Genomic DNA, 64,817 nt, shown 5'->3' with positions numbered 1-64,817 from the left:
GGTTCGTTAGTCCGAAAACGAAGTGAGGTTCGTAATTCCGAAGGTTCGTTAATCCGAAAAGAAATGAGGTTCGTAATTCCGAAGGTTCGTTAGTTCGAAAACTAATGATTGACTAACCTTATTTCGTTTTCGGAATAATGCACCTTCGGAATAACGCCACAAATGTTCGGATTAACGAACCCTTTGACGTTTTCGGATTAACGAACATCGATGTATCGGCAATTTGCGTGTTTCGGAATTACGAAGTGTAACCAATATTCATAAATATGGAACAATCATTTTTTCACAATATGTCAGAAATTTATTTGTTGATAATTATTTTGAGCTCTACTCGAATCAAACGATTCTCGTTTCGGAATGCTGCATTGTTTGTGATGTAACTTGGAGGTTAACATTGAAATATACATGTATAATTATTTGAAATTGGGTGGGGTCAATTTTGTTGCATGCTGTCTTTACACACACACACACTTAATCATTTATTCTTTATTTTACTCTTAATTGTATATTTGGGGTTGTAGATATATTTGAAAATAACAATAATTGTTGTTCCTCATGATATCACCTAACGTCATAATGCATTATCATTACCCCCAACTTTGCCATGTTTAGCAGAGCAGCTATTACCTCAGGAAGACTGTGCTCTTCTGTCTCAAATTATTTATGTTATTCGACGTAATTTACTATAAAAAAAGTTACTAGAAAATATTATTAGAAATTGATTAATTTTGTTGCCTACTTGATGTGTGCTATATTGTTGAATATATTTTGCCTATTTCTGTAAAATGTCTAGTGTGCCACCATATTGGATTGAATCCGTCTTGTGTAGTATTGTCAGTCCTCTGTATTTCTATCATGAATTTCCAATTATGTTGTATTATCTATTAGGTTGTAATTTTATGCGGGTTTATTTTGAAAATGAAATATGTTACAAATCAGTTGAATGTCATTCGATTTTTTTTCACAGATATATCGTGTGCCGTATGTCAGAGCCATGAATTCCCGTAAAGTGTTTGTACTGGTCGTACTTCCAACAAGCTATTTATCTTCATTTAAACAAAATGATGAAATACCGGTTGAAGGTGAAATAAACGGTATTGTCTCAACGCTTAAACGGCTTGGAGTAATCCTCACCCTCCCCCGCAACATTTTCCGCGACGATTCCGCCACGCAAAGAAATTTGACCGTGCCGCTCGCTATACCTTTTATTGTTATGCCGCGGTCGTTCGAAACGGATTTTGTGAATGCCGACTATCCAAAGGGAGCCCTCTCATTGTTTTCATAACGATATGAATATTTTCACTTTCTTTGGCTAAGAAGTTATTGCGTTTAGCATAATCATGCTTCAAAAGCTTCTGCATGATTTTGATGGAAAAGTATAATAGTCTATAAAGAAAGAAATACATAGGAAATGCATCAGAAAGAAGCAATGAAATCTCGGAATAAAATATAGAAGACATTGATTTTCAAACCAAGTTTTTCCCTGACACAATTCGAGGAGCTTATACCTCACGTTTTTATTTTCATAAAAAATGTGAAAACGGCTGTATTCAACTCACCGTACGGCTGCCATATAGCAAATATGACTGAGGTATTGGTGAATTAGATTGCAATTATAAATTGCAATAACGAAAATAGAATTAAATCACGTCATCCCGGAAATTTAACAATACAGTCCCCTTCGGTCATGAAGGTTATACCTCACACTACCAATACCATTGTACATTTTTTTAGGGTGGGGGGGGTCCTCGTGATATCGGCGGCAGAGACAGAGGGTTGATTCAACTACCCCTCCCCTCCCACCAGCCAAAAAGGCACGGCATATGGATTACAATATACATACTATGCATGCTTTCATACCTCTCGACTCTTTCTTTATGATGACTTGACAAATTGATTTTGTAGATCTTCTGTATAAGTTATCTCTTCTTTGTTAAATGGTTTACAAGACCAGTCATGTACGCAGCTGAATCTCATTTTGTATTTTTCTCGTCATTTTTATGATTCTGTTGTATGGATTCATTCTTTTAATCCTTGTGGCATTTTAAACTTGTATCTTGAATGGGGGAAATTGAATGAAATGTTCACAATGTGTGGAGTAAGTTAGCATATTATTGTGATTTTATGTTATATATTTTTTAATATTAAGCATGATGTATATATTATGCAATCGTGAAGAAACACGAAACTTGATTAAGTGCATCCTCTCAATGTTTTGTTCCGTGGAGAAGAATCATTTCTTTAAAAAAATGAAAAGAATGGAAATAAGTGTGTATAGAGGAAGGGCGAGAGAATGAGAATTTGGTCTATGAAAGGAATTGAAAGAGATGGAGACAGCGATGAGTACTGGTATAAGCGAAGGAAATCCCCGAAGCTTATCTTATTCTGTATTTTTCGTCTCTTTCTCTTCCAAGGATAGTATTGCAAAAGGAAACAAATTGCAAAATAAAAATATTGACAGTGCTGAAGTGGATGAGAATTTTTAAATCAACGATGGTGGTGATTTTCATAATGATCACAACAAAGAGTGACGAATGACGTAATAATTTGTGGCAATGATGACTCGGAGCTAGGGGAAATGAGTAGGAATACGATGGTAATCATAATAATGAATTAATTTAATTAATCATCATCATCTCGCACCCCATTGACTGAGCTCCGTTGCTGATTGTAATGGTAGCGATGGTTTCGCTTGTTCTAAAGATGGTAAGGATGAAGGTGCTAATGACTGTCGCTGTCGATAAATAAACTTAGACTGATAATTAGAATCAATTCTAAGTGCGATAAAAAAAATATGTACAACGAGTACAACAATGAAAGTAATGCGCAGCATAGATCACAATGAACTACATGTAAGTATGTAAGGATCAATGAGTCTTACTGAATAGGGAAGAAATGATGGTGACAAGAGAAGTCAGAAAGTGACTAATATTGAAAGCTAAACCAGAGAACATACCAAACTGAAGTGAAAAGAATATCTATACCTTGGTCACATTTGTTCTACGGCGGCCGTACGGCGAGTCGAAAACAGTCGTTTTATTCATTTTTATTCAAACAACCTATATGAAGCTGGTACAAGAAAAGGTTAAAACGGCTGTTCTTGACTCGCCGTACGGCCGCCGTAGAACATGACAAAGGTATAAATAGAAATTGAAGGAGATTCCCCAAGCCTGTTACAACCGATAATGTCGCACCAACGTATAATGTCGCAGCAACGCATAATGTCGCAATCTGCGACATTATGCCAAGAGCGTCCGACGCATAATGTCGCAGTCAACGCATAATGTCGTAGTTTTTCTAACGCATAATGTCACATGTCGCAACGCATAATGTCGCAGCAAATCGTTAACGCATAATGTCACATGTCGCAACGCATAATGTCACAGCGGTATTTTCTTCAGGACTTGAGCTACAGATAAGATATAAAACATGCTTTTACTTAGTATTTTGAGACACGAAAAAGAGAATGAAATTATTTTGAAATCAGGATTACTCTTTGTATGGATATTTGTCGCTTTATTGCCATTTCGTCTACTGCCTTTTCCCCACTATCGCATGGTCTGATATCATTTCGTCTACCATTAGTTAGTCAACTATCAACATAGTCCAATAACCATTTCGTCTAATTACCATCTCGTCTAATAGCCAGTTGGTCTAATAGCCGTTGTGTTTATTATCATTTAGTCTAATTGTATTTTTTCAGTTGGTCCAATATCCATTTTGTCCAATATCATTACGTCTATTACCTTTTGGTCTAATAGCCAATTGGTCTAATAACCACTTGGTGTACTCTCATTTTCGTCCATGTTCCATTTGGTCTAACTTCAGTTGGTTCGCTATCACTTTGTCTAAATCCATTTCGGCTAATACTCATTTGGTATCGTTGCCACGGGTCCAATCACCAATAGGTCCAATCATTGGTTCTAGGACAATTACCCCACGGACAATCACCCTTCCGGACAACTAATCCCTGACAATTTTAGCCACCCGAGGACAATTACCCCCTGGACAATTACCCCCTGAGGACAATTACCCCCCGAGGACAATTACCCCCTGAGGACAATTACACCCCGGACAATTACCCCCCTAGACAATTACTCCCGGACAACTGCCCCCTGTAAAACTACCCCGAGGACGATTACCCCCTGAGGACAATTACCCCCCCCCCCGGATAACTACCCCCTAGGGCAATTTCCCCCCGGACAATTACCCCCTGGACAATTACCCCCGGACAATTACCCCTTGAACAACTACCCCCGATGAAAATTACCCCCGGACAACTACCCCCGGACAATTACCCCTTTGGACAATTCCCCCCCGAGGACAATTACCCCCGGATAATTACCCCAGATGACAATTACCAACGGAAACAATTACCCTGCCCCGGGGACAAAGAGAGTGCACAGAGTTAGGGCCTAAATAGTAAAATTACAAGGCGTTCTTGTGTATGTTATCTTTGCATATTTTTTTTTTTGCTTACTGTATTAAAACTAAAGCCACATCTTAATCTGGAATGTGCACAAATTGTTTCATAATTCTTAGCTTCTTGTTAGATGAATTGTTTTAAAATAACAGATTTATAGGTTCTTCTTGTCAATAGTAGTGTTGATGGTTTGCGTTACCGACTTCAATTTTCTACCTGTGAAGGTGTCTTTTTAATGTTTTATCTATTTTCCTGATTTTTTCCTGAAATTAAACCCCAAATGAATCAAGAAAAAATCAGATCAGTTGGAATCAGAGAAATTAGGCATTTGTGATTATTATGTCTAATGGTGTCTTTTCATGAATGTTCAATTGTTGTATGAAAACTTAGTATGTGGGCCAGTTTACACATTTTCTGATGTACATGTGCGTAGCTATATAGCGCAAGCCCCCCACCCCCATTTTTCATGATGCAGAAGGCATTGCTAAACAAAAAAAAAGAAAAAAGGCGGAAAAGGAAGAAAAAATGAAAAAGAAGAAAATGAGAGAGGGGGAGCGAGAAAAAGGGAGAAAGAGCGATATAAGAGAGAAAGTTATTAACATAAGATAAAGTAGAAAATATATTGAAAACCTGTGCCACCGACCCAGACCATTATAATGGTTCACGCCCGGGGGGGGGGGGGCACTCAGTATATAATAATGTGCAGCGGAGGGGACCCCCATTTTTACACTCATATTTCCGTTCCAAGGCATAGCATCTTTGTCTTATTGAGAAAAAGAACAAATAAAGCCGCTCCAAGGCAAAACATTTTCTTCTTATCGAGAAAAAAGAAATCCGCTCCAAAGCTTGTCATATTTTTCGTTACGCCGTTCCGGTTACATTGATCTGCTACAATGAGCTGCAGTTTTGGTGAAATGCGGCCGCAGAGCGCTGTCCGACCATCACCTCTGCGCGAGCGCACCCGGCGGACGTGCCGCCGGGCGAGCTACATCATGCACGCATGTCCGTTCCACAGGGATGCATCAGCACTGACACGCTAGCGATCCGTTCCAAGGACCCCGTTTTTTGTCTCGCCCGCGGCACACCCCTATACCACTTTTTTGGTCGAGTGTCCCCTCCCCCCCTGGTGTCACGCTTGATTCGATGCCAGAGAGAAGGTGGGGGGATTTTCCGGGGTAATTGTTTGGCGGTAACTGTCTGGGGAATCATTGTCCTCGGGGGCATTTGCTAGGGGGGGGGGGTAATTGTCTGTGAAATAATTGTCCAGGGGATGATTGTCCGGGGGTAATTGTCCTCGGGGGTAATTGTCCGGGGGGGTAATTGTCCTCGGAGGCTAAATGTTAAGAGGTGGTTGTCCGGAAGGTGATTTTCTGGGGGGTAATTGTCCTAGAACCGGTGATAGGACCTAATGGTGATTGGACCCATGGCAACGATACCAAATGATTGTTAGCCGAAATGGGTTTAGACAAAGTGATAGCGAACCAACTGAAGTTAGACCAAATGGAACATGGACGAAAATGAGAGTACACCAAGTGGTTATTAGACCAATTGGCCATTAGACCAAAAGGTAATAGACGTAATGATATTGGACAAAATGGATATTGGACCAACTGAAAAAAATACAATTAGACTAAATGATAATAAACACAACGGCTATTAGACCAACTGGCTATTAGACGAGATGGTAATTAGACGAAATGGTTATTGGACTATGTTGATAGTTGACTAACTAATGGTAGACGAAATGATATCAGACCATGCGATAGTGGGGAAAGGCAGTAGACAAAATGGCAATAAAGCGACAAATATCCATACAAAGAGTAATCCTGATTTCAAAATAATTTCATTCTCTTTTTCGTGTCTCAAAATACTAAGTAAAAGCATGTTTTATATCTTATCTGTAGCTCAAGTCCTGAAGAAAATACCGCTGTGACATTATGCGTTGCGACATGTGACATTATGCGTTAACGATTTGCTGCGACATTATGCGTTGCGACATGTGACATTATGCGTTAGAAAAACTACGACATTATGCGTTGACTGCGACATTATGCGTCGGACGCTCTTGGCATAATGTCGCAGATTGCGACATTATGCGTTGCTGCGACATTATGCGTTGGTGCGACATTATCGGTTGTAACAAGGCCTGCCTGCAATAGGATATTACGCATTCCATTGGTATTGTAATGGGTTGTATGATTAGGAAATGTTGGTTATGGCACAATACTCCAACAATAAACATGGAATTGGTGTATCAATCAAGAAAAAAAGTATCAAACTTTGAGAATGCAATCATAATTCATTTCATACATGTTTTATTTCATTAGGCCAATATTCATTAAAATCAAAGCATCATTCTCCCAGCAGAATATAATATTTTTGAAACCTTAGCTTCATTCTATCTCTACCAATTTCACATCTTTTCCTTTGTTCCTCTTTTAATAAAGTTACTGACTCGAGTCTTTTACAATTAGCACTAGAACTCCTTATTAACAGTACTCTGTCAGCCATATGAAAATATATACATTATCTTTTATTTACAGTTCAATTATACAGAATATAAGCTCATCTTGCATGACAGCAACATTTATATGCTTGCATTAACAAAAAAAGTAAATTGACTCATAAAAAAAATGGATGGTTAAAAAATAAGAAATAAGATTATAAACACTTTCAGAGACAAAACCTATTCTTTCTTCAATGTGGAATCAAATGCAACACAATGAGGCTTGTATTCTTGATAATCTTCTTGAAATTAATTGTACACAGTCACTCCTATAACTATTGAGGAATTGTTAAATCAAAAGGTATCATCATACGCCAGCAAAATTGACGTGAATGACTGTATAACCACTACTTTGAACATAACTTACGGGTGGAGGAACAGTACAAAATAATATTTAACATTTGAAAGCCGAGGGTAATAATTATCCTCCCCCCCAAAAAAAAATCATTTTTTTCATTATCCTTTGAACACAAAAATGCAGCAACTGGTTCATGAGCTCAAGAATTAATGACTTTCATCTATACCTTGCATGTCTTTTGACACCAAAAAATCAAAACTGTTCTAAAGCTACATATTTACACTTCAGACAAAATTTTTTAAAAAGGTGTATACCGTATCAATTACAAACAGTGTTTCTAAACAGAGTTGAATAAAACGTGTGAATATGTTGCTTTCGTTGAATAAAATAATGATGCGAAAGATCAGAACAATGTTACCAACAAATAACAGAGAAAAAACACAATAAAAATGCCTAAATAAACAAAGTGAAGAAAGCAAGAAAATAAACATTTTGAAATTATAACATTTTGTCATATTTCATATAACATCTCCTCAATTAAGACTTCAAATTTTCAAGGAGTTTTTTATTAATAATTAAGAATACAGTATAATCCATGTAATCATAAATTTCCTAAATTAGCATAATCATTCAATTTTTTAAAAATATGCAAAAAGTAGGTTGTGGACACTACATTCCTTAAGACTGTCTAAGCCTAAAAATTTCAGTTTTGGATTTTTTTACTTCATGGATTTACAGCCAAACAGATATGGAAAATTCAAGGACATTTAACTGTCCAACTTTTTATAGATTCTGGATGATTTGCTAGCTAAGATTTGTCATGATCTGGCTCATCTACGATCAAACCCTTACGATCAAGACCTGAATAAGCATGAAAAATGGGTACTTGATGGAAAAAAAAATAAAAATTGTACCATTTAAATCACAATTGTAAAATAAGTCAAATACATTTCCAAACATGCAAACACTACTAGCGAATCCTGCAAAAGCATGACACACATTTACTTCCTGTGGAATAAATAGTTGTTCAAATCGTCATCTATCCGATTCCTTAATTTCAACGTTATGCATTAATGCAAAATCTGTAAATTGCTTGGAATTCTTTTGTGGCATTAAAAGCATCACTTATGCAATGAACATTTAGGAAAATGGTTTTACTTCACAACACCATTAGTTGGTCAAACATGGTACATATGGTTGATATAAAAAAGTGGGAAAGCCATGATTATGCAATAGTATATCAACTAATTTTTTCAAGAGATCAACTTTTAGATAAAGCATATACTACCTCCTTCAAAATAGAAATGAACATAACTTATATTCTCCAACAGTTTAAAATAATACTGTCCTTTTTTCACAAATTATAGATATATCCTCCCTAATTTACTCAAGCTTTCTTCAATTTCCATACTTTTTGGATTTTTCTGTTTTTTCTTGCCCAATGTCGTCTCTAATTTACATCGATATAATCTACTCCTCTTCCAATCTTTGAAGAAGGAATATGACTTTTAACAAGATAACAATAAAAGATAGCAAAATTCAAAAAAAAAAACAGAAACCATACTTGATAACAAACAGAAAAAAATAACCAAGGTGACATATGGGTCTTTTAAAAAAATGTCCAAAGGAATTTACATTTTAGAACATCCTGGATGCTGGCAGACATTCATGTGACTTTCAAATTCAATAGCAAAAACTTCTATCAAAATGTAAAGAGCACCTAAGAAATCAATTTAACTTTGAAATCCCTAACAAGCACTTATATCTTCTAAAATGTATTGAAGTAATAGCAAATCTTAGAAGAATATCAACATTCCATTTATCCAATGAAATTATTGAAAAGCTCTTGTGTATAGCTTTTTTACAATAATTTGACAAAACCAGATTTGAGTTCTCCACTAAAATAATTTCCATTTGTATCTTTTGATTTAAAAATACACTTTTCATTGGGGGAACAATTTTTTACAATTCCAAGTTCATGAACCACAAACATTCATGAATTTATGTCATCAAATCACTTTTTAATAAGTAATTTTTGTGCAGCGTTGTGGCATAGTGGATCAGTCTTCTGACTTTAAAACAGAGGGTTGTGGGTTCAAATCCTAGCCATTGCGTAATCTCCTTCAGCAAGAAATTTATCCACATTGTCCTGCACTCAACCCACGTGTCGGTGAATGGGTACCTGGCAGGATCAATTCCTTGAATGCATGAGCGCTGAAAGGCAGCTTGATCTAAAGCCAGGGTAATCATAATGATAATAACATTGCACCTCGGAATAGAATGTTTCTAGATAGATGGCGCTACATAGATGCCTATTATTATTATCATTATCCTTGGCTTGCAAAGATAAAAACAGATTCAAAACATATTCAAAGTACACCAATTATTCATCTAATAAATTGTGACAGATATAACAAACATGTCATCAGCAAGAGATTTTGATTAGAGTACAGAACTTACAATTTATCCAGACAAAAATAATTGCATCAGAAATACAGTATACCATTGCATTCAAGAGATATCAAGAGGATACAATGAGGTACAATGAAAGAATTTCACAACAAAGTAAATTCATCTACAGCCTTTTTTTAATTCACTTACCACTTTTGATTTCTTATAATCATTCATTTAATTTAAAACTAACGACTTTTTCCAATACAAGCCTCATTGTTCTAGGAGTCTTGCTTAAAAAAATAAAATAAAATGGGCAGCACATGACAAAAAATATGCACGACTTGTGAAAAGGGTTTTATTTAAAATGTATTGTAACAATTAAATTAAGGCATTTTTAAATAAATCCATATATTTTTATCTTGATTTGGTATTCATCAAAGGTACAAAAATTAAGGTGGTCGGTGGATTTCAATACATTTTCTGACCTTTTGACCTCTGAATTACACAAAGTTGATCTCTGCATTTGTGATTCTACCATGGAGCCACAGCTAATTTTTGTTTTTATTTTAATTATGCACGATGCATAGTCCATTTTCAATATAGCACTTGGTCAGATCCAACTCATTTTCTAACTCTAACCAATGGCTTCAAAGATGTTTGGGTATGAATTTGATAATCCTACCCGAGAGCCATAGAAAATCAAAATGATTTCAATAAGTATTTCTTGAACAAAGTTCACTTAGCTTCTGACCATTGAACTTGATCAGATCCAGCTAATCTTGAAACTTGACCTTTGACTTCAAGAGATAAAGATTAGCCTGAACTGGATGAATCTCATTTGAACCAGTATGAATTATCCAGTTCACAGAATTCAATTCAGACCAAACTGATTTTCATAGTCCTACAACAAACTCATACAGCTGTACAGCTATAACTGATAAATGCCGCAAATGCTGTCGACACAAATAACACAATGGCTCTGCCTAGCTTTGCTCCAATATGCAAGTGAGACACAGATTTTTCAAATAATAGTGATTTTATTTTTCAAAACTGGAACACCTCTGGCAGTCTCATCTGTATCATGCAATTAAATTTAGAAGCAATGCTGAGTTTGAAAACTAAGATGAATTTAAAAAAAAAAAACACGATTCATTCGATAATAAAATACTAAGTTTGCTGACCCCAAATATACCTTTTGAATTGATCATGTGACCTGACACTCGTGCAAAATGAATAGTCATATTTGATTACCATCATGCCAAAGTTTCAAGAAAAAGAACCAGATATATATATATATATATATATTAAAGTTATGATGACATTTCAAAAACTTCACATTGGTTAAGATTTCAATGTTGACAATGATAGCTCTGCCATAGCTGGATAGCTACGCCTATAGTCTTGATTTGCCAAGACGAGGCAAAAATTGCAAATAATGTACTTAAGTATAAAGACTAAAAATAACTAAATCTCAACTTTAATAAAATGTCAGTTTTCTAAATAATATTAAGGTAATTACATTACAATTTCATCTCTTACCAGAAAGAAATAAGCTTCTTACTGAAAATAATTTTCATTTCAATCATATCTAGCTATTTACTTCTGATATGATTACATTCAACTTCATATAGTCAAGAGCAGCAAATTCATGCATATCATTTTTAGTACATACATATATCCCATATCTAGTTACAAGAAGCTTTGGCCATTTTATTCTTAAGAATATCGAGTATAGCAATAGCACCAATTATAAAACCATATAAAGCATAACCTGAAACATAACTATTTCTAATTTCTCACCCATCACAATCATAAAATGAATATCACACATCACATACAATACTTATAATCCATTTATACTTGTGGCACAATATAAACTGGGTTCCAAAAGAAACTTTACAAAGGCACTGCACAAATTCCACTTAATCAAAATGAACAATATTTTTACAAAGCACTCATCAATATGTAATAGATTGGTTAAATCACAGAGAGGCTATAGCCTTCACATCAATTGGTTCCAGAATCCAAAGTCACTAATGGCATAAGAAAGACCAATGAAAAGAAGATGGGATTCCACAAACTTCCCAATTTTTCACAATGTCCCTCATAGTGATCGGCTTGATCGCAAAGAAGCTACAGGAAGTTAAAATCAAAGTTTTAAATGACTGGAACAATTACACAGACACAAACAGATCCCTGGGAATGTCCTGATAAGAGGGGATAATCTGAACATGACATCATTTGTATGTGGCTGAGTGAGATACACACTTGTTCAGATTATCCCTCACTTATAGAGACATCTGCGGGGTGGCTGTGTGATTGGTCTAGTCATTTAAAACTTTCTAGTTAATTTCATATAGCTTCTTTGTGATTGAGCCAATCATTAAACATAGCATGCCCATGAAGAACATGTGTAATAAACTTGGAAGCTTGTTTAATCCCATTTCATTTTCATTGATTTTCTTTTGCTATTTTGTGACTTTGGATTCTAAAACCATTGATGTGATTAAGTATTAATTATTAACAGGTGCTTAGTAAGATTATTAAAGCTAGCCTGTGTAAAAATATTGTTCATTTTGAATGATTGTAATTTGTGCAGTGCCCTTGTAAAAGAATACTCTCAAGAATTCTTGTGGTTTCTACTGCAGCTAATGTTTCTCACACATTTTGATGCAGAAAGACGGTGGCAAAGGTGAGTTTAAATTTTCAAACCAATTCTAGACAAGAGTACTTGCATATTTTGGCTTAAGACTATCTTTCATTTCATCATCATTCAGAAATACAATGCAAGTTACTTTTCATCAGAAAAGTAATATGTATGCATAAAGTAAAGCTCTATATATCTCAATTTGGAAAAGGAGTATTAAGGAAATTGAATCACTGCGATCTTTGATTTTTTACAAGCCCCTCTGAGAACTGATGGAATAGACAATCATTTTGAAAGATAGACAATCATAATAGACAATCATAATGAAAAGAAATAATATCATGCTTTCACTGATACATTTTTACTAAGTCTCTGAGTGCTTTACAAATCAAATGTAAAGCACAAACAAAAATAATTGATAAATGACTGAAGTTGGTTGAACACTTAACTAGACATTTCCCTTTAATGTACAAGTTTTGTAAATAAGCAGATTGAATTGATGAGAGCCTGCAAAAGGTGTCAACATTGAGCACTACAAATGCCACCCTTCTCCTATACAAATAGTAGATTATATTCTTCAATTGCAAGAGTGATTCCTGTGGCCTCTACAATAAGTTACACAATGGGATATTGGCATTTGTATCATGATAACATGTTCAATACTTCTTCAAACAGCAAGTAAACTATACACATCTGCTTTACATATAGAGTAATTTGAATCTTTGAAGTCATTAAGTACCATCATTCAAGAATTACAACCCCCTGCAAATTTTGAAAGTTGCATGAAGGTAAAAATCAGCACATTTCAGCCTGCATTACCCTCATCGATTGTAGCTTGTTGAAATCCTGGGCTTGTGATACATTTTGAAGAGTTCTATACTTCAAAATTGCTACAGTCACCTCTTACAGTTTCTGTTTGTTCCACTGACCACCCAAAGCCAGTAAAGACCTAACAGTCTTTCTAGAAACTGGCAATACAATGATGGTGCATAGTTACTCATAGAATATCATCTAGAATATCATTTTTTTCAATATGATAGATGTTATGACATATACTGCTCATAGAATGCCATCTAACCTACTTTGGGCACGATTCATTGGTGAATACTTTCACAGATTACCTGAATGAACCAACTCTTTTCCTAATACAGTTCATGGGGGTTTGCTGATTTCCTTTTCAATTTGATATATTTGGGATGTCATGATGCATACTGCTCGTAGAATGCTATCTTAACCCGTTCAATGTGATGGCACAACTTGATGGCAGGTCCTAATTTCAGTTCCATACATTCTTGTACTGTAGGCAGTGTGAGGAGGAGAAGGGCCTGACCATCAATCTCCTGTGAAAAGAGAAAGGAAAAATGAGTAATCAATCAGATATTTTCATTACTAATCTGTAAAAAAAAAATAATGTAAATCACCAACTTCCACTACTTAAAAATGTCATGTCAAAGAAATCTAACAAACCAAAATCATTCAGTCCTGGTGTCTGTTTCATAAAACTAGTTATAATAACAAATTTGCAATAACAATAAAAAAGCAACTGGAATCCTTCATTCTGATTGGCTGAAAGTAAATTTGTTTTAAAAAAAGGTGCATTTGTTATGATAAAAAGTCTTTATGAAACAAGGCCCTGATCATAAGTATACATTGAATTGCTATGAATGCCCTTTCTATGCAAAATACCAACAAAATATAAAAAATAATCATATAAGTAATTTATAGTGCGCCAAATCCACTCGGCAGAATGCCCAAGGCGCAGTGAGAGAAGAAAGAAAGAACGAAAGAGAATAGGTACAAATATAATAATAATCGATCCAGGAACAATTAAGAGTAAGAGGCATTGAATAGACGAGTCTTAAGGTAACGTTTAAAAGTATCAATGGACGTGCATTCACGAATTGTCAGGGGAAGACCATTCCATAGAACAGGGCCAGCATGCGCAAAAGCCCGAGCCCCCCATGTTTTAACGGATCTGGGAATAACTAGGGAACCGGAGTTTGATGAACGGAGGGACCTCACTGGAGTGTATTTGCTGATTAGATTAATATTGTACTGTGGAGCAGAGCCGTTAATTGCATGGAATACAAGGAGAAGGATTTTGAAGATGATGCGATCGTTGACCTTTAACCAATGAAGGGATTTCAGAATGGGTGTGATATGAACATGTTTTTTAGATAGGGTGACCAAACGTGCTGCAGCGTTCTGGAGCTTTTGGAGTTTAGACAACTGGGTGTTGGGTAAATTGTAAAGTAAGGCATTCCCGAAGTCAAGTCGTGAAGAAATCAGAGCGTGAACCAATTTTTCAGTAGCAGATTTTGACAAATATTTCCTGATGAACCCAATATTTCGGAGCTGATACCTTACAGACCTACAAATGTTGGTTATTTGATTTGACATAGACATTCCATAATCTAACATGACACCTAGGTTACGACACGTCTGGGACACATTAATGATACATCCCGAAAAAGAGACGGATGACAACTTGACCTTACTAAGTTGAGCCCTTGAACCAAATAGAAGGAACTCAGTTTTGGAGGGATTCAGTTTCAATGAATGACTATCCAGCCAGGAGTGAATGTCAGCTAAACAATTCTCAAGAAGGGCAATTGCATTTGTTGCATCAGCCTGGTTGGGTTTGAAGGAGAGATAGAGTTGGATGTCATCGGCATAGATATGATAATGGATATTATGACGTTGTAAGATATGTCCCAAACTAATCAAGTAAATTGAAAACAAAGTGGGTCCGCCCACAGAACCCTGCGGTACACCGTGAGAGAGAGGCATACTACTAGATGTGCAGTCATTAATACAGACAATCTGCGAGTGACAGGAAAGATATGACTGAAACCATTTGTATGCCTGACCCCTAACACCAAATGAACTGAGTGTATTAAGAAGAACAGTATGATTGACAGTATCGAAAGCGGAAGACAAGTCGAGTAAGAACATGGCTGAGATATTTCCTTTGTCCATACCCTGAAGAATAGAGTTGGACACATTGACCAAGAGAGTTTCCACACTATGGTTGGGACGATATGCAGATTGAAAGGGATCAAATAAATTGTTGTCAGAAAAATAATCAGAAAGTCTAGAAAAAACAACCCTTTCAAGAATTTTGAATAAGAATGGCAGATTAGATACAGGATGGTAATTTTGCAGTACCTCTGGATCAAGAGAACTTTTCTTCAGTAGTGGAGTGATATAGGCAACCTTCAAACAAGTAGGAACTTCAGCCTGATCAATACTTAAATTAACTATCTGAGAAATAATGGGAGCAAATGTAGTGCAACATTCTTTTAACAAAATGGTAGGAATCGGGTCTAACTGGCATGATTTAGGTGGTATTTTCCTAAGAATTGATTGAATCTCATCTGGATTGGTAGGATGCAGAGTCTCAAGTAAGGTCGCAGTGAACGGTTGAGGACAGGACTCATCTGGGTGAAGAGTGTCGCAGATAGTCCGAACTTTCGCTTGGAAGAACTGGATGAACGTCTCAGCCATAACATGACTATCAGTGTGACGCGGTAGAGGGGTAGACTTCTTTCGATTCAAAAGACGGTTAGCAAGAGAGAAGAGCTTGCGTGAGTCGCTACCACAGTCGTCAACGAGACCAACATAATGTGAGCGTTTCGCCTTCATCAGCATGGAGTTTACCAAGTTCTTCTGAGCACACCATAGTTCTCTGTCGATGTGTAGCTTACCGTTGGAACGCCATTTACGTTCAAGTCTCCTGCGTTTCCTCTTAGCTGCGGAGATATCAGGATTGAACCAAGGACAGTCATTACGGTTCTTGATGGTTCTCGTCTTGGCCGGTGCATGAGAATCCAGGAGTGTGCTGAGCTGAAGATTGTACAATTGCACAGCATTGCATACACTGTCCGTATCAGAGGCTGTAATGGTGCAGCTGGCAACATCATTGGCAAACGCTTCTCTATTTATTGCCTTGATGTTGCGACAGGTAAACGTGGAGTCAGTTCGAAGAGGCCTTTTATGACGAAGCCGGCAGGTGATGGCAGAGTGGTCTGAAATACCAGGAATAACCTTCAGACCAGAGCAAAGCAGATTATCAGAGTTCCTCACGATGACTGCATCAAGTGTATGACCTTTGTCGTGGGTAGGAGAGGTGACAATTTGAGATACACCATGACTACTAAGGAGATCTTTGAACTTCTGTGTGTTCGGTGAGGACAGACTGTCCAGGTGGATGTTCAGATCGCCTGTGATGACAATAGGAGATGGCTTGAGGAGAGTCATATCAAGAAGCTCAGAAAATTCGTCGAGAAAGGCAGAAAAAGATTGATTGCCAGGTGGTCGATATAAAACCATGATGTCCAAGCATGATGAACTGTTAGAAATGGTCCCGTGCATTGATTCAAAAGTGTCATGTTCTTGTGGTGGATTCAAAACCACATTGAGATCGTTCTTGTACAGGAAACCGACACCACCTCCGCGCTTGGAGACTCTAGGACGATGGAGAAAGGTGTAACCACTAGGTCGAAGATCTTCAATGACAGCATCGTCAGAGGTTGTTAGCCAAGTTTCACAGATACATGTAAAATCAAAATGGTGATCTAAGACAAAGTCATGGAAAATAGAGGATTTGTTGCGAATCGAACGAACATTAAGAATACCTAATCTAATATAGCTACCTACATGGGCATGGTTACTACGCCTACCACGATGTGTCTTCCGCTTTCTTTTAATTCCAAGAGATACAATCCGATTCCAGGCAGTTTGGTTGGCATCAAACCAACTCTTAAAAAGAGAATTATTCCTTGTGTTAAATGAATGAAGTGTTTGAGAATCATATTTGTAGTGTGAAGTAATGGAACTAGTAATGTGTTTTTGAGACAGGTTAGATTGATCACTATTAGGACCTGGATCCAGATTGATATCACCAGATATCAGCAACAAAGTCTGAAATGTAGATTCGGAGTTTGCATAATATTGTACAGGGGCTCCAACATACTTCCCCTTTAAAACACAAGGTTGAGAGGAGTGCATAAAGCTGAAATCCAGTGCACATTCATGATGCTGGAGCTGACAACAGCACAATAGGATTAAACAAAGTCCAAGAGGCATCATTGTGTACAAGATTATTATTACAGTACTGTTAACAAGCTAACAATAGACCTACTGCACAAATTCTCAAAGTAACAAAGGTGCATTCAACAAAGGTGACTAAACAGCAACTTATCTGGCAATGTACACGGAGAGTAGAGTAAAATGGCTGTACAGTGAACAGAGTGGTCAAGATCCAAAAATCAAATGAGTAATTACAACGAAATACAAGCTTACCAGCCACTCAAATTAGTCTACCTGCTTCCTAACATAGTAACAAAACACTTGATATAATCAATACAACATGGAAATACACAAAAATAGCAACAATGAGCAGAAAAGTAAGAGTAATATGGAAGGGCCACCAGCAGGCGCACACAACCAACAAAAAAAAAAAAAAAAATAAAAAAAAAAATACCATTTCAAAGGAAAAATTTAAAAAAAAAATCTTTATCTATCATAGAGCCACCAGTTTGTGTTTTCTGAAAAGCAAAATCTCTTTTATTTGGTGCACAGAATACATTACTAATGTCAAACTAGCAAAATGAAATATAAGGCTCAATTTACTAGTTACTCCATTACCAAGGTAAATACCACAATAAGAAATTAGATATTGTTGAACTGAAAGAGTTCATGTGGTAGACCAGAAATATATCCTTACATTAACTAGTGAACAAGGCCAAATACAAATGTGGTATTACCCATATTAACTTTAAAGGACGAGTCCACCCCAACAAAATTTTGATTTGAATAAAAAGAGAAAAATCCAACAAGCATAACACTGAAAATTCATCAAAATCGTATGTAAAATAAGAAAGTTATGACATTTTAATATTTCGCTTAACTTCACTAAACAGTTACATGCACATCCCAGTTGGTATGCAAATGAGGGAACTGATGACATCACTATTTCATTGTATTTTATTATATGAAATATTCTAATTTTCTCCTCATTTTCATATGAAACAAAGTTTTATTTCTCCCTGAACATGTTGAATTGGCATTGCTTAACATTTTATGGGTCAGTCAAGTTGGTCCTTATTGTTGAATCTTCAAAAATTGAAATAATGTATAATTCGAACAATAAAAAACAAAAGAAATAGTGAGTGAGGGACATCATCCATTCTCTTGTTTGCATGTGACTAAATTGTGCATATGACTATTTGGTGAAAAATAAGCGAAACTTTAAATTGTCATAACTTTCTTATTTTACATCCGATTTTGATGGAATTTTCAGCATATTGTTTATCTGATTTTTCTCTTTTGATTCAAATCAACACTTTTATGAGGTGGACTTGGCCTTTAACAAAAGAAATATTACAAAGAAATAGTATGATTTATAAATTGCAATGTAGGAGAATACACGTACCTGATGACTTAGAAAAATTAATTTACTTGTATAGAATTACATGGACATATATCCACAAGATTTAAAGATATAGACATTTTGCCAAATGAATTAGATCATGTGGGATTATTGCTGTAGTGTGAAATTCTTCATGAGGGAATTCAGGTAATGTTTGGAATTATCTGCTTGGATATTGCCCCTTAAGTACGTATGTGGTGTAAAGGTCTTTCTCACCTGCTCTTTGAACATTTTGGCAAGATTGGCACAATCTGTCTTCTTGATAAATTTCACGACTTTATCAACACTCCAATGAAGAGGATTACTCTCCAGCTTCAAAGTATTTTCACTCTTCACTGGGCTGGGTGTCTGAAAAAAAACACAGACAGATGAATGTTCTGATTAATACATATACAATATATACATATAAAAGAATCAAGTACATTTAAAAATCTTATTAAATGGGTTAACTATATACCATAGGTAGCCCCCAAAATTTAAAAAGTTTTAAAAACAATTAGGTGAGGGAGGATTAATAATGTTCAATTGAATCAATGGCATGTAATGGATAGATATCACATTGTATCACCAAACCTTACTAGAACACTTGTGAGTTACCAACTAGCTAAACTTGATATTTTATCTACCAGAGAATAGTGCAGTAATGTCAGGGGCCCATCTTACAAAGAGTTGCGATTGAACCAATTTATCACAACTATGGAAAGCCAGCAAAGTAGTGTTGTTATCTAGAAAAAAAATCCCGGTCCGAAACCGTCCCGGCAACTTCAAAATTTCCTTATCGGGATCCCGGCTCGTCCCGAATCCCGAAACATATCTCCACGCACAAATGCAATCCAAAAGTGTATACCTACATTTCCACTGGCGGTGCACCAGACAGTCAAAGCATAGAACTATTAACTGTTAGCTCCATGGTCAAAGTGTGCATGCCACCACCGCAAATTGTAAACATTCACTCAAAACGTGGGGAAAATAATGATGAGACAGTCAAAGCGTGCCACCACCGCAAGCTGTAAACATTAATGACCACTGGCATGACCCGAATTATGTTTGAGTCGACCCAGCTGCTGATCTGACAGTCCAATAACACACGTGTCGGTGCCACTGATCTGTGGTCGGTGCGCACGTGGTTGACAGTTATAAGCAAATTGCGTAATGTCTTGTCAGTGCGCCTGTGGCCCTAGCTAGCCCGGAATTTTAACTTTCAGTTTCACTCTCTCTCCCTCTCTCGTAACTCTGAACAGTATGATATCACCAAGGAGATATCTCCTTGATATCACTACTACTGAGAAAAGTGAATACTATCTTATCAGAGAAGCTTATTTGGAAATTTACACAAGATTAGTCTCGGCGGCCGGCGCTTCGCATCAAAACAACAAACTCATTTTTTCTTTAATCATGAATTACTTTCGATCGAGAAAACATTATTTGAATAGATACTCAGACTATTCACAGTAAAAAAAATATTTTGAACAACTATTTAAATATTAAAAAACATTGTTTAAGCCAGTCAATATACAACTGTTTTTAAACTATTAAACCAATAGAATTTTTTTAAAACTTTAAACAGTTTGTTTTTAAATATTTTTTGCAATTTCCAACGATATCATTTAAAACTGTTAATATCATTGATAATTTGTTTGATGCATTTAACAACATATTTTTACAACATATAGGGTATGATATGACTTTCAAAACAATGTTGTTTCAAAGTTTAAACAACGCCACTTTAAACATCGCCAATTCTAACAGCGTTTTGGTACAACTTTATAATTTAAGTCGAAATATATCTGGGAGAAATGATTTGACCATAGAGCTATTAACAGCTCCATGATTTGACCGACTGGTTTGCAATTGTAAACATCAAGTCAACAGATAACAGACGGTCCCCAGTCGTGAACGACCAAGCACTTCCCGTAACCCCCCCCTTCTCTCTCTCTCCCGGCTCTAACCAGCTGAAACATGATGCGCATTCGTCTAGTTGTTATTTGCAAACCCTTTCGCAAAAAAATACCCCAACAAATACAATCATCACAAAATTAATGGCGACTTTTTTTAAATGACTAAATTTGCAAATACTCATAGATCATCATCGTCAATTGTTAGTAAATTATTTCATGATAAATTCACTAGTCCATACATATCGTAGCAGATTCAACTTGAAAGTATGGGGTAAATGAATGACTCAGTAAAACGAACTGAGGTGAAAGAGGTCTGCACATGAGACTATACAGTAGACGATTGTTGTCTGCGTAGATCTCTCGGAGCCGTGTGCAAAGCTAGATTGCGTGCATGCTCATGCGATCGACGAGTACAGATTGCGTAATATTTCGAGGTGCATGTGCACACAGCCAGCCAGTTGAAACTAAATTGTTCCCTCGTATTTCGTAAGTACAATTACTAATTAGGGAAATATTACAACGTGAATTTGGCCATTATTGATTTTATTTTCCTGCCGGGATACGGTCTAAGTTGATTGATCCCGGAACCGTCTCGGAACCGTCTCGGAGCCTCAGACCGCCGGGAATTCATCCCGATCCCGGACCGACTGACAACACTACAGCAAAGTCAACATATAAAAAGCATGTTTCATTAAATAAATTCTAGATATGAATGAGTATCCATAAATTCATTGATTTCTTGACAATTTGGTGTGTTCTCTTTGTTTACAAACAATGTTTTGCAAATTTCCTGTAAAAAAATGATGACACTGATATGTTTCCAGTTATGATTGATTGGATCATTGTAACTCTTTGTAAGATGGGGCCCATTTGGTTTCATAAATAGCTTTAGCTTTCACTTTCCACACACAATCTCAATTACAGGCATCTGATTATATCAATCTTAATCTGAATCTCATAATCTCTTAATAAATTCCATGCTGTTAAACATGTCAATCATCAATGAAAATAAAAATTCAGTTATGTGACAGTGACAAATTATCTACCTCAAATATAAAAATAAATGTGTGAGATCATTTTATATTCCAAAAGGATTTACGAAGAAGTCAATGTATTTCTGAAAATACACATAATAAAGCATTCACTTCTGACCTACACTTGGCATTTTCCCAATGCAATTTGTACATTGTTTGTGAAATCGGAACTGTTGAAAACATGTAGACATGCACAAATTTATGAGCAGAAATTCAATATTTGGCCAACAGGGATCATAACTTCAGACCCTAATTAATCTCTTCTCCTTTTTTTTTACCAATCTTCATGCTGACTTGGTAAAACAAGAAACTGAATTCATTTTTCCCCCATCAAAAGTACAGATAAATTTTAAGTGCCAACTTACTTGCTTCTTATCTTTGGCATGTTTCTGTTTTTGGTCTTCTGCACGTTGTTGCTGCTCCAGCTGCTTCTGCTGTTGCTGCAACTTCTTCTGGTGTTGTTGCATGAGTTGTTTCTCTTGTTGCTCCATCCTCTCCCTCTCTTCCTCCCTCCTCTGAGCTCTAGATGATGTAAGTCTAGCAGCAAAGGTCTTCATCTTAGTTCCCCTCTCTCGATGAGGTAGAACCAACTTGGGAGTACTGTGCTGAAGCTGTATCAACGAATGGAAGGGACATGGGATCAAGCTAGGCTTGACATTTGTGGCTGACGTCTCAATACTTTTGAAGTTCTTATTACAATAATGCGATTGTTGTGTTTATCTTGTCCTGTTAACTTACCAAAATTTTCAGAGGAATATTACATAATTGTATGACCATAGTTTGTGCTATTAATTACTATCTCTTTTTATTCTGATTTTAAAAAACATTAAAAGAAATATCAATAAACTTTATTCAATAGTAAACCATATTCAATGAATGAAGTACCTTTGTTCTTTTTGCAGAGTCAAGCAGTGCTTTAGCTCTACTGACTAGTGGTTTCTTTGCTGAGTGTAGTACTTCTCTCCTCCTGGGATCTGCTTCAGCATTGCCCAATGCTGTAGAAGCATCCCCTCCACCTCCACCTTGAACCCCTCCTTCAGCTCTAGTTTTCTCTGGTGACTCTGGCTTTAGATTGTTGTGTTTCTTCCGATGGATGAAAAGCTGCCGCCTCTTCTTACGTCTGCGCCCATTCCCCTTCTTCTCACTCGTCTTGGCCGGGGGCTTAGGGGCAGGTGGTCTTCCAAGACGGGCCGGCTTGTGTTTCCTGCCATATGCTTGTACTGTCATACATAAGATCAAGAAAGATGAAGTGAAGTGTCCATTATTTTGCCATTGGGAAAAAAAAGTATGGAAAATAAATGTTAAGGACTAAAAGGATACAGTACTTTTTGGAACAAGCTTTTCATAGTTATGATCTCTTTAAAATTTATTACGCCCCCTCCCCCCCCCAAAAAAAAAAATAGAGCAAGGAAGGAATCCAGAGTATAAAGAATCACATAAGTGAGTGGATTCAACTTACTGTATTTACTCTTGTTGAGGTTGAAGCACTGTTCTGGGCAATTATCTTGTACCTGATGCAGCGAGATCAGATTAGGACAACATTCTAAACTCAGACAGGTGTTTCTCAGGAAACTTGGTACCTCGCTGGCTGTCTTGCATAACTCAATCATGGCACGGTAACTCTTACCCTTGTATCTGTGGGTTATATATAAAAGCAAACTGGTTTATTATCAAGAAATTATGAGCTCTGATAAATGCATACATTTTAGACCCCATAACGAGATATAGTAACAATTCTTTTAACTATATCATAAGATCATATATAATAATGAATGATAGCAAGCTTGTACCTGATATGGAAGTTTAAGGCCTGACTAAGCATTGGTAAAAGGTCAGTAGTGTGCATTAGACTTGAGTATCATCTAACATTCCAATGATAGAATAGTATAGGAGTCATAGAATGTGTTTTCAGCCATATTAGAAAGCTTCTGACAAAGATCATATCCTGAAATTTTCAGCTTATTCTATTCCTAAAAAGAGGTTTCATATACTGGTAACTAGTAACTAGTAAATATGCAGATATTATAATTGCTCAGGCACCTGATCGAATTTTAGTTTGATGTCAGAACAGAAAATTAATCCAATGAAATTGCATTGTTAGTTCACATCCTTTACACCATAACCCTTTTGTGACAGATGCATAAATATAATCAAGTAGTGAATTAGAATAGAAATAATGACATGTACTTCCTTTTGCACTTCATTAATTTGGGAATTACTTCAAATGTGCAAATTCATAAGTAATTCCAAGGCCAGTGTATATGTTGAGAGAGTAAATTATGTTGCCTAACCAGGGTCGACTGAACATGGGTTGGAAATAATTATACCAATTAGATTATTGATACATCAACATTTGTAGGATATTTCATGAAACAAATATTTAGTGATTTCACTGATAACTGTCATGTAAGCTATTGAAATTCTTGCATTTGATTGGCTCATTATGAATTGGTGATTGAAAATTAATGCCAAGATGTTCCATGAAACACACCCTAACCTGGTGAGGTTAGACACAGCAGCATATTTATTTCACATTTGCAGACCTGCCAACATTTGAAAATGGAAAAAATGAGTCCACGAATCGCGCGGAAAGCCGAACTCCCAACGGCGAGGGTCAAGGGGCCCGCCTTAGGGCCCCTTGTGGGGTCCAGGGGCAAGGCCCCGGCGGGGGTGCAAGGGGGCAGAGCCCCCTTAAAGCTGAAGTACATTTAGGAAATTTCACCTTAAAAACAAGCCTTCTGGAGCCCTTCTTGAGCTTTTTATGCCTTGTCCTTTCTCTGGAGCCTTTCATAAGTGGCTTTTTTGGCACCATGTATTACCTCTCTTGAGTAAGTACAAGTATGGCATAGTTTCTTTCTACTCTCCATAGCCAATTTATGTACCATCAGAGAACTTAATGTTCTTGTGCTCAGGCTTGCTCTCTGCTTAGTTTTGTTCTTTACCACGATGGAAAATACTCTTTCACAGTCACTGTTGCTATGAAAAATTAGCAGAACTGCTTTCATTGTTTTGCATAGGATTAGGACGGAGTCTCTATGTGCCTTTAACAGACTAAAAAAAAATACAGCAGGGGTCTAAAAGTTTGCAAGAATCGGCACTGAAACGGCAGACTTGTAAAATCCAAAGCATTTAGCTCACTAAGCACAAAGCACATATAAAAATATCAGGAAAAAATATTAGTTTAAAATGTTACCGTTTCTAAACCCTCAGCTGGCGAAACAATCCATTTCCCACACGGTATTCCAGAACGGTAGTAGTATAGTAGCGGAGGCACGCAAGAGCTGCGCTGCATCGTATGCATAGAGTTACATTCGCACTACACGCGCTATGAATCCTCGCGATCGCGGACGAACTGTCCAATGTCAATACACACGATCGCTGTCGGATAAATAGCGTGCTGGCCGTGGCTTGTTGCGCTTCGTATTTGCACACACGGAGCACAGGCCCATCACGCGTTCTTATCCATTGAACTCCGAACTCCACGTACGCGCGCGTAGTGCATGCGTTTAACGTTACGCACGGTATATAGGTACGATCCGACACACGTGCGTACGTACGTAAATGTAACATAGAGAGGACTCAGAGAGAGAGAGAAAGAGAGCCGTAGGCAGACGGAAAGTGCGTCATTTCCCAAAGAAAAAAGAAAATCATCTGAAATACAAAGAAAACGGAGTTCTCCGCTTTTGGGCCGCTATAAATTCTGAAAAACGGAGAAACTCCGGAAAACCCGGAGAAGTTGGCAGGCCTGCATTTGTTGCCATGGCTGATGTTAAAATAAAATCAACCCAACACAAGCCCAAACATGAAACTTAAAACCACTGATTTTTCAAACACCTCACTATGTAAATAGTTAAGTAAGACAAAATTCACAAACTATCCTTCCACTAGAACCCATCTAAATTACAATAAAATGGAAGGTCACTTACTTAGCTTTCATGACATGAAGGGAGCCATTCATTCCTGCCGTCTCTTCGTTCTCAACCTGGATCTCCCGGAGCACACGAGGAGGCTTGTAAGCAGCATTGATCAACATGTGGAGCACCTCTCTTAGCACCAAGGGTACCATACCTGGTCCCACGGACTTGGGAAGCTCAGCGATACGTCCCTTGTTCAGGTAAGGACCAGAGAAACACTTGTGATTGTAGTACACCTTGTTGATCCAATCTGGAGATAAAGTAACATGTGAAAGATAGTTTTTCAACAAGTAGAGAGACTCTGGCATTCTTGCCTGCATTCCATGATTCAACATAGCAGCAATGCCGACTTTGAATAAATCTATTGAATAATCATTCTAATAAACACCATTCATATAAGAAAATAATTCATTCATTGGCCCTACATATAAGATGGGTTGTATGAGAGGGCGTCTTCTGATTGGTAATTGCACTCTTCTTGCAATTACGTAATCCGGTATATGGCCACGATCGTGGCATATACCAGTAATTTCTACACGGTAGCTTGTGTACAAAACCTCATAGGGTGATGCATCAATCGATGCCTTGAAGAAAACGATCCTGCAATATTTTTTATTACAATAAATAAACGGTATTATATCACTCTACTATTCACACATGATGATAATGGATTAATATTTAGCATATGGAAAGAGCACATGATATCTATAGTGCATGATATTGTTATTGCTTTGTTATCAACATGGCTGGCTTCACAAATACATCGATTGGCCGGGAAAAAAGGTGTTTTTCGTCAGTGTCTGAGGAAGACATAGATACGCTAGTAGAAGAAATTGACACAAAAGAAGTCACTTCGTTTTCACAAAGGATTCTTAGGATTTAAAGCAAAGAGAAAGACATTAAATTTGGTTCTCTCGACAGTTACTCTGAATTGGAGCTCTGCAGTTTTCTACGAACATTCTAAGCGGAGGTACGCAAGAGTAACGGCAACTACTAGGCCAAGCAATTGCTAATAACTCTCCAATACGGGCTTCACAGGCATTTTCAGAAGGTACGTTCTATCGAAATTAATAACAACACTTCATTAAAGCTGTAAAATTATGTTTTCAGAGGAATGCTTCAGAGCTCAAGGAAAATGGGAAGGATGCTGTGCAGCACAAGGAGCCAATTACACAGGATGATATGAGGAAAATTAGGAATTCAACTGTGTTGGACACCTCTACTCCACTAGGTTTGCAAAATAAAGTCTTTACGCTTATTGGCATAAACACCATTGCAAAGAAAATGTCGACAATTTCAACTGCAGCCAAGACTTCAAAAATATACACGAATCACTGCTTGCGTGCTTCATTGATAAACACATTTGACAGTGCAGGATTTGAAGCCAGGCATATCATGGCGATCTCTGGGCACCGGTCAGAAACTAGCATTAAACACTATTTACGTGTTCAAGAACACCAAAAATGCAAAATGAGCTTAGCCATCAGTTATGAGAAGTGGCCTTCTACAAGCACTGGTCTACCCAGCGTACCTGCAAGCAAGAGGAGAGTTCCAAATCTCAATAAAACCGCAGCTACATGTAGCCGTGTACATGTACCTACTCTGGCCCCTCAGCACCTCCCCTTATATTAGCCCTCAGAATGCTCAGTTAAATGTGCACACCCATCTTTTCATAAAAAAATTCTTCCTGCCTCACCAATTAAAATAAAATCTACTTGAAAGTTCAGTTCACATACACAACAGTTGCATTTTCATGGATGCAAAGTGAAAATCTACTACCAAAAGTAGATTTTTCCTTAAACTTTGACTTTGGACTTATCAGTGAAATTTTAGCTGTTTAAACTTTTCGGAACTGCATCTAGACAAGGTTATGGAAGTTACATATATTTCCAAGTCTTGAAGAGATGATTCATCACATAAATAGTACATGTTAATTGTTGTGCAATATACAATATCATTCTTATACATAAATTTCGAATTTCTCTTGTGCGTTAATATTTTAACTCGGCCTGCGGGCTTTTTGAAATATAAACGCATGCGAGAAATTTGAAATCTATGAACACTCTTATTATGGTTTATTGAACTCCTTAGCATGCACTATATGTATAATAGCTCGGGCGATTTTGAAATTACATAGCAGGAAGGGGGGGCAAAAACAACCCCTCCCCTCAGATCTCAGCCGTTGATCATGCGATCGCGACATGTCACCCAAGGCATAATCTCCACAATTCGATTGTATCGAAATTATTCGAATTTAGTTTTAATCAATTTATTATGCTTATAAATGCATAAAATCAGAATTTTGCTGTAAATCTTAAAACACAGCGCCTAAACTGCTAGATTTTGGTATGGACATTCTTCTTAGGATTACCGGTATTATCAAATGTATTTTCTTAAAAAGCAATATAAAATATTTTTCTTATGCAATTTATTGTTTTGTTTTTTTTGTTTTTTCCTTGTTTTTATACTTTAGGTTTTTCATAGCTATGGAAAGCATCAGCAACACTATTTCAGTCTTAAATAAATGTGATATCTATTGCTTAAAAAAAAAATGATACATTTATGAATTTTGGCTACATTCAGAATTTTCATCAGATCTGAACATCAGAATTTTCATCAGATTTGAAATGAATGAATTCAACAAATACCCCAACATGGCCCAAGTTCATTGACTATAATTGACCTTTGTTTTACCTTGGTCATGTGACCTGAATCTCGGGCAGGAGGTTCAGTGATACACCGTTAACCTTATGTCCACACAAGGCCACTTAACTTGTACACATGCGCAACCACAAGTTTTTACAAACCCAACCTAAACAAGTTTTATCAAGTGGTCAAAACTATACCCTATTCAAGTATTTTCACATGCAGTTTGTATAATTTTGCCTCCTAAAAGTGTATAACCCATAAAAAAATATGTATATTTGATCAGCAAAAAGTACCCTTTTTAAGCATTTTTTTTGTTGCACGGGTATACAGCAATACAGTTGAGTTCCATATAATTTCAAAGTTACAATGACATTTTACAAACTTAAACTTAGTTAAGATTTTAATGTTGACAGCGCTGTAGGAAAAACGGTGCTTATAGTCTTGATCTGCTATGTAGATGTTTTCATAAGAATTATTAGTGTAATTGTCAATTAATGATGATCAACACTGCCACTACCACAGTGAAAAATATGCCATCTTCATTTGCACAATTTTAAAGATAATATTGCAATCACCACAATCTTTATTATCATGCTTAATACCACTACCATCATATTACCAACATCATCATTTCAAATGAGTGCTTTTTATATATGAATAGCTGTGAATCTAATATAGTCAAATATTTTGGGACCACAGAAATCTATTTGAATTATGCAAAAAGTTTTCTTACAAGATGTAAATGAAATTGTTGAAATATTCCAGGCACCGTTGCATAAAAGTTATAATTATGAGATCTTTGCAATCCAATGGTAACTCCCATGGCAAAAATTCTCAACAGTCAATCAAAATCATGGATTCCATGAAAGATACCATTGGGTGGCAAAGTTACCGCAAATAGTAACTGTTATGCAATGGGGCCCTGGTCTGAAAAAATGCTTTGAGTGTTAGTAATTATATGACTCATCAAAGGTCTCCTTGAGCAGAGTCTGCTGTAAGTCATCGTCTTTAAAATTGTCATAAAAATGTTGGGCTGGATGACACTGAAGTAAATGTCTTATTATCTGAAATCAAATAAAGCTTATCTCCACAAAAAAGAGAATATGTTTACATTATTGATTAGAAGCCTCTCCAGACTACATGATTCCCTATACACTGAAGGGTAGATATCTACTGATCATACCTTCTTCTGCTCCTTCTTCATCCTTAGCTGCCTCTCTTACTTCCCTTACTCTATGATAGAGATCTCGTCCAGGGCTCATTGGTGCAAACCTGTTCCAAATGTAAACATGAATATCAGAATTCTAATAATGACAAAGTTGAGAGATACACAATCTTCGAGTACTGGTAATTTCAAATCAAAGCCGATATTGGAGTTGGTGCAATTCAAATTCAATAACCAGTCAGTCCCATCACCATCCTCATTCCAAGTTTGGTGAGGCAGCTGGTGTAGAAACTAGCCAAACATCAACATTTAACTTGAACTGATTTCTAGATAATCAAATTGCATCAAACTGAAATAACTCGCTTAACTAGGCATATCGATGTAAACCAATACTGCAAATATCCAACTTGATGTGGACGTAATTTTACTATTGATAAATGTGTTTTCCTATCTTTCTGATTACCAGAAACATTAATGAAGGTTCCACACAACACAAAGGCAACAACTTCCATAAACACTTGTAGTCTGTGCTTCCACTAACCAATATCACTGTAATGTGATTAAGCATGTTACACATATCATGATTAAATATATTTATTTATAGACAGCTTTGTGAAGGCACAATAATGCATTTGTTATCATATCACAAAACTTTTAAGTTCTTACCTCTGCTTCTCAGGCCAAACAATGGCGACCCGCTTTGCTTTCCTTGCTGCATAAAGTAATAAGGAAGGAAAATAATAAGTTATTGCTCATTCCTGCTTTTACCTATTTTTTAGACATACAAGAGTCTGCTAATTTCAAACTATTCCATGCATACATACTTACAAAAATATGATGGTCTAATAAAAGCAACGGTTTCTAACCATACCATAGATTGAATAATCATATAATCAATTACAGGATTATATTTATACTAACAATCGTATTTGCTTCAACAGCATACAACACTAGCTTTATCAGAAATCTTTGAATGTTCTACGATAATAACTTGGGCTTAGCAGAACTGTTTCTTGCATGCCTTGCTTTTCAAGGATGAAATTCCTGCCAGGTCCCCACTTCTCTATGCTAGGTCTTTAGCAAACAGTCACCTGCTTTATCCTTGTGTAATATGGAGCCCAGACATTCAAATGAAGATAAAAAGGGAAAGGGTATAAAGAAGAAACACATAAAAACCTTACCAAGTAGTTTCTTGGGTGTTCTCAAAGGGTAACCATTACTCTCACACCACCCAACCGGAAAGATGTCCATTGAATCCACATCAACAATGTGGTTGGGAAGTTTGCTACCATCAAAGTGCAACCACATGTGGCGGCCAGCTATCTTGGTCACTGTGGCAGGGCAAATCTGGTTGGCATTGAAGGGGTTGACGGCCTCTAGCTTCATGCCATGCTGGAATTCATGCTCAGATGTCTGAAAGAGAATAACAAGCTGGGTTACTGATCTAGGTCATAACAAGCAGTAGCACATCCAGCATTTTTCAAAAGGGGGGGCACATTTTCAATTTGACAAGCAAAAAAAAGGGTTTTCACCTAAAATTGAAGGTCATTTTGTCCACAGAAAAATTAACAACTAAACACAAAAAGAAAAGGTTTTTACCTAAAATTAAAGGGCATTTCATCCGTGGATAATTTGACATGCCAAAAAAAATCTTCACTTTCAAAAGGAGGGGCACACTTGAGTAAAAACGGTATATTTACATTCCAAATTTTGATTATGGCTCTTAAAGGGGGGCCACGGGCCGACCCGTGCCCCCCCCCCACCCCCGGATCCGTCACCGATACCAAGTGTTGGCAGCAATAAGAATAATTTTTAAACCACCTCTATCAATGAGTCAAATTGTCTGCCGTGAAATGAAGATCTTATATTCTATTCAAAGATCTTCAGTCTATTTCTCAGATCAGAGATATTCAAACAACCAACAAGTGGAATGCCTCTGGCCGTCTCACCTGCATCACGCGGTTCAATATAGCAGCAGTGCTGACTTTGAATACTACTCTAACTCGCACAAGATGTTCAGTGATACATGGTTACTCTTATGTCCACTTTTTATGAACTAGACCAATAAACTTACAGAGATATGATGGTTATTCAACAGATACACCCAATTCGGCCAAAGTTCATTGACCTTTGACCTTGGTCATGTGACCTGAAATGCGCACAGGATGTTCAGTGATACTTGATTACTCTAATGTCCAAGTTTAACGAACTAGACCAATAAACTTTCAAAGTTATGATGGTAATTCAACAGATACCCCCGATTCGGCCAAAGTTCATTGACCCTAAATGACCTTTGACCTTAATCATGAGACCTGAAACTTGCACAAAATTTCCAGTGATGCTTGATTACTATTATGTCTAAGTTTCATGAATCAGATCCATAAACTTTCAAAGTTATGATGGGAATTCAACAGATATCCCCAATTCGGCCAAAGTTCATTGACCCTAAATGACCTTTGACCTTGGTCATGTGACGTGAAACTCGTGCAGGATGTTCAGTGATACTTGATTAACCTTATGTCCAAGTTTCATGAACTAGGTCCATATATTTTCTAAGTTATGATGACATTTCAAAAACTTAACCTCAGGTTAAGATTTTGATGCTGAATCCTCCAACATGGTCTAAGTTTATTGACCCTAAATGACCTTTGACCTTGGTCATGTGACATGAAACTCTAATAGGATGTTCAGTAATACTTGATTAACCTTATGGCCAAGTTTTATTAACTAGGTCCATATACTTTCTAAGTTATGATGTCATTTCAAAAACTTAACCTCAGGTTAAGATTTGATGTTGACGCCGCCGCCGCCGTCGGAAAAGCGGCGCCTATAGTCTCACTTTGCTTCGCAGGTGAGACAAAAACCAAAAATGAAACAGACACCTACTATGCTGTCGTGCAACATCATTGTGATTCTTTGGTGTTTTCAAGTGAAATGATCTCCCATTGGCCATAAAACATAATTCATTAATGGTACTTCCTTGTCAATGTGAGTAAGTAAAGCACACGTTAGAAGCACATGGGGGGAAGGATTCAAAAACAGTTAACCCTACAAAGACTGGGCTATTTCAAAACTTGAATGCCCCATCCCGTGATCTCATTCGTTAACTATACAATCGCAACCAAATTTGGGTAAGTTTAACTAAACGTCATGCTCAAGTGCCACCACTCGCAGGATAATTTTAAGCGTTATCCAAATGATAAATATGTGGTAAAGCATGTCCAATGATGCAGCAAAGCATTGCATACCATACAAAACAGGGAATGTAAATGCAATCTCTAGTCAGATGGAATTCATTTTTAAGCACCCCTTATATCCTTTCCAATCATGTTTGTTTATCATTCATCTTGACAAGGCCAAACAAATTCCAAGGATTTCACTTAAACTTTTGTATTTTAGCCTGTAGCTAAAAACATGAATCTCTAACGTATCATTTGTCTTCCTAAAACCGGACTTGACATTTACATGTACACTAAATTTCAACAACATGCAAAATCAAAGAAACAATTTTACTCATAGAAAATTCAAAGTGAATGATAAAGATTTTTAGTCCCCCCCCCAAAAAAAAAAAAAAAAATCTACATGACTGAGTAACATTCCCTAAATCTTCATTACTTCTTTAAGAAACCTCTGCAGAAGATAAAGCCTTGAATGATAATCAATTACAGCACTTACCAGCTTGAATATATTTTTATTTGCAAGCTTTCCTTTCACATGTCTCAGGTACGTATTCCAATCAAAGTGGCCATCTGGCTGAACAGTGACATAGCCTTTTATAAAAGAAAGTAAAATGACAAACATGGTTCCAGTCATTCTATGGACAAAACATCTATATTCACTACCCTCTCCCCAATTCCCTTGTATGAATTTGAAATATGGACAATACTAGTCACATTTCTTTGAAGTTTTGTGTAAATTTTTACTCTAAAACTGTGAGCATCATGAAACTTGTAGTGAGACAATGTCATTCTTCAGAATATGGTCCATTTCTGTGATTTGGGGAAAAATAAAGTATTCCCCCCCCCCCCCTCTCTCTTGTTACTCAGTTAATCATGTCTCTTGTGTTGCGGTTATTAGCTCAACTTCTATGCCCCTATAATGCTGATCATTGTTAAAATTCATTGTTAAAAGGTGTGCGTGCATCTATAGAGGCAAGCGTCAAAGGATCTGGAAACTATCTGTAACAAATCGTGTTGTTCTTTTAACATTCCTCAACCGATCTCTATGTCTCTTTAACTCATTGTGTCTGTCATTGTCTCCATACTGCCTCCAATACACATTAAATGAGACACTCCACTCAGAAAATCCGCTAATAATCACCTTTTGGTGCGGTGACTGTGACACCTGTCTGTTGAGCCCAACCAACAGGAAAGATCCCTCCGGACATGCCATGGCAAGTCACATGGATCTCCTCCCTCTCACCCTCAGGTCGAAGGTCATCGATTGTGACCCGGAAGAAGTAAATATTGAAGACCTCGGTGACGGTGGCGGGGCATATCTGGGATGGAGCCTTGGGGTTGACAGCTTCCAATCGCATTCCAGCCAAGAACTTGTGGACAGTGATTTTGTTATGCTCCTGAGTAAAACAAAAGGGGAATGTAAAATACAAAACACAACTTTATGTACATGATCCTGTTACATTTTGTATGGGGGGTAATAGTTTTGGGGGTATGTAAGTCTTCTATGTAGAGAAAAGGCAACGAAGGTGATCAAGCAAAGCAAGGGAATAACAAGAAACTGTTTATTAAAAGAGTCAATCACAAATTGGTAACTAGTATATATCTTTATAATGAATTGCAAGTAAGTTTTTTGTGTAACATCCTCTTAAATCACATGTGAAAAATACAATATGAGTTTTCTGAAGGATATTTATCAAGAACAAATAATTTCTTGTTTATGGACACTTCATAGCTTAGTTGTTAGGATATTCCAGTAATCTGTGTTCATAAGTTCAAAGTGATAATTTTCTGTAATTAGTAATCTTCTGTAATACATCCATAAGAAATTATATAAAGAAAGCAGTCTAACTATTGATTGAGCATGAGCTAACCAATACAAAAATAAATTAGGAACCTTCACAAAAATTCAAATCATGTCTTTTGGTAGGAATTCCCCTCAGAATATTTTTGCTTATAATCCTCCCATTTCAGTATATGTACAGAACACGATTGATTGCTGGAAAGCAGTGTAAAAGATGGTGAGTGGAAGTCATTACTTACAAAAATAAATCACACTTTTGGTATGGTGCCACATCCATGTAATTATGAATTTAAGAACACATTTGAGTCATACTTAAAACTCAGTGACCCCCACCCCCCTCCCTCCAAAGGTGCAAATAGCTCACCCATCCTTACTGTCATTCCTCCACACACAAACATTATCTTTCATAGGGTAGATCAGTGAAATCTTTCTTTATTTTTGAGCAAACATATTGTACATCAAGTGAAGAGTTGTATATACCTTGAACAGCTCAGCTGGTAGATTGAGTGATTCTACAGCCTTGTTTAGAGAGTTCCTGTACATGGCAGCATAATGACCGGAATGACAATGGGCATTGTAATCTTTCACAGCTGTCAGTTAAAAAAAAAGCATAAATGAATAGATTGAATTATATTTGATCTAATTTCTTCATCGTCATGCAAAAACAAAACTTATAATAATATGAAATCATCTTGTGACTTCAAATTTGTACTTCAGTGTAAAGTGAATTCTTTGTCAATAATTCCACAAGCAGAAACCTTAAGTTCAAAAGGCAAATATATGAGACATGCTCACATAGCCTTACAGGATTGAAGCTCTTTCCCCTCATACTCCTTGATTTAAAAAACTCTGAAAGATGGCACGCTTACATTTTGGGGGACCAACAGCCACTTTTCTCTCCTTGGCCCAGCCTACAGGGTGAACCCGCCATGACTGGTAGAAGAGCCAGAAGTCATGATCACCGTCAGGATACCCCATGTTACGCAGCTTCAGACGGCCTCCATAGTTTTCAATGATAGTACAGATCCAGGCCTGTAGAGGGCACTTCTCATCTATAACGTCCACCTGGATGTCTTTCTTGAGCCTCATCACTGGGTAAAGGCTGTTTGGAGCCTAGATAGGAAGACAATCCAACATAAAGTTGTAAATGCTGTAATATGCTCAAAGGACAAAAGGCCATCGTCCCATGAAGCTTATCAGCATTGACAAATTGTCATTATCTCACAGTAACAGTTAGTGCTTTTGAGCTTTTCAAAACTAAAGTTAAATCAGAGCTGAAAATGAAGTCAGTAATGATAATTTTCCTAAAATAGTGCCCTAACAACAATGACATAATATTAACATATGAAATACGAACCAGACACCCTGGCATCAAAAATATATACCTTCGCTTACATGTCTCTACAATTTTTCTGCTTCTCTACATTTCATTCATCTCTCAGATTTTAGTGTTTTGTATTAGTCTTTATCATCAGATATTTCACTATTGATCCCTACCACATGCTACACTTACTCCTTTTAAAATCTGCTCTGGAATGGTCTTTGTGCCTGTAAGAGTCTGGATCAGGAAGTCTTGCCAGTTGATTGGTTTATGGATAAGAGCTTTGATCAAAATGACAAGACAGACAAAGGTTGCAGAACAACTTCAAATTTAATTAAGGAGGTGGATGGAATTATCTACATGGCTTAGAAAATAAATTCAGAAAGAAAAACCTAACAAAGGATCTATATGCATCTATATCAGTGTTCTAGCTAGACCCATTTTAGTGGTGATTGCTATTTCACAGCATTACAAAGTTTATTCCGGCTGAGTTAGTTGTCTTACAGCTAAAAGTGAAGGATTGAATAACAATCTGACTTAGCCAAATCTTTGAAAATAAACTAATATTTATCAAAGATATGAGTTTTAATGTAAATTGTGCAAATAAAACAAGATTAAAGATGGAAATGATCATTAATGCAAATCCTCTTTCCAAGGAGTTAGTTTTGAAACACTTTTCATTTGAAAGTAGTGGTGGACAAAAGGCAGTGTCTTTCATGATAGGTGGTGGTCAGAAATCCACTGCCGTCCACTGTAGCTATAAAACTGATCTATACAATCACTTTTTAGGTTATCAATATAAATGTCAATATAATTCATGAGGGCACCTCTATATTGAAAAGTAGTGACATTGGGCTGAAATCCAGTTTCACTCTTTTCGATTTGACCCTCCTACACAAAACAGCTAATTAGTATTCATAGGAGTGTCCGTGTAAGGAGCAAAAACAGTAGAGGAGGTTGGGGGAAATGGTATTCGTTATTTATGACAGGTAATAGAACAATATTCAAACTGAAACACAGGCTTTGGTGCAGAGGATTATCTCTTGTTCCTAGGGGGTCTATTGTTCCTAATGTTGCATCCCCCAAATACAAAAGATAATCCTCTGCACTGAGGGCCATGAATTGAAGAGAGGGAGTGTTTTTTAAATACTGGTAATCCTTTCATAATGACTAATGAGGATGTATGAGTCACCCTTTTGTGCTGTTGACAATAAGCCTAGTTCAGCATATTTACATGATCTCACTCTTTAAAAAATATCTTATCTTGTATTTTCAAAAATAAATTGCCTGACTTTTTCAAGTTTTAAAAGGGCATTCTCCTACGAAAACAGCGAGTAATACATCACTTTAAAGCATTAATCCCCCTTTTCAGCCAAGCAAATTTCAAATTTGTGACTCATTGGTCATTTTGTGGTGGAAGATTACATATAGAGGTACTCAAGTATGTATAGTTATAGCAGCTGTATTCACTCACTATTTGGTGGTGTTAGGACATATCCATTCCTGGCACACCATCCAATTGGATGGACTTCCATGGAGACGAGGTCCCACCAGAAGTCCCCCGAGCGGTCCCCTTCCTCCCATCCATCATACCTCAACAGCATGAGGGAGCCAGAGAGAGCTATGATGGTTGCTACCCAGTAACTTTTGACATGGATAGGATAAGTCATTATAGGATTGGGTACCTCCACCTTCATTCCGACCTTCACATAGCATATCAGACTAGATTCCACCTGTGGAAAAACAAATCAACTTGTTGGAAGGAAATATTAGGGATTCTCGGTATGTTACCTCAAAACCCTTTCAATGAGACCCCTTGCTCCAACTAGCCCACGTCTGAACTTTAGTTCCATTCATACCATGGTCTAAATCTAAATCAAGGGCTTGTATTTTCTCTAGTTAACAATGCCATTGCCTTAAATACCCACCTCAAATTCTTGCTGCCCAAATTCTTGCTGCCCACGGTATACCTCTATTACCGACAATGGTTTGTCCTCATGAAGGCTGACGCAAGGGATGGTCCAAAAAGTCAAGGCTTTGTTTACAGATTAAATTTCTTGCGTTTGCACTCGAGCTCTACTCTTATGTTTCATTGCTGAAGAGAACTATTGTAATTATGACTCCCAGAAAACATTAGTTATTGACAAAGCTGCTGAGGAATTTGAGATAATCTAAACAAGATTTGTATCACAATTGGCTACTTAAACTAAGACACAATTTAAGTAGAACTAGACTAGAGTTCAGAATAAATCTAAGAGGGTTTGTGAGGTAATTCCTTCATCATATTCCTCCTACACTCCTAAATTTTCATAATCATGAAAATAACTGGAACCATTAGCAGGAAAAGTCAAGAGCAGTCACATTTACTGACACCTACACCCAGAGTTGAGGTGCTATGTTCTGCCAAAGGTGCAAAGTACGGATATTCTATCAGCACTATACTAGAAATTTTGGTAAGGCATGACATGCACGGTCAGGCTTGGATAAGTGACAAAAAATGTTAGTGATAAATCTTTCTTTTGCATAATCATGGGTGGAGAAAATTGTTTATTAATAATTTTTAGATTATCATGAGCAAGGATGATTTTTGTTACAATTGCATGCTTACAAGAAAAAGAATCCTTTTGATTAAATTTTGAGAGAAATATTAATAGGACAAGTGACTTACATGAGAGAAGGTTGAGGATGGTGCAGCTGCAGCTCCAGTGATATCCAGATACTCCTCCCATGAGAACTCGACATTCTCTTCCTCTGGCCTGTTAACTACAAAATTGCAACAAATGATACAAGTTTTTTTCTACATCATCAAACACACATTCTCACAGTATTCTTTGGATTTTATCTACTGATGTATATTATAAGTACAAGCGCATTATGGCGTCATGATATATCATTAATATTGTTCTTACATCCATCGATGTATATATTTTGAGTACATGTGCATTATGGTTTCATAACTTATCATTAGTGTTCTGTACAACCACCAATGTATATGATTTTGTACATTATGGCTTCATGATTAGTAGTGTTCTGTACATCCACCAATGTATATACATGTATTTTGAGTACATGTACATTATGGCTTCATGATTTATCATGGAGCGTTGTGGCCCAGTGGATTAGTCTCCGGACTTTGAAACAGAGGGTCGTGGGTTCAAATCCCAGCCATGGCGTAGTTTCCTTCAGCAAGAAATTTATCCACATTGTGCTGCACTCAACCCAGGTGAGGTGAATGGGTACCTGGCAGGAATTTATTCCTTGAAATGCCACAGCGCTGTAAAAGGCTGCGGGGCTAAAGCCAGGGTAATAATATCCAAGTCCTTTGGAAGCGCATAGAGACGTTATTTATAATGTGTTATGCGCTATACAAGAACTGTCTATTATTATTATTATTATCATTAGTGGTAATCGGTACATCCACCGATGTATATATTGAGTACATGTACATTATGGCTTCATAACTTATTATTAGTGTTCTGTACATACCGATGTATATGATTCTGAGTACATGTACATTATTTTTTTTAGTGTTCTGTACATCCATCAATGTATATGATTTTGAGTACATGTACATTATGGCTTCATGATTTATCATTATGGTAATTAGTGTTCTGTAAATCTAGAAATGGATATAGATATATCCTTCCCTGTCAAAAAAAAATACAGATATAACAATGTTTATATACAACTTATGATTAGAATACTTCAGTATTCTGATTCAATCCAATAATTGAGACCTTGACCAGATACAAATTGATCACAATAATTTGTCACCAATTGTCAGAGCCTATGACATAGCAGAGGAATTCCTGTTACACAATATCAATGCTATAAAATCAGCTCATGATAAAGATGATTTCAAAAAGCAACAGAGCACATTTAGCAACTGGAAATTCTACATGTTTTTTATTTTTAATATCTGAAACAAAAAATTTGCTCCGTGAATAGCTTCTCCTCTTCCTCTAAAAGATACTAATTTAGATTCAGTCGCACATTCGTCACCTTGGCTTATATCCTAGAAGAAAATTTTAATTGAATAGGGGGTTCTACATAGACAGTAGAAATTTGTGAGACCTACCTTCAACTTTGAGTGCTTTGTGAATACTGTTCTCTTCAGATTCATCCATCATTTCAGAAGCCTTACGTTTATTCATTGGAATTGGAGCCTGAGGAAATGTTCCATACCTGTATATACCAGGGTATACAAAAAACAGAGGGACATTTTACTATTAAAGAGCTAAATCTAGTTCATCTTCTTCTATCCACAGGTCTATATTCTATCACAAGTCATTGAACTATTCAAATGTATATTTCCAGTTGATAAAATAACACCACCGTTATATATGAATACTGGATATCATACATCTTAATTTATATTTCACAGTTATTATATTGTCTACAGAATAGTTTTCCCATTTCATCAATTAAAGAAAAATGAATACAGTACCAGTCACCATTCTTTGAATCACTATTGCCTGTTTCGGCCGGAGAGCAATGGATTTGGTCCACTGATTCTATTGTTCTCTGGCTGAGGCAGGTAGTGGTGAGTCTGGGAATTGTGACTGGTGGTGTATGCTATCTTTAAACAATTTTGTATTAGTGATAATTCTGATTTTTAAATGTTATTTAATTCACTTATTACTGTACAGAACCCAAGTTACTCTTTTATCTATTTATATGTATATATCGTTATTTTATGTTAACAGGACCAGGCTGAAAAACAGTCATTCTGTATAAAGGTATTTTAATAAATAAATGAATAATAAAATAAACTGACTTGAGTGCTATATCGATGCTAGATAGTGGTTCTTCAGACTCATCTTTGTCTTTTTCTTGCTCTTCTGTTTCACTTGGCTTGATAGGTTTCACAGGGGCTTTCACAGCAGGGGCAATAGGAATGGGTGTAGAAGCATGTTTGACCTCAATCTAGATGGACAAGAAAGAGAAGCAAAAGACATCTTAGTAACATAATAAACACAGATTTAGGATTTATTTCTTCCAAATTCCCATACTTAGATTTGTAATGGTAAAACCAACCTAGCCTAAATAGACAATTTTTCAAAAGTGCCTAATTTTCATCTCAAACACAAACATTCAGTCACATCAATCTACCTTTTTATATCGTCTTCACAATACATGACAATCCCCAAAGAACTCAAATAAGAAATATTAAATCTTTTACAGGAAATTTGTGAAAATTGTAGTTGAAACGCACAATTCTCTGTAGTAGCGATGTTTCACCAACCACTGTTGGCTTCATCAGGCGAATGAAACACCAGCTTCAACTTTACAATTTTCACAAATTTCCATTAAAAGATTTTTAACTGGATGAATCATAATATTCATGGATCTAATAAAAGAAACTATGATTAATTCAAAAGGTTTGAGCACAAATAATCTAAATTTTGATCGGAAATATCTGAAGAATGAAAATGTAAATGAGAATCCATATTTTATTGTTCTAAACAGCAATCCTCTAAAAATTTAATTTTGCTCAATTGATGGTGGGCCCGGCAGCCACAGAGTAGCACCAGATTGACATCTCTCTATTCCTTAAATCATTGAGCGCTTAACAGGGTAGCAGCAACTCCCATCTTTTACCATCTTTGGGTCTGACGCAGCCGAGGCTTGAACGCTTAATCCTAATACCGTTATCAGTAACTCAGGACTACTTTAGTCTGCATCAGGCCCGCACTAAAATACTTCGCACCACAAGCACTGAGTAACTACATAGCAGAACGGCGCTACTTTTATGATCACCCATTCAAATACTCAGGCACATAAGTGATGACACTGGTCTGGTGAGGCAAATAGCAGCATCAAAATAGCACCGGTCTTGTATGGGCTGTTTTAGCATGCAGCATTCATAAACTCAAAATTTCATGACTTAGCCCGGAGCTGGTCTGGACCAGCGAGTTACTGAAAATACTTCTATATTTTTAGCTCTGGCTTAGAGTTAGAGATTCCACAACATAGTAAATGGTCCAATGCAATCAGAGTCTTGGTCCGGTGAGATTTGAGTCTTGTTCCATTTATCACCTTCTGGTATTCTGACAAAAGTGGTAGTAGCACAATTCATTCTAATAAATAACCCTAAAACATAAAATATGGCTTCTACTTCACGCAGGTAATCTCAGAAATGGTGTTTAATGGGTTACTCACTTCTTTAATTGCTGGTGACAGTACAGGTACTTTTCCTGGACCCTGCACCAGCTGGAATATTTGACCAGGAGAAATGGCATTACTTGGTACCAAGTGTGGGGTGGTGTTTCCACTCTTAGCCAAGATAGTACCAGACTGATTAGAGGTCATACTGGTTGAACTGGCAGTCGACTGTAGCTGGAGAGGATGACCAATGTTCACCTGAATATCAAACATTGCATTGAGATACATATATTTATGCAAGCATCTTTTAAAACAGATTTCAATTAAAAGGTTTACTGAAGGGGATAAATAGCCTTGCCTTATCATGCCTTATGCCAGAAAGTACATGAATGCAAACTAGCACATCGATGATGTGGAGCTTATCTGGAATCTTGCAACGAAATTAACACATTTTTAAATTCAGCCCAGTCGACACTGTAGTGAATTATATTGGTGACATAAATTGAGGAAACAGAATTGAAATTGATGAAGAAATGACAGAGAAAAGGCATTTTTTGTGATTTATGAATAAATTTTGTATAAATTAGCAATATAATTTTCTAGTCAAAATTTCTAAATTATGTGTATAACCTTGGTGAACCTCATGTAACTCTCAGATGGAACCAAAATATCAAAATCAGTCAACAAATAAATAAGCCTTTCTTGTGAATTTTTGAATTTTGATAAATTAGCATATTTAACGAGTTTCAAAATTCTGTGTAGAAATTTTTTATCCCCACCTAGAGCTATGATATAAAGCATATAAAGCAAACAAAATTGATTAACGAATGGAGAAAAGGCATTTTTTGTGATTTATGAATAAATTTTGCATAAATTAGCATAAATAATTTTCTAATCAAAATTTCAAAATTCTGTGTACAAGTTTGATGAACCTCTACAGATGGAAGAAAAAAATTAAAATCGGTCAACAAATAAAGAAGAGGTATTTTCTGTGATTTTATAATTTTGCATAAATTAGCATAAATAATTTTCTACTCAAAATTCTTTGTAGAAGTTTAGTGAACCTCATGAACCTCTACCAGATGGAAGAAAAAAAATCACACTGGTCAACAAATGAAGAAGCCTTTTATGTGAACTCTTGAAAATATTCATAAACTAATTTCGCATAAATTAGCATAACAAAGTTTCTAGTCAAAATTTTAAAATTCTGTGAAGAAGAGTTTCAAATGAGTTTCAAGATTCTGTGTAGAAGTTCTCAATCCCCCACCTAATGCTACCATATAAAGCAAACAGAATTAAATCGGACTTGAAATGACAAAGAAGCAGCATTTTGAACTTGTGGCAGACAACGGACGAGACAAAGGCAACGGATGATGGTTGACAGACGCCACGCCATGGCATTAGCATAAAAAAATTCTGAAGCTCACTCATTTACAATGTTCTTATGCTAAAGTCTTAGCTGGTGAGCAGTGATAATGCAAAAAACTTGCATTGTCGTATTCTGTAGCTTGTAAGCTCATGATTGGCACATGATTTGCCATTTTTATGTATCATTTCAGTCTGGGTCTCTTGTAAAGATTAAGAGGACTTACCATTGGTACCTGGATGAGTCCAATAGTAGCCTGGGCACCACATGTCTGTAGAAGCTGAGGCTGCATCAGGGCTGGATTTGCAGTTGGAGTGCTACCTGATTGGCTGACACTGCTTGGTGTTGCATTCGTAGCAGATGGAGGAGGTGGTGGTTGCATTGTTTGTTGCATGTCTGGTTGCTTTGCTTGTGGTTTGCTACCATTTGAGATGGATGGAGCATTAGAAATCTGTTTGTTTGTTTTTTTAAGAAAACAAAGAGGTTTTGAGGTGAAATAATGGTCAAGAACTTTAAGAAGCAATACACGTTCAAAGAGATAGATAAATGAGAAATATTTGTGCTATTCATTCAAAAACTTTAACTATAATATGATGTTTAGAAAAAGAACCGAAAATGCACATTTTCATTGACAACACTTTTTTCTTAAAGGGAAAAAATATCAAACTAAGGCCTACAAGACTAGTATAGTTTTCCACATGTATTATTAGTATTCAACAAATAAAAGAGGAGATTACTTTGGGAAAAAACAATACGTCTTTAGATTGTTCTCATGCAAAAATTGACTTTAAACTGCATAATATACCTGTATTGGTGCTTGGACGAGTTTAGTCCTAATTGGCTGTGATGGCAATGTAGTTGACTGGAGCAGAATCTGATTGTTGCCTCCAGCTATGATATGATGAGGGATGAGCTGTTGCAAAGTGCCACTGGGTTTCTTTGGTTGTTGGTTGCCACTTCCTGAAGGCTTGGCCACCATAATGGTATTCTTAGCACCCTGGATGGGTTGTTGGTACACAAGGTTCATAGATGATGTGGGAGCAGAGGTTGGTGGGGGTGGACCAATGGTACCGGTAGGGAGCTGACCTTGAGTTTGTTGCTGAGGATTGCCACCCTGTTGAGAGTTTGTAAGAGCACCAACTTGCCCAAGGGTGGTGATCTTTGCCTGTGGTGATTTGATCCCTGGTGATATCATGGTGGGACTACCACTGGCCAGGGTCAACCCAGGAATTAACTTCCCAGAGGGAAGTATTTGAATTCTCTGACCTCCAGAGACCTGGGCAGAGGCAGCAATCTTAGCAAGAGCCTGCTGAACAGGCACTGGTTTACCCTTTACAATTGGCCCTGATACCTGTTGTAAACTTGTTTTGCCCGATTGGACCTGAGAGCTCCGATTACGAATTATCTGTGCACCAGAACTGAGCTGGACAGTAATTGGTTGGTTGCCTGCAGCTACCGGGCCTGCAGCATTTGCATTACTGGCACTGGTCTGTACAGGAGTAAGTGTGGCCTGAGAGGTTGTTGTTAAAGTGGGAAACAGTGAAGAAGTAAGTACATATTTCTGTCCATTAGCAGCTACAAACTGGAATTGACCGCCTTGAAGTTTTGCAGATGAGACTGTTACTTGCTGTGGTTGGTTAGTAGTATTGGGCTGTGCATTAGGGATTGACTGCTGAATTGTTTGAATTCCAGATACTTTCACAGGTTGTGGTGCCCCAACTGGACCCGCCTGTGTCGGTTTAACAGGTGCACCTACAACAATTTTAGGGGATATCGAAGCAGGTACAAGTCTAGATTTTGGGAGGCCATGTATAACCTTACCGAGTTGAACTTTTCCAGAACTGTCCATATGAGCTGTTTTAATTTGTGCTTTGCCATCTCCTCCACTAAGGGCTTGAGGGTTGGCTACAAACACTTTCAGAGGTCTAAGCTGCTGTTGCAGCTGTTGCTGTGTTTGTTGTTGCTGTTGAAGTTGATGCTGCTGCTGCTCAGACTGTGAATCTCGTCTTATTACAGGTACCTGGCAAAGTGGCTTTATGTTAACTTGTTGCACGTTCTCATTCTTTCCATGAGGAGCAGCAGCCAAAACAGCAAGTTTCTTTAGTGGAGGTTGCTGTGGAACACTAGTTTTTGGAGGTGCAGGAGTCGGAACAGGAGACTGACCCTTAGGAACAACCTGATTCAGAATGTATCCTGCACCCTCAGTTTTAATTGTTTGTATGACATTTTTAGGTGCAGCAGGTGTTGGAACCAAGTTAGTTCCACCTGAGCCAGAGGTTTGAGTAAGAGGTTTGGGGGCAAGGTTTGATCCCAGAGGGTTGAAGGGAGGTGGAGTCTTCCTGGCTCTCGCAGCTGCTGCAGCAGCGGCAGCAGCAGCAGCAGCAGAAGCAGTTGCCTTTGCAGAGGCTACTGCCTCTGCCTCTTTTTCTGGTGGTGTAGTCTTTGTTGGTGGAGTCTGCACTCCTTGAAGTGGAGACCCTGGTGATGGTAAGCGTTTCTTGACAATCACAGGCCTCTCCTTGAGGATGTTCTTCTTTGGCATAATGCCTGTTGGTTTCATCTTAATTTGTGGGAGCACTTGGGCTTGCTTGAAAGACCTTACAAACCCCGGTCTTGGTTGTTGAAGAATAACGATACCTTGAGGACCAACAGTTCCACCATTCTTCTCACTTGCCCCTGAAGTTTGAACAACAGACGGTCCAGCTGCCATACCAGAAGGTGATGGCTGTGGTGAAGGTTCAAGACCAGCAGTATTTGTGTCGACATTGGCAGTTTCCATATGGGGCTTGTTGGCTGCTTCACTTCCATCCATCTTTATCCAAATAATTGAAATTTATCATCAACCCTATAAACAAAGATACACAAAACATATACGGTATTTTAAATACTGGATACCTGATGAAGCATGAGAGTGGGGGGAAGGAGTCAAGTATACCTGATGAATTTTGAGAGTGGGGAAGGGGTCAACCATCCTTACGACATAAATTACAATTTAATAACTGCCATCACAAAAATTAATAATTGTCTTGATTATTCAACTTATTGAGGAAATAAGCCACATTAACTGATGCTAAAGTAACAGTACTGCTCAAGTGCACATCTCTAAGTTGTATTTTAATTCACCATTATCCCATGTGCCAAAATACTATTATCTGCATGTACAAGAAGATTTTACATACATATACAGGGGCACCTCTCAACCTACACAGTAATAACAGTAGGTGAAGTACAAATATATGAACAGTTACTGCACTTCTACCATAATCACAAATTCCCCCTCCCTATATAAAAACAAAGTAAATATGTACCAACATCATAAGTAATAATTGTGATTATTTAAAAAGGTACTCTCATCGATGAAATCAAATTAAAGAACAAAATAGATTGAATATATTGTATTCAAATTACATTAATGTTGTACCTTTATAATATAACTGATCAGTTAATTTGTTAGAATTCACATTATCAACCAAAGCCTTAGACGGCTTTACAGGACAAGTCCACCCCGACAAAAATTTTATTTGAATAAATCTAGAAAAATTCAACAAGCATAACACTGAAAATTTCATAACAAGTGGAATGCCTCTGGCCGTCTCACCTGCATCACGCGGTTCAATATAGCAGCAGTGCTGACTTTGAATACTACACTAACTCGCACAAGATGTTCAGTGATACATGGTTACTCTTATGTCCACTTTTTATGAACTAGACCAATAAACTTACAGAGATATGATGGTTATTCAACAAAAAACCCCAACATGGCCAAAGTTCATTGACCTTTCATGACCTTTGACCTTGATCATGTGAACTGAAACTCGAACAGGATGTTCAGTGATACATGATTACTCTCACATTATGTACAAGTTTCATGAATCAGATCCATAAACTTTCAAAGTTATGATGGTAATTCAACAGATACACCCAATTCGGCCAAGGTTCATTGACCTTTGACCTTGGTCATGTGACCTGAAACACACACAGGATGTTCAGTGATACTTGATTACTCTAATGTCCAAGTTTAATGAACTAGACCAATAAACTTTCAAAGTTATGATGGTAATTCAACAGATACCCCCGATTCGGCCAAAGTTCATTGACCCTAAATGTCCTTTGACCTTAATCATGAGACCTGAAACTTGCACAAAATTTTCAGTGATGCTTGATTACTATTATGTCCAAGTTTCATGAATCAGATCCATAAACTTTCAAAGTTACGATGGGAATTTAACAGATATCCCCAATTCGGCCAAAGTTCATTGACCCTAAATGACCTTTGACCTTGGTCATGTGACGTGAAACTCATGCAGGATGTTCAGTGATTCTTGATTAACCTTATGTCCAAGTTTCATGAACTAGGTCCATATATTTTCTAAGTAATGATGACATTTCAAAAACTTAACCTCAGGTTAAGATTTCGATGTTGATTCCTCCAACATGGTCTCGTTGACCCTAAATGACCTTTGACCTTGGTCATGTGACATGAAACTCTAATAGGATGTTCAGTAATACTTGATTAACCTTGTGGCCAAGTTTTATTAACTAGGTCCATATACTTTCTAAGTTATGACGTCATTTCAAAAACTTAACCTCAGGTTAAGATTTGATGTTGACGCCGCCGCCGTCGGAAAAGCGGCGCCTATAGTCTCACTCTGCTTCGCAGGTGAGACAAAAATCAGATGTAAAATAAGAATGAAAGGACATTTTAAGTTTTGCTTACTTAAAAAAAAAAACAGTTATATGCACATCATGGTCGATATGTAAATGAGGAGACTGATGACGTCATCCACTCACTTTATTATATGAAATAAGAAATATTCTTATTTGTCATTGTCAAGTGAAAAAACAATTAATTCCTCACTGAACATATGGACTTTGCATTGTTTAATACTACATGGTTATTAAGTCAAATTTGTCCTTATTGTCCAATATGTAAACAAGGAAATATGGAATGCCTCTGGCCGTCTCACCTGCATCACGCGGTTCAATATAGCAGCAGTGCTGACTTTGAATACTACTCTAACTCGCACAAGATGTTCAGTGATACATGGTTACTCTTATGTCCACTTTTTATGAACTAGACCAATAAACTTACAGAGATATGATGGTTATTCAACAAAAAACCCCAACATGGCCAAAGTTCATTGACCTTACATGACCTTTGACCTTGATCATGTGACCTGAAACTCAAACAGGATGTTCAGTGATACTTGATTACTCTTATGTACAAGGTTCATGAATCAGATCCATAAACTTTCAAAGTTATGATGGTAATTCAACAGATAACCCAAATCGGCCAAAGTTCTTTGACCTTTGACCTTGGTCATGTGACCTGAAATGCGCACAGGATGTTCAGTGATACTTGATTACTCTAATGTCCAAGTTTAATGAACTAGACCAATAAACTTTCAAAGTTATGATGGTAATTCAACAGATACTCCCGATTCGGCCAAAGTTCATTGACCCTAAATGACCTTTGACCTTAATCATGAGACCTGAAACTTGCACAAAATTTTCAGTGATGCTTGATTACTATAATGTCCAAGTTTCATGAATCAGATCCATAAACTTTCAAAGTTATGATGGGAATTCAACAGATATCCCCAATTTGGCCAAAGTTCATTGACCCTAAATGACCTTTGACCTTGGTCATGTGACGTGAAACTCATGCAGGATGTTCAGTGATACTTGATTAACCTTATGTCCAAGTTTCATGAACTAGGTCCATATATTTTCTAAGTTATGATGACATTTCAAAAACTTAACCTCAGGTTAAGATTTCGATGTTGATTCCTCCAACATGGTCTAAGTTCATTGACCCTAAATGACCTTTGACCTTGGTCATGTGACATGAAACTCTAATAGGATGTTCAGTAATACTTGATTAACCTTATGGCCAAGTTTTATTAACTAGGTCCATATACTTTCTAAGTTATGACGTCATTTCAAAAACTTAACCTCAGGTTAAGATTTGATGTTGACGCCGCTGCCGCCGCCGTCGCCGTCGGAAAAGCGGCGCCTATAGTCTCACTTTGCTTCACAGGTGAGACAAAAAGGAAATATTGTATAATTCAAACAATAGAAAACAAAAGAAATAGAGAGTGAAGGACATCATCGACTGTATCATTTGCAGGTCACTTAATTTTTCACATCACTGTTTTGTGAAAAATGAGCTTAACTGTAAAATGTCATAACTTTTTTTCATCCAATTTTGATGAAATTGTTTATTTATTGATATCAACATTTTTCTGGGGTGGACTTCACCTTTCAACGTAATACGTGTACATGTGTTTCTAAAAACTCTTAAGACATGCATATGGGCCATGATGGGACAGTGCACTACATGTACATGTCTGGGTCCATGAATTGTCAAGTAGTGTTATTTACTCACCATGAAGATTTGGAAACAATACAAGAATCACAGTACACTATTCGACTTTGCCTCACATTTCTGTTGTCATGTCACCTGAAACACTATTGGCTCTACAAAACAAAACAAATGAAAACAAAATGACTGTGTGGGTCATGTATTTTTATACACATGAATAACAAGGAGAAACCTACAATATTGGCCAATGAGTTACAAAGGAAAGGCTCTAGCAGTCTCGCCTGCATAACGTGATTCAATGTAGCAGCAGTGCTGACTTTAAATACAAAACACTTTTTATGAATTCACAAAAAAAAGCATTTTATATGATAACAAAATAATATATTCGTTGACCCTAAACGACCTATTGACTCGTGAAAAATGATCAGTGTAACTTGATTACTCATACTTTGTCCATGTTTCATGAACTTGATCTATAAACTTTCAGAGTTGTGATGGCAATTCAACAAATACCCCAACATAGCCATAGTTCTATGACTGTGACCTTGGTAAAGTGACCTGAAACTCGGGCAGAATATTCAGTTTTACACCAATACCCCTATGTCCAAGTTTCATGAACTACTTCCATATATATAATGAATATGCGATCATGACATATTTTTACTCACACAGTATATCAAGTTTTCACACATGTATCACTGTACCTGCAAAACCCAGTACATCAGTGTCACACCAAAGAAAGCAGTTTTATTGATAGTCATGTATTAATATAAATTTCATTTCATTAAATTCATATCACATTTAAACATGGGGAGCTCTTTACATGTGATGCCATGAAATAAAACACACAGTGTACAAATACTCAGGCAAACTTGATTATTCTTTCACAGATTTTCACTAAACCTTTGCTAATGTTACTTTTGGTTTTCTGCTTTTATCAAACACTTTCAACATTGAAAGTTTGAAAGGTTCCATAATAAAGGAGTAGGACCAGTATATTAATAATGTCATCAAGAACAGGGGCTGCGGAATCTACTTGAAAATTAAGAAAGTAATTTTAAGCTGCACTTAAAATCCATGTCATTTTCATTAAATTAAAAAAAATTGTAGAGGAATGCATCGCAAAGGTATAGGAAATTTAAAAATATGGGTTCCATGTGCTTGTTTTTACACTATCAGTGTCCAAAGTGTTGCAAGTTGGCTTGAAAATTGCCTAAAATGTGCCGAAAACGTGCAAAAGTCTAATAATACCATCTAAAATATGAATAGTTCCGTAGTTCATTTTCCTCATACTCTCTAGATTTGTAGAAGAAGAATATGTTCTTAAGATGTTGAAACATTAAAAATATGGGGTCCAACTGCTCGTTTTCATATTATTAGTGTTTAAAGTGTTGCAAGTTGGCTTGGAACAGCCCAAAATGTGCCTAAAATGGACAAAAGTCTAATACCGTCCAACGTGTCTAAAATACGAATGATTCCTTTGTTCTGCCCCCAAACGTTCAAAATCCATGTCATTTTCATCATCCTCTCTAGATTTGTAGCTAGGAATGTATTCTGAAGACGTTAAAACATTAAAAATATGGGGTCCATGATCTCATTCTCAACTATCAGAGTCTAAAATGTTAGGAGTTGGCTTGGAACAGTCCAAAATAGCCAAAAACGTCTAAAATACGAATGGTTCCATAGTTCTGCTCCTAAACATTTAAAATCCATGTCATTTTCCTCTACTCTCTAGATTTGTAGAGGAACATATTCTGATGACATTAAACCATTAACAAAATTTGGGTCCATGTGCTCATTTTCAAATCATTAGTGTCCAAAATATTGTGAGTTGGCTTGAAACAGCCCAAAATGAACAAGCAAAAGTCTGATAATACAGTCTAAAATGCAAATGGTTCAATAGTCTTGCTCCCAAACATTGAAAATCCATGTAATTTTTTGTCATACTTTGCACATTCCAAATATGCAAAAATTAACATGGGTCCTTGTGCTTAATTTTTTCCTGTAGAGCTTCAAACTTCACCCAAATGGATGTTCTTAAGAATTGAGCATTCAAAAGAATTTGGCATTTTTTAGACCTCATGAGGTAACAACAATGAGTTTAAAGCTCTATTACTCAGTCAAAATCCATAAAAATTTCATATTTTGCAATATAATTAATAATAATTGTATCCTTAAGATGGATAATCTATTTAGATACTTGCTATTAATTGTTTGCTTTCTTTGCACTCTCAGTTCTTAGAAATTGCGACAACAAAACTGTGAGAAGTACAAGAAATGATGCACGTTATTCAAAACCCATGTCATTTTCACCAAACTTTGCAAAGTTGTAGAGGAAGGTATACCTAAGAGGTGCAAGCATAAAAAATATGGGTTCGTGTGCTTGTTTTCAAACTATCAGCGCTTTATTAGAGCAAATATGCTTTATAAAACACCCCAAAACACACCAAAATCTTTGTATCTATGTGAGGAAAAATTCCAAACCACTCTACCATTCATTCAAACTCGGGGTCATATTCGTTATACTTTGCAGCACTAGAGTAAAGTATATTGAAATTGTAGAGGATTTTTTTAAAAATGGTCCATATGGAGTACAGTAATTTCAGAAATTAGCTTCATAAACTAAAACATCGGATCTGCAGTTTGTGCAGATAAGGAGAAAAATCAGCTCATACATGGACCTACGGCTGATTAATCACCTGTTCATCCATTGTGACGTCAGCATGCAGAGTGTAAAATATGCGCAGATCATGATGCGCACAAACATAACTGTGGAACGTCCTTAATAGGAAAATTTTCTACAAGGGAAAACAAAAATTCCCCCCTTTGCCAACCCCCAACATCAAAGTATCTTGATGACGTAAAGCAGATGACATAATTTTTTTTTCTTAACTGGATATTAGGTCAATTCTAAAATTAATAGACAATATCAAATTAATTAAACAAATAAGGCCTCGCTCTCTCTCATCATAGCTTACATTTATGATGGGAGGACCTAAAGCTACGCACTTTGTTTACAAATGATAAAGACTATGCCAATTTTAATATTTTAACAAACCATCTTTCACAAATTTGTGTTAACTATTCTAAAGATTCTTAACCTAGAAGAAAATATCACAAAACTCACTAAGACGAAAATCTTGCTGTGATTTCCTAACACCTTTCGATTTCGCCGCCCGATATAGAAGGGGTCCTATACCTACGCACACAATTTATCATGCAAAGAAAAAGTATTTCCTGTTCCTAAATTTCTAAATGTTTCATATTCTTACAGGAAAATATGAAACCAAAGTGAATATAAATCCGAAATTCCAAACAGCTGCTGGTTTTCTTTGTACTTAGTGATTTATTGCAGCCTCTGTAGAAAAAAATGAATAGGAATCATTTGTCACACTGCAGTAACAGCTCCATACACAGAGTGCGCATTTTGCAATTGAAAATTGCATGCGCATTGGAGTGGTGCGTAGCTTTAGGACCCCCTACCAAGTACCATAGTTTAGGCCTACATTGATATTTTTCTAGAGTCTGTAGTATTAGTTATACTTTTAAGTGTGTTACTGTTAACTCATTTTCATGATGCTTCTCCTTTTTATTTCAGTGAAGTTATGCCCAGTGACCATCTTACATCAGAACATGTTTCTAGGAATGCTGGAAATGAAAAATTATATATCTTCAAAAAAAATAACAAAAATGTTTTTATATGACATTCAGTGGCCATGGCACGACACCCTGTCCCATGCACCCTTTCCCAAACTAATCTGGGCAAGGAAAAAAGTGCGCATGCGCGATGATTAACATAATATTCAATAGAACGCTGCTCACATTCGCACCCACACGAATCCTCGTGCATCGACTAGTGAAAAATCGACAAGTAACCTTGATAATTAGATGAAGTTTGAAGACATATAATGTTAAGTACAACCACATGAGTAGTGGTAAACATTAGTTTGTTTCTCGTAAAGTGTTTTCCTGCGGTACAAATATCGAGGCAAAGGATGAAAACAGTAAAAAACGTAATATAATTCGCCCCTTTCCGTTTGTTGATAGCACGATATTCAAGAAGACCACCTCAAAGCAGTGGAACGAATACGCTTGTTACTTTATTGCAAAATAACACACGCCCACAAACAATTTTGTATGCAGGAATAAGGACATGAAAACATTGTTTACTGTCTAGAAAATTAGATGTATTGGTGTGATATTACTTATTTTGTGTATTGCCAGTATCCTCTACTTACCAAATACATCTTTTAAGTTCGAAAAACAAAATTTCTTCCGTACAAATTCCACGTAAATTTGCGGTGACTTCGCCAAGATGGCAGCTCAAAAGTACACTGCGCATGTCCGGAATAGTCAATGTTTTTACGGGTGTCATCATTGCTCTTCGAGTGGAGTTTTCTGTAATAAAATTACAACTGGGAATCATTTGAATTAAAATTTGCCATTCTTTCTTGATAGAATATTATTTTGACAAATATTATTCTGCATTATCAATCATCCCGGAGTAAAATATCATACAAGTCGAATAAAACTAAATTATGTATATTACTTCTTCCCATTGACAACGTGTTGGACGAATCCAGTAACAGTTTAACCTGCTTGCTTGTTGGAGCGCCAGTCGTACAGACGATGTGATGTGAATACCCCTATTGTAGTTTTTCCATAGTGAAGAGGGTTATGTGCTAGCTACGTGTTGTACAATTTGACTCTTTCTTTTTCCTCTTTTTATAACAAATACAATTCATTGCTTTGCAGCTTAGATCATGAAGGTAGGTGCGTCGATGCTGCCATCTTACGCATGCACATACAGGCTTCATGGTGATTTCATGCCCTCAAACCAATTAAGTCGATGAAGTGGTCAACATCCTATAAATCCCGTATAAAATCAATATCTAGTATTGGTACAAAGCTTGTGATACGAGAATTTAAACGTGATATTGTGTCAAAACTTCGAGTTGACATACAGATGAATGTATACACAGACATACACAAGAAAAATTATTAATTATTTTTTTAAATCGGATTTATTTGATTTAAGTATAATTTTTAAGAAAATTCAAATTCTTATAACAAAGTACAACCACCAGAAATGTAATTCTTACACTGACATCATTTTTAAAATCATACATTTCACTAGTACTAAAATTATCTCTATTTCATTATCAAATCCAGTCAAAATAGAATATGTAAGTCAATACAACGATTTTAAAATGTAAAGTAGAGAATTCCTGGAAAACCTCATTTGTGATTACATTCACTCAGGAGATATGACAGTTTGAAATCCGTATCACCGGCGGTGATTGAGAGAACCATGCAATTTGCGTGTTAAATTGGACCTAGGTAATTAGTTGCGGAAGAAACAAAAAATGTCCCAAAGGTAGAGTCTTAAGAGAGAAAGTCCGACTAGTCATGGGCGGAAATCCCAGGGGGGTCGTGTCCCCCCTACTCAAAATAGTAGGGGGACACAATATCAAATGTCCCCCCTACTATTTTGGTACTTTGGTGATGCTAAGAAATATATCACTCAACATGGGAATAAAACGTGCGTTTTGGGACGAGATGACCTTTTTTTTTTGCTTGTCAAATATATTTTCGTCGAAATGACCCTAAATTTTAGGTAATACCCTTTTTTTCTTTTTTTTTTTTGCTTGTCAAATTTTCCAGACCCTTGTCCCCCCCCCCCCTAACTTTTGGGAGAGAGTTCCGCCCCTGCGACTAGTTCAGGTAAATTGCCAATTCGTCCACTAGCTGCCAACTCGTCCACTCACCAACAACCAGTTGGTCCAATCATCACTTAATTCGTCTAATCACCAGTTCATCTATATTTCATCTATTAAGCAGTTGGTTAATGGCATTTTCTTTTCACTCATTTTGCACAATTTACACTTGAAGTTTAATCGACCAAATGGTTTACGGACTAAATGGCCATTGGACCAACTGGTTATTAGACGAAATGGCATTGGACTAAATGAAAGTAGACCATGATTGTGGTGAATGGACGAACTGATGGTAAACGTGCCAAATGATAGACGAGTTGGCAATTGGACGAATTAGAAATAAACCAGTTCAGTTGAAATTGGCATCCGTTGTTCCTATTTGGCTGACTTACTCCAATGATAGAGAATCGATTTCCAGGCAACCCGAGTAGACTTAAAATCTAATGATTTGCAAAGTTTGGAATAATTTCCTCAATTGTACCTCGATCTGGGTTTTTTTTTTTACATCTCCACTCCATTGCATGGCTTTGTACAGTGCGCGCGCGCCATGCCCAGTGAGCCTCAAATGGGTCAAATTTTCCATATAATTCTCTGTTGGATGATTCAGGCCTATAATTTCAGGGGTTTTTTATTGCCTTTTTTGTTCTGAAGTGCCATTGCCATGTGGATAGTTATATGTATAAAATAATATTGTGTTAAAGACACTAGCGTACATAATTATAGGGGCAGACTGCCCCCCCCTGACGAGTCACAACCCATGCAAGGGAGGTATCCAAGGGAGGTATCCCTGCCCCCCCCCCCCCCCCTGACGAGTCACAACTGATCCCTGACGAACCACCAGTGGCCCCCTCAAGTTGAAGACCTTTTATTTTTTTATTTTTTTGCTTGTCATTTTTTTTTGGCGGACAATTTTGCCCCCCCCCCCTTGTGGAAAATTCTAGGTAAGCCTTAATTTGAGAGCAATGTACAAAAGACATAATTAAGAGTAACAGTTAATGTGACTTTTTTCAATTAAAATGGTCTATATCCAATGTGTGATACATATTAAGAAGAATCAAAGACATACTGAGTTTGATTTTGCTTTTCAGTATTATAAAAGAATTTTAAAAATGCAGCCAAGCGTCGTAAAGGGTATTGGTTCACCTGACATAGCATAATTGATACTGACTGCTACTCAATTACCTATTTCTTAATGTAGTGTTAAAAGCTATTCTTGTTTTTAGTTTGCAAATTATGATGAAATATTCATCTTCCATTTGTAGTTCATGTGATGATCAAAATAGAAGAACTGCCGACAATAATTTACTCAATTTTACATTTTCCTAATAACTGTTCTCTAAAAACATTTGGATTATGATAAAGAAAAAAAAGTTTTCAACAGAGAAAAATGTCACAGGGATTTGGGAAAAAAGTTCACTTGGGTCTAAGTGTCAACCACTTTTAGGCAACATGTACATCTTTGGTTTTGCAAGATTAACCTGATTCTATTGACTGGATTTTAATTGTTTTGAGTAGATAATATAAAGGATTTATTCATGTTTTGATGATAAAAAGTTGATAAAAATTTTCTATTTTGAGTTTAAAAAAATAAAACTGCCATTATATTGTACATGTTTCAATGGTATTGATTAAAATCAATGATATTTTTTTAATTATAGCAGGGGCCGGGAAGCGAGGGACTGGGGGCTACAGCCCCCACCCCCACCCCCACTTTTTTTCCAAAACCGTGTACAAAAAATTAAAAAATGACCATTATGATTGTGATTTTTTGCATGGTCAGCCCCCCCCCCCCACTTTAAAAGCCGTTCCGCTGCCCCCGCGTTAAAGCGCTATCACGATTTAAATCAACGTGATTTAATTCAGCCAACCCTGGCCTTTTAGGCCAATACAGTGCGATCTATGTCGATGATTTATCAAACAATACGTTAAAGAATATAGACGGTATTACAAAAAAAATAGACAGCTTATAAAGACCTATACATATCATATAGGCCTATCAAAGGGATATCATCAGGTCTGTCATTAATTTTTCTAGTGTTTTTCTCAATCTCGTAAGAAAAAAAAAACATAATTCATTATGACAGTATCGTTTCCGAGCATCATGGTCATCTGAGAGAATTTTTTTATGCAGTGATAAATCGTAATGATAGGGGGCCTGGGGAGCTAACGACGTTTTTACATTGAAATCTCTGACTGCATTTATAGAGGACCTATATTCAGCCTAGCAAGTGTGATTTAACGGACTGTCCTACACAATCATGTTTCGGGGTTTTTTCATCATTATAGAATTTTAAGACTGTTCAGGCCGGGTAGGAGGGCACAGCCCCCTAAAAAATATCCCCAAATCGAAGGAAAGAGGATGTAACGGCATGAGGAAAAACGTATATAGGCGTAAAATTTGTAAGCGTTGTAACTTTTCTTTTCTTTCAATGAAATACCTTTCCAAGCATTCTCAAAATTTCCAAAAGAACGACACGATATACTAAATTGAGACAAAAATAAAGAATAGAACATAACATTTTAATAAACGGAACATGTTTCGAGGTGTCGCACTTCATCCTCAGCCTGAAAATTATTAACAGAGCGGTATTTATATGAGGTGCGACACCTCGAAACATGTTCCTTTTATTAAAATGTTATGTTCTATTCTTTATTTTTGCATTCTCAAAATTGTCTTACTACTCATAATCACACCGGAGAACAAAATTTTCCCTTTCTTTGTGTTTCACGCACCTGTTGTTTGATGTGTTTACTTTCAGTAATTTTAAAATTTACAAAATTCAATTTTGCTTTAATATGTCAATTTTATCATCGGTACTTGGCGCCACATCAAAGCTTAAGAATAAAACGCCCCTTTTTGGGTCAGAATGAGAAATCTCAGCTCGCACTTCGCGCTTGCATTATTTACATATTGAATAACTTGGGTGTACAAAAAGTGGTAATACATTGGTCACATTTGCTCTACGGCTGCCGTACGGCGAGTCGAAAACAGTCGTTTTATTCATTTTTATTGTAACCACCTATATGTAGTTTGTACAAAATAATGTTAAAACGGCTGTTCTCGACTCGCCGTACGGCCGCCGTAGAACAAATGTGACAAAGGTATAAGTTCCTCTTTCATATCAAGAAATTTCAGCCTGCCGCTTCGAACGAGCGCGTAGCATTAATTTTGAATAGTTAGACACGTAGGGCCTATATGGTGTTCCTTATATTCAGTTCAGTGAAGTAAAACTTTTAGCTCGTGCTTCGCGCTCGCATTATTGACCGCAGCATTACTAATGGTTATCTAAAAAAATTATTTTAAGAGCATTCTGAACAGTTTTCATAGGCCTAATAACAAGATGCACACCTAATTTCCACAAAAATTAATGGGAGCGCGAAGCGCGAGTTTAAATTCTATATATTTTGACATGAAAAGAGGCCTAACAAGGACTATTTGCAGTAAATATAGGCGGAGGCTGCAGCTCTTTTCTTTACCTTTTCGAGTCTGATGCTGATACGCGAAACGTCGGCAGTATAGGTCTGAAGCGGAAGACTTATGCACAGTAGTATACAGCTGAAAAAATGCCCCCCCCCCCCCTTCGAAAATGAAGAACTTAATACCAGATTTTCCAGGGGGTGCTGCCTATGGTGAATAAAAATACACGCAGCACCCCCAACAGCTAAACCTCGCTTTCATCACGATTTCGATCCCTACTTGTCAAATAATCCTCTGGGGGTGTTTCATCAATGCTTTCAGCACTGACTAAATGGTCAGTGCTGACTATTTCAGTGAAATCCTTGGTTTTGATTGGCTAAAAAGCACTGGCCTCTGACTGTTGCTATGGTAACTGTCGGAGAAAGACAATTTGTCAGTGCTGACAACTTTCATGAAACGACCCCCAGGAAGTTCAATTTTCGTCAGTATATAAAATTCAGCTCGCGCTTCGTGCTTTGTTTAATTAGTGAGATACGCATCCTGGTTATTGTGCGGGTTATTGTGTTCACGATTTCCAAAAAAATCAATAGATCGAGGCGCTTTATTCAGTCATCATTAAAGAATAATGTCTGTCTTTGGTACTGCACATCTCCCCTCCCTCCAAAAAAAAACATGTCAGCTATCAATGTTATGATCTACCACAGGTCTGATCTACCATATCAGCATCTATATGGGCAGCCAAGTCGTCGATTGATCAGTACTGCCCAACATTCATTGGATCAGAGAATGAACATTCCAACCCCAAGAAGTCACTTGAATTGCACCTAATGCATGTAGCCATTGCACTGGCGGATCCAGGGGGACACGGGCCGGCTGTGACCCTTGAGGGCCACAGTTACAATTTGTGATGTAAAAATGCTGTTAAAACACAAGTGTGCCCCCTTTTGAAAGTGATGACCCTTTTTTTTTTGCTTGTCAAATTTTCCTCGGGAAAATGTGCCAACACATCCTTTTAAAATCCTGGATCCGCCCCTGCATGTAGCATTCATCGTTCAGAATTCCGATTTGCTCTAATTAAACCTCGATTTTTCACATTAAGAGAATACTGTCATGTGACGTGGATATAATACAGTCATCAATGAAGGAAATGAGGTCAGGACTCAGGAATACATTTTATGGTGTGGTTTGGGGGATCTTTGCTCTCGTTATGTTTTTATTGTGGTTTTGCAGCGTATTCATGGTATTGATTTGTCAATGAAACCATATATTACAATGCACATCTAAAATCAATCCATTGACATTTCCTGCAGTGTCTATATTATTTTGTACGAGGAGTATGATCGAAAACAATAAATTATACGAACAACCTCTCTACAGTACGTATCAGAAAGAACGGGACAGTTTTGAGAAGTCTACCAAAATTTTGTTTCAAATTGTGATATTTTTAGGTTTAATAGATGCTCTGAAGTCTTATCTTTCAAATGCCATTGAAAAACGGAGTTCCATTCATGCTTGAGCGAACAAAGAACTTTTTTGTCGGGGTTTCAAACAGAGGCTTGCGCCAAAATTTCGGAAAATGAGAAATATGATGATCAGCAGACTTCCTCTTAATAACGTTTTTATTATCTTTGCCATAATTTTCGAAGTATGCTTCCAAAATTTGTTTTCAAATCTAATTATTTACGCGAGTTGTTTTGTTGTTGTTTTTTCATGTTATCATATAGCATTGAAAATATCAAAAATTATCTTTGCCATATTTTTTGAAGTATGCTTTCAAAATTCGTTTTCAAATCTAATTATTTACGTTAGTTGTTTTGTTGGGTTTTTTTTTCATGTTATCTTTTAGCATTGAATATATAAGTAAAAAAATGTCAACCCAAGTAAGGGGATCTCCATCAAATGGAGAGCGTGTAATTTATTCAAACCCTTCCATTGTGTGCTACAAAGATTATAGCGCTATTGAAGGGTGGAATACAGATGGAGGGGTTGAGGGTTCTCGGTGCCTATAATATCGCTTTACTACATACAGGCGAGACAAAAATCACGACCAAGAAAAAAGAAAAGGAAAGAGAGAAGGGTGAAACAGGATATCATTTTCTACATATCATGTCAAAATCTATCACAAAATTTGATACTTTTATTGAAAAAAATCAACAGTGTTGCTTGTTCGCTTCGCTCGCTCAAAACCCATCTTATATATTTTACCCCATACGCCATATTTAGCTCTCTCAAAATTGTTGGTTCATTATATACGGCTTATTATGCCAATGCCTTTGAAAAAACATGAATCGTTTCCTGTTAGAATTAATATTTACCTGTCAAGTACATAATTTAACTTGTTCAAGAATTCAATGTCCCCTTGACAATAGGATTCATGTCTCTTTCAAAGACACCTAACTTTTGTTGTACATAAAAGGATTTAAATAAATCAAAAGTTCTCCCCATTAATATAATGCAAAGACTAGCACATCAATGATGTGGAGCTCATCCGGCATCTCGCAACAAAATTTAACACAATTTTCATTTCAGCCCAGTTGACACTGTAGTGAATTATATTGGTGACATAAATTGAGGATATAGAATTGAAATTGATGAAGAAATGACATAGAAGCATTTCCTTGTGATCTATGAATAAATTTCATGTGAATTAAGTATTAATAATTATCTAGTCAAGTTTCTTAACTCTGTGTAGAACCTTGGTGAACCTAATGTAGCTCTCAGATAGAACAAGAAAAAACCAAAGTCAATCAAACAAATAAATAAGTAATTTTTGTGAGTTTTGAAAATATATGAATAAATTAGCATATTTAATGAGTTTCGAAATTCTATGTTGAAATTTTTTATCACCACCTCGAGCTATTATATAAAGCAAACAAAATTGAAATTGATCAACAAATGAAGAAAAAAAACATTTCTTTGTAATTCTATGTAGAAGTTTGGTGAACCTCATAAAGTTCTACAAAATGGAAGAAGAAAAAAGGTAAAAATCGGTCAACAATTAAAGAAGAAAAAGCATTTTATGTGAAGTTTTAAAAATATGAATAAATTAATTTCCCATAACTTAGCATAAAAATTGTTCTAGTAAAAATTTCAAAATTCTGTGAAGAAGATTGGTGAACCTCATGAAGCTCTACCAGATGGAAGAAAAAAAATCAAAATCGGTCAACATATAAAGAAGAAGCATTTTACGTGATTTTTTTTAAAATATGCATAAATTAATTTCGCATAAATTAGCATAAAAATTGTTCTAATCAAAATTTTAAAATTCTGTGTAGAAGATTGGTGAACCTCATGAAGCTCTTCCAGATGGAAGAAAAGAAATCAAAATCGGTCAACAAATAAAGAAGAAGCATTTTATGTGAATTTTTCAAAATATGCATAGATTAATTTCGCATAAATTAGCATAAAAATTGTTCTAATCAAAATTTTAAAATTCTGTGTAGAAGATTAGTGGACCTCATGAAGCTCTTCCAGATGGAAGAAAATAAATCAAAATCGGTCAACAAATAAAGAAGCATTTTATGTGAATTTTTCAAACTATGCATAAATTAGCAAAACAAGTGGAATGCCTCTGGCCGTCTCACCTGCATCACGCGGTTCAATATAGCAGCAGTGCTGACTTTGAGTACTACTCTAACTCGCACAAGATGTTCAGTGATACATGGTTACTCTTATGTCCACTTTTTATGAACTAGACCAATAAACTTACAGAGATATGATGGTTATTCAACAAAAAAACCCAACATGGCCAAAGTTCATTGACCTTACATGACCTTTGACCTTGATCATGTGACCTGAAACTGGAACAGGATGTTCAGTGATACTTGATTACTCTTATGTACAAGTTTCATGAATCAGATCCATAAACTTTCAAAGTTATGATGGTAATTCAAATATATACACCCAATTCGGCCAAAGTTCATTGACCTTTGACATGTGACCTGAAATGCGCACAGGATGTTCAGTGATACTTGATTACTCTAATGTCCAAGTTTAATGAACTAGACCAATAAACTTTCAAAGTTATGATGGTAATTCAACAGATACCCCATTCGGCCAAAGTTCATTGACCCTAAATGACCTTTGACCTTAATCATGAGACCTGAAACTTGCACAAAATGTTCAGTGATGCTTGATTACTATTATGTCCAAGTTTCATGAATCAGATCCATAAACTTTCAAAGTTATGATGGGAATTCAACAGATATCCCCAATTCGGCCAAAGTTCATTGACCCTAAATGACCTTTGACCTTGGTCATGTGACGTGAAACTCATTCAGGATGTTCAGTGATACTTGATTAACCTTATGTCCAAGTTTCATGAACTAGGTCCATATATTTTTTAAGTTATGATGACATTTCAAAAACTTAACCTCAGGTTAAGATTTCGATGTTGATTCCTCCAACATGGTCTAAGTTCATTGACCCTAAATGACCTTTGACCTTGGTCATGTGACATGAAACTCTAATAGGATGTTCAGTAATACTTGATTAACATTATGGCCAAGTTTTATTAACTAGGTCCATATACTTTCTAAGTTATGATGTCATTTCAAAAACTTAACCTCAGGTTAAGATTTGATGTTGACGCCGCCGCCGCCGTCGCCGTCGGAAACGCGGCGCCTATAGTCTCACTTTGCTTCGCAGGTGAGACAAAAATTGTTCTAATCAAAATTTCAAAATTCTGTGTAGAAGATTGGTGAACCTCATTAAGCTTTACAGGTTGTAGAAAAAAAATTAAAATCGTTCCACAAATAAAGAAAAAGAAGCATTCTATTAAAACTTTCAAAAACATGCATACATTAATTTCGCATAAATTAGCATAAAAATTGTTCTAGTCAAAATTTCAAAATTCTGTGTAGAAGATTGGTGTACCTCATGAAGCTCTACCAGATGGAAGAAAAAAAATCAAATTCGGTCAACAAATAAAGAAGCATTTTATGTGAATTTTTCAAAATTTGCATAAATTCATTTCACATAAATTAGCATAAAAATTGTTCTGGTCAAAATTTCAAAATTCTGTGTATAAGTTTGGTGAACCTCATGAAGCTCTACCAGATGGAAGCAAAAAATTCAAAATCGGTCAACAAATAAAGAAGAAACATTTTTTGTGAATTTTGAAAAATGCGCATAAATTAGCATATTTATTGAATTTCAAATTCTGCGTAGAAGTTTTTAATCCCCCACCTAGTGCTATCATATAAAGCAAACAGAATTGAAATCGGACTTGAAATGGCGAAGTAGTAGCATTTTGAAATTGTGGACGGACGACAGACGCCAGACGACGGACGCCACGCCACGGCATAAGCTCATCTTGCCCTTCGGGCCGGATGAGCTAATATATTGAAATGAAAAAAACACAAAACAATATAAGTAAATAAATGAATTTGTACATGAATTTTTGCAGCATAATTCAAAAAATATGAGAGATAATGAAAAGGTTAAGAGAAAGTCTGCTGATTAGCAAGAATTTTGATCATCATATTCCTCATTTTCTGCCATTCTGGCACAAGCCTGTTCTTGAACTCCGACTAAAACGTTCTGTGATCGATCAAGCATGAACAAAACTTATCTTTAATGGTATTTTAAAGATAAGACTTCAGAGCATCTATTAAAATCAAAATATAGACATCATAATTTGAAACAAAATTTTGATAGACTTTTCAAAACTGTCCCTTTTTTGATACGCAATATATATATATATATATATATAATATACAAATCTCTCATTGAAAATGTACTCGTCAAGATTTAATCAAGCGAAAATGCCAATGGACATTTAGAGTGATAAATGATCCATTGTTTTCGCATGACCCGTAGCTATTTCACACAGGAGGAAATGAGTCGGGAGGGGTGATCCGTTTGTTTAAAAAAAATACCCATCATACATATATGTCCTCTACTTCTCATATATCGTTTGTATTCCCATAATATATCGTTTGGTGGAAGGTAGAGATTACCCCCCCCCCCAAATAAAAAAAAAATAATAATAATAATAAATAAATAAATAATAATAAATAGATAAATGAATAAATAACAAAAAATAATAAATACATAAAATTTAAAAAATAACAGAAAATACATAATAAAAAAGGAATAAATAATAATGATAAATGTTATAACAGCAGCAATAATATTTAATATGATGCTAATTTAATGATGAAAATATTTATCTTTTAACATCACTCCTTCCATTCCTTTTTCTCCCTTTGTGCTTTTTTCCT

At 36.5% G+C, this 64,817-nt stretch overlaps 1 protein-coding gene across 2 annotated transcripts; it reads right to left on the bottom strand.

The window, feature by feature from the left end:
* Nucleotides 1-12,299: 12,299 nt before the first annotated feature.
* Nucleotides 12,300-53,812, bottom strand: LOC121411088 (scm-like with four MBT domains protein 2). Of its 2 annotated transcripts, XM_041603600.1 has the most exons (23): nucleotides 53,697-53,811; nucleotides 49,522-49,613; nucleotides 43,939-45,978; nucleotides 43,360-43,584; nucleotides 41,825-42,025; nucleotides 40,440-40,588; nucleotides 39,741-39,847; nucleotides 38,331-38,425; nucleotides 37,137-37,395; nucleotides 35,855-35,943; nucleotides 35,211-35,454; nucleotides 34,822-34,931; nucleotides 33,682-33,937; nucleotides 33,037-33,131; nucleotides 30,543-30,774; nucleotides 30,028-30,073; nucleotides 29,380-29,468; nucleotides 25,560-25,797; nucleotides 23,093-23,268; nucleotides 22,519-22,853; nucleotides 21,999-22,244; nucleotides 18,918-19,049; nucleotides 12,300-13,608 (listed from the first exon to the last, which is right to left on the bottom strand). In XM_041603600.1, exons 3-23 carry the CDS (start codon nucleotides 45,943-45,945, stop codon nucleotides 13,468-13,470), a joined length of 5,472 nt encoding a protein of 1,823 aa, XP_041459534.1. In that variant the 5' UTR covers nucleotides 45,946-45,978; nucleotides 49,522-49,613; nucleotides 53,697-53,811; the 3' UTR covers nucleotides 12,300-13,467. The 2 variants fall into 2 exon arrangements, with proteins under 2 accessions (XP_041459534.1, XP_041459536.1); XM_041603602.1 differs by lacking the exon at nucleotides 49,522-49,613 and having other exon boundaries at nucleotides 53,697-53,812.
* Nucleotides 53,813-64,817: the final 11,005 nt, after the last annotated feature.

This window comes from Lytechinus variegatus, chromosome 3, assembly GCF_018143015.1.
Source record: "Lytechinus variegatus isolate NC3 chromosome 3, Lvar_3.0, whole genome shotgun sequence".
In the NCBI taxonomy this organism is placed as follows: domain Eukaryota; kingdom Metazoa; phylum Echinodermata; class Echinoidea; order Temnopleuroida; family Toxopneustidae; genus Lytechinus; species Lytechinus variegatus.
This window is presented reverse-complemented; position numbering and strand designations above follow the sequence as displayed.

Bases quoted from the DNA above. Each gene is read 5' to 3' on its own strand.
- LOC121411088 (XM_041603602.1), bottom strand. From the start codon at position 45,945: ATGGATGGAAGTGAAGCAGCCAACAAGCCCCATATGGAAACTGCCAAT. The intron at 43,585-43,938 runs GTATATTATGCA...ACAAACAAACAG, and splicing joins TCGTCCAAGCACCAATACAG to ATTTCTAATGCTCCATCCAT. The intron at 33,938-34,821 runs GTATATACAACT...TGTTTTACTCAG, and splicing joins TACCAGCTGAGCTGTTCAAG to GAGCATAACAAAATCACTGT.